The sequence below is a fragment of the Sorex araneus genome, chromosome 1 (genome assembly GCF_027595985.1).
Source record: "Sorex araneus isolate mSorAra2 chromosome 1, mSorAra2.pri, whole genome shotgun sequence".
Taxonomy (NCBI): domain Eukaryota; kingdom Metazoa; phylum Chordata; class Mammalia; order Eulipotyphla; family Soricidae; genus Sorex; species Sorex araneus.
Window position 1 is genome coordinate 152,236,347 of NC_073302.1, and position 72,089 is coordinate 152,308,435.

The following is a 72,089-nucleotide window of genomic DNA, read 5'->3' on the forward strand; positions in this document are numbered from 1 at the left end:
AGCTGGAGTGCGTGTGTGTGCACACACAGCTGCTCTGTAGCTCTCCGAGAGAGTTCTTGCTGCCTCATGGGCAGTAAAGGGGGGCAATCCAAAAGCAAGACCAATGTGTGCTATGTTCATTCTTTGGGTTTCACTTTCTGACCAGGCTGGCTGTGATTCAAGGTCCTTTGAAACCATTCACTTCTCCCTTGGACCTTATACTCAACATGGGCAGAATGAGATTTACTTTCCTGTGACTACATTTGATTACTGCTTGATACAAGACTTCCCTGGATCATAAGGCTGGCACTACACGGGTCTTCAGACATTCAACACAGCACCCAGCGGTGCCTATGAATCTGAGTCCACTCCTCTGAGCTGACATTTTGTCTCTGGACTGTCTGATCACTCAGTATTTCTTCCTTAACTCTTTCACTTGAAATACTGGATCGTGGTGAGTATTTTTACTTCTGTTTCTCCCTAGGGGTGTGGTGATGATCGGAGCAATGCTGTTTTTCAGGTGCAGAAACACCCCAGATGAAAGACATTGTATAATAGGATACATTCTGTGGCAAGGGTTTACATAATTGCAAGTTAGGAAAATAAGGGTTAGCCAGGTGTTCTACTAAACAACAGGACCATCTGCCTATTGGCATCAGGCCTGACTCTATATAGAGAGCAGCTCTAGTCCCCCTGAAGGAAGTCGTCAGTCTAAGAATGAGTGCTTTCATTCATTCAACTTTCACTTCATCAACAAATATGTACAATTCTTTCCCAGATTAAAATTAGAGTTAAAACTAAGTATTATATATCTATTTACCCATAATACCCTTTGTACGTTGGAAAGTACTGTTATAAAAATATCATGTCACTTTCAAAGGCAGGAAGGCTATGTAAGTTCTGCCAGTTAACCTCAGTAAATGTTTTATATATTCATTGTCTTCTTTCCCATGTATAACTGACAGACTGTCCTGTAACAAATCTGTTCTGCTGCCCAATGCATCAGCTCAGAACTGAATGTCTTATATCTCAAGATAGCACCGGTTGCCATAGATTCTGTCCTACCATTGTGAGAGATTTAGTTGTACCCAAGCTACAAACCAAATGCATTGCAAAAACATCAAGAAAAGTAGCTGGCAGGGCCACAGTGATAGTATAGCAGATAGGGTGTTTGCCTTGCATGCAGCCAACTCCCAGGTTTGATTCCTGACATGCCATCCGGTCCCCCAAAACTACCAGGAGTAACTCCTGAGCATCGCTGGGTGTGACCCAAAAAGAAAAAAAAAAGTAGCTGGCAAGTCTGAGCCCTTTGCCAGTTGACTATATTTCTGAAAAATAATGATTAGAGCTATTCAGTTGAGAAGTTCTGTCATGGCTAAGCCATTGATAATATGGTTTCTGATTCCATCCACTCAAATATGTTTTGAACTATAGTACCGGTGTTTACCAGGCATGCAGGGTTGAGTATGCAATGAACAGGACTGTTTTCACTTGGACAGGTTTTGAAGGATATGTGAGGTTTCCCGGGTTGTCTTCTTTATTCCTAATGGCTGGAGAACCCTCTCAGAGAAGAAGGAAACAAGATAGAAGTTTTGTTTTATCAAAACAAGTTTAGAACAAAACAAGTTCTTCCCTTGGAAGAACTCAGTGACACATTAAGAGAAGGCAGAGGGAGATTATTAAGTACAGTAGGATGGATCCTCCTTGCTCCACCCTATGACTAGCCTCATCCAGACTCAGAAACAAAAGTGTACGAATCACCACATTTGAACCATGAAACCACAGAGGCCATCAAGACAAGGATAATCACTCTCTTCGTGGAAAGGTGTGTCCCAAATTGCAGGGCTCTTGTTTATCAGCTTTTGAACATAAGTCATTCTTAATGGGAGCACCAGCTCTAATTGTGAAAATATATTCACAACTCCAGTATTCACACAGGTTATGGATCCAGCCCTATGATAGGTGATATATATACATATATATATATGTATTATATACTTATATATGAGTAAAATGGAGTTAAAAACAACCCAGGTTTAATTTCTGGCACCATATAGGGTCTCTGAACTTCTCCAGGAATGATTCCTGAGTGCAGAGCCAGAAGTAGCCCTGAGTACAAATGGGTGTAGCCCCCAAACAACACAAACCCACCAGACTTAAAAATAAATAAATAAATTGAAACCAAAACCAGATTATTTCTAGTTCTGTCATTTCCCAAAACAGGGAAGAATGGGAAATACAATCACATTTCTAAAATATCCTGAGGGGGCCAGAATGATAATACAACAGGTAAAGTGCTTGCCTTACACACAATCAATGTTCAATTCTTGGCATCCCATATGGTCCCCCAAGCACCAGGGGGGACCAGGAGTAACCCCTTAGCACAGAAACAGGAGTAACTCCTGAGCATCTCTGGTTATGGCCCAAAACAAACAAAAACAAAAAGAAAATAAAATATCTTGAGAAGTTCCTAATAAACACACTTTACTTGGAACTTTATAACCTTCAAACTAGCTCTCCGTAAAATGCTTGCAGTCCCTGTGTGCTCAAGTGTGGAAAGAAACCAAAAACAGAGACTTTTCCAACCCCCAGTTCCAAAGGGGAGATCCTAAATGTGAACGTCAATGTGCCTCCACCCATACACACACACCTCCTCCCCACACCCATGAACAGATACTTATACACTAGTCAAGGCACATCAGCCACCCAAGCCCAGAGCAAGCTTAGGCCCAGAAAGTCTCTTCTCCTCTCTGTGATTCCAGAGTCACCTGCTTGGACTCCTGGAAAAAAAAAAAGTCATCATCACTGTCATCACTGTCATCCCATTGCTCATCGATTTGCTCGAGCAGGCACCAGTAACGTCTCCATTGTGAGACTTGTTGTTACTGTTTTTGGCATATTGAATACATCACGGGTAGCTTCCCAGGCTCTGCCATGGGGGCGAGATACTCTCAGTACCTTGCTGGGCTCTCCCAGATGGGCAGAGGAATCGAACCTGGGTTGGGCGCGTGCAAGGCAAACACCCTACCTGCTGTGCTATCGCTCCAGCCTGGAAGAAAAACACTTGTATATATTTACCAAAGGAGCTATGGAAGCTATAGTCCATGACCATTATCTAGAACCTGGGGTGCGGAGAGGTTGGGAACTGACACTTGGCCTCACTTAAAGGTTTTCATGCAATTCTAACAGGCTGTGAACCTTCCCACTGTGTGACTGGACAGGATGGGCAAACTCTATCATCCTGCACGTTTGCTGCCCTCTGGGAAGTGAAATAAAATGGTTCCCTATATAACTAGATGATTTTTCTTTCTTTTTGAAGGGGAGTTGTTTGGTTGGGGGTAAACTCTGGGTTACATCTGACTCTCTGCTCAAGGATCACCACAGGCGGTGCCTAAGGGACCATCTAGATTGAACCCCTGTCAGCAAATCCCTTACTCACTATACTATAGCTTTAGCCACCAAAAATAGATGGACTATTTTCAAGCAGTTAATAAACAATTGACTACTTCTCAGAAGGATGCAGACTCTCAACCAACCTAATAGGTAATAAATGATTTAACTGGGGCTCTACTTGATTTCTCTTTTTCAAATATGAGGGGTTTTGAAAATGACCTCCCAGTTGCAAGCTAACGCATTCACCTCACAGTTCAATGGGCCATGGGTATGCATCTGCGTCCCTCAACCCAAATGTCACATGAAAGGCCCAGACCTCCCTTCCCAAAATATTTCTCCCAATTCCTCGGAAACATACCCATCTGGAACCAAGACCATCAGGTCAAATAACAAGTGGAGCTTGTTATTACTAATTTACATCAGTTGAGTTTTACATGGCACACTCTGAAGGGGACCACCCAAGTCATTTCCATTTTTTTTAAAACTGGGTAAAAAGAAGTTGGAAGCTATTTTTATTGAGCTGAAACACGAAAACTCTCCAGTCAACTTTCTCTGAATTTCAAGAGCGGATCCTTCATCATCTGTCATTTCTTCTTCGGTTAAATTCTAAGGATGAATTTGCAACAAAGCATATGGCTGTCAGTGATTCTATTTTAGATCTTCAGTAACATTTCAAGTGACTGAAGGACAGCACAGGGACTAGGTTTAGCTTCCTCTCTCCTGCTGTTAGCTTTCGCACAGAAAGGGCTCTTAGCGGAAGTCATTTAGTGACTCTCAGATTACAAATAACTTCATGACATAAACGAGGCTCCAAACTTCTTTTCTCTCAGTGACTAATACAGTTTCTTCTTTCCTTAAAACACTTGAATGAATTGGGGCCTGAGACATAGCTCAGTGGACTGAGTTTGTATTTTGCATGCACAAGTTGAGGTTTGATTCTCAGAACTTCATGGTCCCCCTGAATAGAGTCACTCGGAGTAGCGCCTGAGCACTACCAGGTATGCCCCCAACACACACACACACACACACACACACACACACACACACACACACAAAACGTATGTGAATTCATGGACAAGATAAAAATGGAAAATAATGTGTCAGTTTTTTAATGAGCCTTAATTGTCAGTACTGAAAGTTAAGCCTAGGTCCTCAGTCGGGATTGATTCAAGGTCAACTAACAACACCTGGTTTGTGATTATGGGGGAGAGCTCGATCTTTGAGGTGAAGATCAGGTTCAGAAAAGACCTGAGCAAAATGCTGAGAGGGAACTCCCAGGTTTGGATGGAGCCCGGGTGAAATTATTTTCAACCATTGACAATCATCTTTTCGAGTTTGGCCCAGGGACCCGAAGGCAGGCTGAGCACTGCAACCCCAAACTCTTCTGAGGATCACGATATTTAGGCAGCAAGGCTTCGATGGGTGGTCTTCTCCAGATTGGCCTTTGGACTCCTTCTACCACCCCCTGGCGCTGCCAGGTGCCCTGACCATGACCCTGGTGGCTGTTTGAATCTGGCAGCTCTTATCTGTGCTCCCTAGGAATACAAGCAATGTCCAACTTTGGTCAAGGAAGTGTCAGAAAGGGGGGTGACCCTGTGGAGCACTAGAGCTGGAAAAAGGTACAAGTGCTGTAGGCAGGAGCGCTGCAATGACCCCTGTGGATACTACAACCTAAATGAAGTGAGCGCCACGATTAAAGAGCGGGACCCCTCCCGCTTTCTAGTGAGCACATGTACAAGCACATGCCCTACAATTCAAAATAGGGCAACCCTTGGAGAGCACTGTGGACAAGTAGGCGAGCACTAAAATCTGATGTACAACCTCTGGTCATTTCAACAGCAACAAAGGGAAGGGGCAGAACACACATACACACACACACACACACACACACACACACACACAACATGCAGATCCTTAAAAACAGGGGGATAAAGTGTGTGATCCAGCATGCTCAGTATCTCACAGCAATGTCCCGTAAGAATGCTCTGAGGTCTCCATTGGAAACTATTGAATAAATGCAATAGTTGTGCTTTTCAAAATGATCAGTAAGTGCTGGGCTGCGCAGTGCTATTACTGAAACACCTTATTTCAAAATGCACAGTAAATGGCTCCCGAATCCTTTATTTAAAACCTCTAGATAAAAGGAGTCTTTTTTTTCCCCTCAAAGAAACGAAGATTACTTTCTTCCCTGAGAATAAGAGCAGGTACGGCATTAGCAAATAGCCCAGCGGGCTCAAGGAAAAATCGGTTTTAGTTTTGTCAGCATGGAGAAGTGCCATTACCTCGAAGGCTTTGTTCTCCACTGGCCCCGGATGATTATCGCTGCTGCTACTTACCAAGATGTTCTGGCTGGTTATTAGCTCGTTTATGGGGCCGAGTGAGGGAGAGTTTTGCCCAGGTGACTTGTAACAAAATGAAAGAAGCAGATGTTCTGTATCCTGAAATTACTGCCAAGTTTTCACGATGCCATGATGCTCTGGAAATTTTGCCCAAAATTGCTGCCTAGTTGTGAACAAAGCAGTCATATTGCTATGCTCTGGCAGATTGTTACCAGAGGCTAAGAAGCTTTCAAAAACATTTAGTCATCTCCCCCTGAGTAAAAAAAGGAAGTGAGGAAACTTATCCTCTGAAAGCGAGATGGTAAAATCTGGGCCACCCTGGATGATCTCATCCTTTTGAGCACCATCCATCCCGGAACCTACCCACATGGAATCTGAGGACTACAGTGCACCACTTCCATCTTGGTTGGTCCTTAACTGTACCCCTTCCGAGTTATTTCTAGGAGTCGATGTGAAAGTCAGATGGGACCAGCAAAGATCCATGAGAGAAGGAAAGGCTGTGAAGAATACAAAGGAGAAGCTCAAAAATGGGGAGAAAGGTGTCTGACAGCCAACTGTGACTCCTAGGAAGCAAAGGAGGAAGAAAGGAGCTGCATCTGGATGTTGAAATTTCCCCTGTGGGGGCTGGGGAGATGATACAGTGGGTAGGGTGCCTGTCTTGTACAAGACTGAGCCCGGTTCAATCCTGGCACCCTATATGGAGCCTGCCAGGAGTGATCCCTGAATGTAGAGTAAGGGGTAAACCCTGAGCACCTCCAGGTGTGGCATCCCCACAAGGAAAGAAGGAAGGGAGGGAGGGAGAGAGGGAAGAAGGAAGGAAAGAAAGGAGGAAGGAAGGAAAGAAGGGAGGGAGGGAGGAAGGAAGGAAGGAAGGAAGGAAGGAAGGAAGGAAGGAAGGAAGGAAGGAAGGAAGGAAGGAAGGAAGGAAGGAAGGAAGGAAGGAAGGAAGGATGGAATGAAGGAAGGAAGGAAGGAAGGAAGGATGGAAGGAAGGAAGGAAGGAAGGAAGGAAGGAAGGAAGGAAGGAAGGAAGGAAGGAAGGAAGGAAGGAAGGAAGGAAAATAGAAATTTCCCACAGGAGTTAAAGGACTTGTATCAAACCCAAATTCAATCCCTGACACCATGCATGGTCCACCAAACCCTATCAAGAGTGGCCCGTGAGCACAAAGTGGAAAGTAAGCCCTGTGCATCTTCAGGTGTGGCCCCCAAACAAAAGCAAAACAAAAGCAAAGCATAGACATTTGCCGTGGGTGAGTGGGCTTTCTGTGTCGGAGCAGGCCCTCCCAGGCTCTCCCCATCCTTTGCATGCCGTACCTCTTGACTGCGGTGCTTGCTCACTCAGCCAGTGCACATCAGGGTCACACGTAGCTGTTGTGCTCCCACACATATGGATACTTGTTCAGCGACTCCTGCCGATGCACTAGAGATCACACATTCTGTAGCAGCGTCAGGGGGCCCAGACAGGGAGGCACCGAATCTAAGATCTGGTGCATGTAAGGGCATTGGGAGTCACACTCACAGCCTCAGGCTCACCAGGCAGGTGCTTTCAGTCACTGACTCATCACATGGGTGCCCTTTCTGACCTTTCTTCACTCTTCTGCCCAGCACACTATTAATTTCCAGAGCTACTATGGCCCTCGTAGGTCTGCTCCAGGCCTGCCTTTGAACAAAGAAGTGCATGTGAAACCCAAGCCCAGACAGAAGAGAGATAGGCAGATGTCTCTGTCACTGAGTCCTCATTTTCTGCCCCTTACAAGGGCTCTTGCCTGGCCCCAGGTCTCGTGTCTGGTCTTGAGAAAGCACCTAAAAGCATTGTCAGAGGGAAAAAATGGGAGTAGGGGGACTCATGCCAAGCCTTGTTCACAGGCGTAAGAAATGATTATTGAGGACCTTGCCCTCAGCCGGAATTGCTCAATAGAAGCTGAGCATAAGAGGCAGGATGCCAGCTCAGGGGCCTCCTAGAGACTCTTCGCCAGATGTAGCTCCCAGAGTGCAAGAGAAGCTGCGTGTCCATCAGAGATTGTACAGGCATCAATGCCCGAGACCCATCCACCTCGCCGCCTTCTCCTGGTTTGATAGAAGCAAAGGACAGCTGAGGGGGTTTGCCACACTGCCCCTTCCTCATGCCTTTGTATGCCCTCTTCCCTGTCCCCAGGGATCCTGAAACTAGCAGATGCCCCTTTACAGAGGATCCTTGCCCTGGCACAGACCAACAAGACCAGACGACCCACCATCATCCCAGACAAACTCCCTGACTTCCCTCCAAGCTGTTCTTATTCAACTCTAGTAAGATTTTTTTTTTAAAAAAAAGTTCATTTTATATCACAAAGGGTTTGGTTTATCATTTTGAGTACTTCTACATTTCTTCCTGGAGTTATTGTCCTATCCCTGATTATATTTTTTACAGTAACAACAAGTCTCACAATGGAGACGTTACTGGTGCCCGCTCGAGCAAATCCATGAGCAATGGGATGACGGTGACAGTGACAGTGACAGCAAATAAGCAGTTGAGAAAATGAATCTCTTGTTACCTAGGGGCATTTTATACACCCATTTTGTCATCTATAAAACTCACTTTCTGTGCCAGGGGAACACTTTAAATGAAAAATCAAAATGTAGCACAGGAATTAAATTCTGAACATTAGGTACTAGGGGTAGGAGATGGGAGGAGGATGCCACCAAAGTAAAAATCTCTGAATCAGCATGTATATGGCGAGGATAGATATTCATGAGTAGATGATTTGCCACCCTCCAGACTGTCTGAGGAGATTGTTTCTGACAGTGTGAGGTGCAAGCTGATCATGTGAAACCTACATTTCCTAAGAGCCTGTGCTGACACATCATTACCACCCCAAGTCCATAACTAACACTAGACTTCACTCTCGAGGCTGTATGTTCGTTCTATGAGTTTTTGACAAACATCTATTGTCATGTTTGTCATAGTATGGTCACACAGAATAGGGTTTTTTTTTTTTGCTTTTTGGGTCACACCCGGCGATACACAGGGGTTACCTCCTGGCTCTGCACTCAGGAATTACTCTGGTGGTGCTCAGGGGACCATATGGGATGCTGGGGATCCAGTGCAAGGCAAACGCCCTACCCGCTGTGCTATTACTCCAGCCCCCACACAGACTAGTTTTATGAACTTAAATATCTGGTGTTCTGCCAATTGGTCCTTCCAAAACATAGTATTTTAGAAGTCAAATTGTGGCCTTTCTCCTTCCATTTGCTACCTCCACAGGCCTGGCTGCTCACATTTCCCTAGGTAGCCCACAAAGTCTGAGCCCCACCCACACAAGTGCTCCAGGAGGTTCCTGGCTGCAGCTGCCACCCACTTTCACAGAGGGAATTCTTGTGAATGTATGAGAAACTTCAGCACCCCCGCCTCTCCCTCCCCACACTCTTCCACCCCTCCACACCAATGTCACTGTCATCCCGTTGCTCATCGATTTGTTCGAGCAGGCACCAATAACGTCTCTCATTGAGAGACTTATTGTTAGTTTTTGGCATATCCAATACGCACGGGTAGCTTGCCAGGCTCTGCCATTCGGGCTCGATACTCTCAGTAGCTTGCCGGGCTCTCTGAGAGGGGCGGAGGAATCAAAAACGGGTTGGCCCAGTGAAAGGCAAAAGCCCAACCGCTGTGCTATTGCTCCAGCCCCACACCAGTGTATCTCAGGTATTTCCATTTTGAAAGGTGATTTTGGTGCACCTGTCCTAGAAGCAGAAGTGGGTGGCAAATGTGTGTATGTGGTGGGGGGGGAGGGGGAATTGGTGGAGGAAAATGGAGGCTGGTGAAGGGATCCGTGTTGAAACATCGATACCTGAAATCCAATCATGAATAACTTTGTGATTTCATCGTGATTTAAGCTTTTTTAAACTTTTAATAAAAATAAAACATAAAAAGGGGGTTTGGGTTGACACTCCTTCCATCTTTTGTGCTCTCCCAAAGTACCAGAAAAGGAAATGAAGAAGGGGCCTATTGGCCAGACACCTCTACCCAAGGTCTCTTCTGAGGTTTTCTCTCCCTCTCCCTCCCCTTCAGATAATTTCAAAATCAGCTGAATAATAATTTCAGAATAATTTCAAAATTCCACAATTTGTTCTGTCAACATGGTGCTCCTGCCGGCTAGAATGTGACCTGGCATTTGTAATTCAGAACTTCTGTACCCTTTAGTCAGACCCTCAGTGAAAAACACTTTCCTTTCCACTTTGCAGGTTCCTAGTGTGGCTACCAAAACGTTGATTTCATCTTCTTTGTGGTTGTAATAGTTGCATCTCTCGCGGGGAAAAAACCTCCCCACCTTTCCAGGATACCCAATAAACACTCCCAACACCATCTCGCACTGGAGTAAAACATCTTTTCATAACACAACACATCGTCTGATAACACAAGAGAAGGATTAGTGAAAGACTTTGCTGAAATTCCAACTGGCTTTTCTCCATGCAACCTCCCATCTTTGCACAGAGAAAGATTATGGTTGTCAAGGAAACACATCCAGAGAGAAAAAGACAGAAACTTTGTCTCATTTGGTCCTCCCATTTCCCTCATCCGGCTCCCTCCCTCCCTTCCCCCCCCCCCCCCCCCCCCCCCGCACCGTTCCCCCCAACACACACACACACACACACACACACACACACAGCCCTCTCTCTCAGATTCAAAAAACAAGTCTGGGCTGTAAACAGAGCTGCGCTGAGATTGTGGTAGATTTATAACTTACTTAGTCAGATTGCTTTTAATTCATAGCCATACCTCCTTGTACAATTTTTTCCCTCTGAAACTTAGGTCTTGCACTTAGTTGTCCAATGGCTGACAAATAACAGAGCTTTAAAATTCATTGTCTATGATTAAACTGAAATGCAGGACAGATGGCTTGTCTGAGTATGTGTCAGACAGGCAAAGCACTTAAGATTTGTGACAGGCAAGACCAGGAATTAACTGCTACGTCTTTGCATTTATTCATACTTTCATGTGCACCACGAATAAGGCTGTAAAACTTACTTAAGTATTCTCACGTTATGTGAAATTGTTTCCAAACAAAGCCACTGCACTGTGTTTTGGCAAACCAGATGCCCTCATCTCAACCCCATTAACTCAAAATCCATTTTTCTCCATTTTGTTGTATTGTGTCCATTTCCTTTTATTCTAACAATCAAGATGAAAACATCCCCCTGAAAACCCATCTAGCCCAGAGACTATGATGTTGATCCTCGTTTCATTTTGATAAACCTCTTTTATTGAAAGATTTAATTATTTCATTGAACAAACATTTGCCTGTGGAAATGAACAAAGACCAATCAGACAGAAGAAGCACCGGCTATGTATTCAGTGCTTTGCTAGATCAGGGAAGCCTGCCTCTGTCCTTGGCCTTCTGGCAGAGACTCAAAAGCTGGCAGCTGAGCCTGAGAGCTTTCAGTGGAAAAAGGGAAACCTTGGGAGATGCCCTGAGGGTAGGGGAGGCCTGGGAAGCTGGAAATAAGGTATTCCTTATGATGAATAAGGGGCACGGTTCACTTCCCTGCTCAATCCTAAATTGGAAGCTCAAAAATTAAATTCAGCATCCCGCTCTAATTCCTTGCTGTGTGGAGCACTGATTGCAGGCATGCAGGCATTCTGGGACCTGTTGCTCTGACGTCAGAAACATCTGACTTGTAGAACTTCTTAAGATTGGCAGGGGTGGATGGGGGTTGGGGGACAGAGTGGTCATGGTTCTATCTGTATTGTCTGGCTGTTGTCTGTATATAATCTTCTAGTCCATAAACATTGTACAAATGGGAACACAAAGTCTAAAGGGAGTGTGTGAAAGCTCAAGGAATTGTCAAGTCCCACCCTCACGGAGGGGTCCCCATTATCAACTACCCTCTTTGCTTCGGAACTCTGTGGTCTAAGTACATTTTGTGAATCTTAGCAAACTCAGATACTCTAGTTGTCTTGTCTGGGACTAGGACCCACCTGCCTCAGCCTTCTTAGCACTTCTCATAATTCTGGTCTTCCTGGACAGACAGACCAGTCCCTGTGAATCTCCGCCACATTCCTAGGGCCCAGAGAGGAGCCAGCAGGTCAGAGAACAGTGCTTTGAAATCTCAGTTCCACCCCGCCCTTGGCTGAGTTAGGCAATCTCTCAAAACCCATTTCTTCATTTCCCCATGGGGTTAATCATGGTTGTTCTCATGGAGTTGTGAGGCTGACACAAGGTGAGGGGCACACAAACCTTTACTGCAATGCCCAGCCCAGAATAGGTGCAGATTTACTAAATGCATGCATTTCTCCCAAAGGGAACCAGAACAACTGGAGAGTTTGAAGCACCTACTATGCACCAGACATTGTACTTCTCTTGGATGATGAAATCTTCAGAGAGCACGAGAGAAACTGAGGCTCACATGTGTTAAGAAACCTCTCTTACATAGTTAACATTCCTTTCCTGGAAGATGAACTAGATGAGATGCCTGTAAAGCACGTCCTTAACACAGCCTCTAGCACAGGGCAGTTGCTCCCTGATCCCAGGTAGTTATTTAAAGTGACCCTTAGAAAGGATATTTACACAATACCCATCAGATAAGGGGTTGATATCAATGGTATATAAAGCACTGGTTGAACTCTACAAGAAGAAAACATCCAACCCCATCAAAAAATGGGGCGAAGAAATGAACAGAAACTTTACCAAGGAAGAAATACGAATGGCCAAAAGGCACATGAAAAAGTGCTCTGCATCACTAATCATCAGAGAGATGCAGATCAAAACAACTTTGAGATACCACCTCACACCACAGAGACTAGCACACATCCAAAAGAACAAAAGCAACCGCTGTTGGAGAGGATGTGGGGAGAAAGGGACCCTTCTTCACTGCTGGTGGGAATGCCGACTGGTTCAGCCCTTCTGGAAAACAATTTGGACGACTCTCAAAAAATTAGATATTGAATTCCCATTTGACCCAGCAATACCACTGCTGGGAATATATCCCAGAGAGGCAAAGAAGTACAATCGAAACAACATCTGCACATGTATGTTCATCGCAGCACTGTTTACAATAGCCAGAATCTGGAAAAAACCCGAATGCCCCAGAACGGATGACTGGTTGAGGAAACTTTGGTACATCTATACAATGGAATACTATGCAGCTGTTAGAAAAAAGGAGGTCAAGAATTTTGTAGTCAAGTGGATGGGCATGAAAAGTTTCATGCTGAGTGAAATGAGTCAGAAAGAGAGAGACAGACATAGAAAGATTGCACTCATCTATGGTATATAGAATAACAGAGTGGGAGACTAACACCCAAGAACTGTAGAAATAAGTACCAGGAGGTTGACTCCATGGCTTGGAGGCTGGCCTCACGTTCCGGGGAAAGGTCAACTCAGAGAAGCGATCACCAACTACATTGTAGTCGAAGGCCATGTGGGGGAAGGGAGTTGCGGGCTGAATGAGGGCTAGAGACTGAGCACAGCGGCCACTCAACACCTTTATTGCAAACCACAACAGCTAATTAGAGAGAGAAAACAGAAGGGAATGCCTTGCCACAGTGGCAGGGTGGGGTGGGGGGGAGATGGGATTGGGGAGGGTGGGAGGGACACTGGGTTTACGGGTGGTGGAGAATGGGCACTGGTGAAGGGATGGGTTCCCAAACTTTGTATGAGGGAAGTATAAGCACAAAAGTGTATAAATCTGTAACTGTACCCTCACGGTGATTCTCTAATTAAAAATAAATAAATTTAAAAAAAATAAAAATAAAAATAAAGTGACCCTTAGTTCACACTCCAATTAGCCAAGTGCACTCGCACATCCCAGTCTCTTCTTCCAGCCTAACAAAAATCACATTTTTTTAAATGTGAGATGGCAAATGGTCCTAATTGGAAATATTCCTCTCCTAGATTCGGAGGACAGCTCAGGAGTCACACAGTTGGACTCCCGGTACTATGCTCTCCATGCCCCCTGGTCCACATGCCCCAGCAGGTCTATTAGCACTGGTAACTCCCAACAGCACTGGGCCCAGCCCTGAACTATCTACCCAACTGGCCCTGTGACTGAGCACTGCTTGGGAAGCCCCCTCTCTCCACCCCACACTCCATTATTTCTTTGAATGTTCATGTGATCGTTCGGTCTTTGTCGATGGAAGGCAAGTCTCCTTAGGTGGACCTTTTAGGAAAAACATTACTGTCCTGGGGAGACAAGGTGCCATCTGGCAAGCACACATGATACTGTGATCAGCTACCAATCTGTAAGCCAAGGACCAGTGGTGATTGATGCCCAAGATCACAAAACAGAGACAGGGAGTGATCTGAATAAACAAATGTGTTCCTGTTGAAGATTGACACCTCTACTTCTAACTACTTACTTTCCCCTCCTCCCTGTCACTGGAGGGTCATACAGGCTTTCCCTCCTCGATGTCATGGGTGGGGGGTGATGGTGCGGGAAAGGGTCATACAGATTTTCCCCTTCTCTGTCACTGGGCTGGGGGAGGGGGCGGTCATACAGTGTCAGCAGATTCTATAGGCCATCCCAACTGGTTGCCTGGGACCTGGGCACTCCCTTTGCTGTACAGGCTTGGCTCTGGACCAGCCACTTCAGTGTGGACCTGAATCATCCCTCTGTCAACCCTGAGGCATCTGCTCTGGCATCTTGGTCTAAAGCCAATGGCCAACATGGCACTGAGCCTACTTCTGAGTTCTCCCACGTCTCTAATTAGGTCGTTTTTCTTTTCTACTCAAAAGTTTACACCCAACATTGCTCTTCACACGAGAGCAAGGGGTCAACCCAAGTGATCATGGAGCAACTCACTGTGGAGTGATTCTAAGATCCGGGAGCAGGGTTCACCTGGCCTCACACTGAGCCTGCTGGAAGGGTGGCATTCCACAAGGAAGAAGCCAAGTGTATCCAAGCAATACATTTGTGGTTTCCGGTACTCTTCGGGTTAATGACATGCACATTTCCAGTCCTGTTCAGTGATTTCTAAAGGTACTGTCAGCTAAAACAGAACGGAATCTGAATTCTAATCACTCTTCTCATAAGTTTCTTAGCAAAATAGAACCCACACAGGACTATACAATCAAAATTCCTCCTAACACAAAGTATCCTATCTTACTATCTCATGATTTGATTATTTTTTATATTCTGTGAGCTATGAAAGGAAGTTAGTTTTGTTTGACTTAAAGACATGGTCTAAGAGCTAAAGAATTTGATGTGCAAAACTGCTTTTCTACATATCTTTGATGACATAAACAGGGAAGAGAAAATGTGCAAAATGATCCTTTTTTTTTTGAGTACATTAGGCACACATCTTTATAAAGTCTAAACTGATCTTGTATTCGAATAAAGACCCACACAATGAAGAGAAAATCTCTAATAATTTATTTGACCTTCAGTTTCACATTGTGAAAAAAAAATAACAGTTTTACAAAACCTCAAAAACATAATTGTAGCAAACAAACACATATGAACATGAACACTTTACTTATTCAACTTACAGAGTTCTGTACGTGAACCACATACTCAATAACCAAGAGGGGGATATTATTCAGCTCTAATCACTCTTATTCAGACAGGTGTCAAGCCCAGAGAAAAGGGAGCTACACCATTATACCAGAAGTGGAAGGCTGCCCTTTGTTACCTGTTTCCACAGCAACCAGTCCATAGAATAAGAAGAACCTTCTCTGTCTTATGCCAAGGTTTTTGTGTGCACTGTGCTGTTAATTGTATTTGCTTCAAAGTGTGGGACGTTTCACAGGGTGAGAATGGTCAAGTAGCGAGTCCAAATGCCGACATCAATTCAAAGAGCGGGAATCCAGAAAGTTCCCTGCAGGCTAGGGGCCCACCCGGACCCTGGCTCCCTCTGGCTCACACAGAGTCAATTAATAGAGGATTCAAGGGCAGACCACAACTTTGAAACAGCTGCAGAAATTTCAACCAGCTTTCAGAAGCCACACATCTTGGCAGATTTGCATCATGAACTACAGAGCTGTGGCTGCTACAATATAGACAGGGACCATGCTATGCGGCCCGGAGATAATTAGGCATTTGCATTGCTCAGAACACTTTGAGGACTGACCACTGCAAAGTATGACCAGCCTTTTATAATGGACCATTAATTTGGGTCCCATGTACTCATGTGGCATGGACAGACATGTACAATTAACCTAAAGTATTTGAATGGAGAGAAATGTTAAGGATTTATCTGTCATTAGTTGCAAAACACACTCACAAGGTAAAAAGGTTGTTAGCAGTCAAACCCTATTTTCTAAAATACAGTAATGTGAGAAACATTGACAAAAGCAGTGCGAGTTGCAAACGTGGGTCGTCCCCAGACCTATGTGAGTCTAGCACTAACACCTATCACATCACGTATCTATTAAACGAGCACTCAGACTAGCAAAAGAATGTATTCACAAACAATTCCCAAGGGTCCCAGAAAGTGTCTATCAGCAGGGGCCACAGTTTACAATGCATTGGGTATTTCCAGGGCAAACATGTCCAGTTTTGCACTTATTAAATATACCTAAGGGTCAGCACTGAAGTATACATCGTGCAACTGTGAATACTGTCTTGGAGACCTTCCCGAGAACGTCTAGCATGGCGAAAGAATAAAGATGGGGCAAATCCAGTGAGTGAATTTAATTTACATCTGGGATCTTCGTTGTGTCCCATCAGCTGTGGTTCTGGAAAAGCATTCTCCGAGGGTAATAAATAGGTAAATAAATAAGCTTTGGAAAATCTTTCCCTGTGCCCTATATACAGAACTACTCCATGGCACTTTCCAGGATTTCAGGATGCTAGGGGGAAGAGGGGAAACTGCAAAGGGATTTGGTCCTTTCCTAATTTCAGTAGTTGGACTGAATTAGGTAAATTGGTGCGAAAGGAGAAAGGCAGAGGGAAGCCCCCACGTGCCCCATCAGCCATCAGTCAGACCATAAAACCCCGTTAAAAACCGGTGAGTCCAAATCAAGTGGCCTCCCTGCTTTCTCTAGTTCCAGGATGTAATTTAAAGTTTCTGGTGTAAACCCTTCCCTGTCTTAACATTTATAAAATGTACCCACCCCACCCACCCAAACCACCCTCCAGTTTATACGCCAACTGTAACTCAAAAAGTTTCCATTTTGTGCAGCAAAGCACGTCTCAACAGTCACAAAATGTGCAAAACATACAACCATTCACACAGGTCCGTACACGTGAAGACAACGGTAAGCATTGTTTCAGCATGCAGGCTTCAAACAATAAATAGCTAAATCTACAACACGTTTCTTAACAACCAAGGGAAAGTTAAAAAAGTCACATATAAATAGAAAAGAATATCTACTAAACGGCTACCAACATTTCCCCACTGTTCAGGTTATCTTCCCAGGAAGCACGCATGGTGCCTCCCCGATTAGCCGAGAGACCGGGAGTCCTCCTTCTGCAGCCGGCCCAGCCAGCTTCCCCTCCCGGCCCCCAATTGGGCTTTCAATCTCCAACAGCAGCTGGTGTGGAGGCTTCAAGCTAGCTCCTCAAAGGGAGGTGACAACCATTTCAAATTTTACACATAAATGGCGGAGCCCATGGAAATCAAATGCTGAATATGGTACAGCCAGGGAAAAGGTCCGGCTTTTCTCTCCCTTTGAGGGGCTGATTAACGCTGACATTAATCCACAATTACAAGACAAGGACTAGATCACAGGTTCACTCATTCATATTTAAACCATGTGCGACTTGCACTGAAAGTCCCGCCCCTCCCCCACCCCCTTCCTTCATGTCCAGTTGGGTCATTTACAAGGTGCAGTGGATCGCGTTCAAATCTTGGAGCAACTTCTTTTCCTCTTGCTTCTTCTCATCATTAAGTTTGGCCTCTCCAGAATAGAAATTTCATTGTGTCTCGGCAAGTGATAAAGTGAGCTAAGGGGGGAAAAAAAGCAACAAGAGGAATGATTGATTAGTACCTTTAACACCTTAAAACAAACCACCCAAATAACCAAGCCCCCCCCCCAAAAAAAAATCTCAGAACAGTGCTGGCCAGTGTTCTTTCTAAAAGTTTAAATTCCATGTTGAGTAGGAACTGTGGAGAAGTAGGTGATGAGCTTGCCTTAACTGATGGTTAGCATGTACCACCACGGTTCACACATGAATGTGGTTTTAATTAAGAGCCAGCGTTAATGTGTTACACACACACACACACACACACACACACAGCTGTTTAACAGTTGGTATCAGTGTTTTAAATACATAAACACAGCCCCATGCATACATGCATGCATATGGGTGGCCCAATACAAACAATGGCATCCACAGAAGGACCTTCAACTCTTTCCCTGATATATGTATGTTCAAGTGCATGTCTAGATGTGGCCTTACGAATCATCACCTGCTGCTTCCCTTGGTCCTATTCTTCTCCATGATTAAACAGAGCAACTTCAAAACACTCACCAGAGGGTCAAAGGGAGTCCTGTGCACACCCTCCTCGGCCCATTTACCATAACGGATTCCAAATTAAATTTATTCGCCATAGAAAAGGCAGACATATTAAACCTCTGATTTAAATGCATCTCTGCTATTCATTATGGAAGAAATCAGTCTCGCTTCCTTTCACATGACAACATACCCAGTCTCAATAGCCCCAAGGCTGGAGTTTTTTCTCAAAGTGCATCCATCCACACTTCGGAGGCACTGACTGTGATATGCTGAAAGCTACTATTTTACAGAACCTACTGACCGGGCTGAAGTTATAATCTGAAGTTATAATAAAGATACAGTGCACTGAGACATATCTATTCCAAGGGAACCAGCATTCCCACCCAGGACTCACTCTGCCTCACTCCCCTGATTCTACAGAATTGGGGAGAACTCCTGCTATCCACACAGTCACCCCTCATGGGGCACATTTCCAGCCCTCCATCAGTCCTCTGCATGCTGACTGCTTTCACTCTAAGCATAGATACAAAGGGAACTGAGGAGGGGCCTTTCATTACTTGCACTGAATTTTCCCTTTTCTGTGTAGACTAATTCATTTCATGAGCTGTTTCTTTTGGCACTTTCCTCCCAGTGATTCACGCTTTCAAGGCATTCCTTAGACTACAGTGTCATCCCCTATTCTCACCTCTCTGGAACCTATACAGCAAAACTCGGTCAACGGAACAGAACAATAGATCCAATCTGGTAACAAAAATAACAACATAAAATTTCAAGATGCTACTTAGCCCAAAAGGGTGGGGGTGGGGAGACTATGACAACTCACCAAAAGAAGCAAAAGTAAAATGAAAGTCCAAATGCTGTCAGGTTGGGGCCACACAGCACCATGAAAAGGGGAAAGCTACAACCAGTAAAGTTTTGTCCTCTCCGCACACCACAGAACAGCAGGAAACAGTTAAGATCCCCTAGGTGGATGAGTTTGAAACCACGGGGAACTCTGCATCAACAGTGTATTAGTTCAGTTAGCACTTTTGGAGAAAGGAGCTGTCACACAAATGTTTGAGCAGCCCAGGCCTGTTGATCCCTACCCAACACTCTAAGTGACTTCATCTAGCATAAAGGTTTTCACGCTACCCTGTGTGCAGTAAACTTTTAAACCCACCTTCTCCCTGCCGGAAGCAGCAAGGCTGGCTTTGATCAGCCCCATTCACTCTGCTCTTTAAATAGGCAAACCTGGCCCTGTCAAGTTCTGTTCTTACATGCTTGACTCTGGCTGGCAGCAACAGGGGCCAAGAAAGGATGTTATTTCACAGACAGTCTCGAACTTGATTTGCTCCCTTTCCCAGGGACTGCAGGAGTATAATTAGGCTCGAATACCCTGGAATAGGGTGGATTCAAGTGTTTGCCAACATACTCAGGGCTGAGAAAAAGAGGCACCAAAAACGAAGCAGAGATGACAAGCAAATAGTGGCCTAAGAAACCTCATTTTCCTCACCACACCGGAAGCTCATTCTACAGCTAAGATTGACAGTGAAAACAGAAAGGAAACCAAGTATTGAACACTTTAAAATCCAGAAGGGTCAGGATTCCATTGTTTAATATTAGTACCAAATTGTATATGTGGTTTCTTCTCTTTCTGCCTCAACTTCCTTGCCTTGCTAACCCAATCAGTCAACCATGTCTAGTCTGGGGGTGACACCACCGTCAGTGGCAATGTTTAAGGCTCTCTATGCAAATACTGTCAGTTCTGGACTATCACTCAACTTAGTGGGCTCTTAATTGATGCTTTTGCCTAGGAAGTTCTTTAAACCTGCTTTAGGGTTGAGTCATGCATTCATATCGCAAATGAAATAACCACTTCCAGAGCATTTGTTTATTCAGGATTACTGAGATGCCAGCAAGGCTGCAAAAACCAGTTTGGTGTGAGACGCTGTTAGCCCAGTTGCTCCTCAAAGGAGGTTTCTGACTATTCCTACTCCTTTGAAGGCGTCTCATTCCAAGGAAACATTACATTACTAAGAATTTCGCTAACTGTAATTGGTTGAAGAAGATAACTGGAAAAGAAATGAGTGTGTGTGGTGGGGGGAGGATCAAAAAGAAAGTGAGGACAATTTTAGTGTTTCAAAATTAACTGTAAGAGAGAAGGAAAGAAAAGACGAGTCCAAATTCCTCTTTGCTTGGCATGGCATGATCCTTAGATTTCCCTTTTCCCCTTTGAAATTCCCCTTCAAAGGTGTGAAACATACCAGGGAAAACAGAGCCAAGAGTTTCCAAGTAATGAGTTAATTTTCATTATAGTTCCTCCCAAAGCAGAGTTTTTATTTTCTTCTCTTATTATTAGTAATAGAGCCATGAATCACCGAACAAATCAACACATTCCATGTTCTCTGTGCTCCACTTAGAAAGAAATGCTTAAGTGATTCCTGAGGTCAATCCTAAGAACGCTTAACAGTGGCGAGGCAGCCATTAGCCTCACGAACACTGAACTGTGTAGACCTATTAATTATTTGAGCCAAGAGTATTATATACTCTTAAGCACACAAGACAACCATTATGTACTCAGATATATGACACAGAAACACAACTTTTGTTAGCCCCGACAATAGGGTCAGCCTGTCTGATTAACTCTGAAAGGCTGCCTGCAGTATGGGCAGCTGAGACTGCTCCGGGTATGTGCACATCAAGACCCAATTTTAGACAATGCAGGTGCAACTTTTTATAAGACTGACCTAGATTTCCCTCTAACGTTAATAAGTGCCCTTAAGGGGGCTATTTTTGAGGGGAAACATTTAATGAGCAAATAAACTATTTAGAGAAATCAGGCAGAAATAAATAAAAGCTTTCCATTTTTCAACCCTACTCATTCCAGGCAAGATTTGAAAAAGTTCCATGTAAGCATCAATCAGTTAGATCTCTTGGTAGTACTAATAAGGAGCTCAAGTTTACTACATGCATCCGATACTCAGGTGTTCAACTCTGGATCCAGGATTATCTGGATGGAATTCTTCAGCCACCTGACTTTGACTTTGGGGTGAAGTACTTTGGGTTTAAAAGAGAGGCCACACCCAGAGGAGCTCTAGGACCACTTGGTGCTAAGGATCGAACTTGGGCCATATATGTGCCCTAGGGCCTAGAGCCTTATCTACAGCCCCTCAGAAGGTGCTTCCCCTTGAAGAGCAGTAGTTTTTTTTCATCTAAAAAGAACTTCCAGTGATACCTTGCAAGGTTGTCTGAGAATGAAATAGAAGGATCCGCATGAAAAGCACAATCCAGCTCTCCAGGTCGTGGAGCTCAGGAAGCATCATGAACTTAGGCGTTCTCCACCTAGTTGTACACTTTGAATCATCTGAGAACTTTCCCAGAACATTACTGCCAGGATGCCACCCCAGAATAAACGAAACCAGATCTCAGAGATGGGAAGTTCTCTTTTTCAGAGCGTTTGAAGTACTTCTATGAGATGAATTATTCGAATCACACAGCACTCCACACACACACACACACACACACACACACACACACACACAATTACACAGCCAGTTTCACTACCTGAATACTTACACTGAGAGCTAAAACAGCACTCCACACACACACACACACACACACACACACACACACACACACACACACACACACACACACACACACACTTACACAGCAAGTTTCACTACCTGAATACTTACACTGAGAGCTAAACCCACCTCTTACCTCATGCTCACTCTCCTTCGGTCTCATTTAAGATGGCAGATGCTTCCAAGTGCTGACAAAGGCGGTGGGAATCAGCGAGTATGGGACTGTGGTTATACTGTTCCACACGTCTAAGGTTGGATCGTAGCAGTCCAGAGTTTTGCACCGCTGAATGCCGAAGTATCCTCCAACCACGTAGAGTTTGTTTCCGGAGGCCACAGCATGGCAGCTCATGCGTTTGGCTGTCACGTCTCCCACTTTGGTCCACTGGTAAGTCTCACTGTTAAATTTATACGCAGAGCAGGCAGAGAACTCTGTGTCTCCCCCCATAATAAAAATCTGGTTCCCCAGCACAGCTGCCGCGGTGTAACGCCAGGGCTGGGGACAGGTGGCCGGGACCGTCCACCTGTTTTCACACTGATCGTAACACTGAACCTTGGGGAGCTTGTCATGACTGACGCTGGTACCTCCGAAAGCAAACAACTTGAGTTTGGCGCTCACTACGGCTGCGTTGCTCACGCCCTCTCGGAGGGGGGCCACCATGGTCCACTTGTTGGTGGCAGGGTCGTAATGTTCTACCTGCTTGAGAGAGACAGAGGGGGAAGCCGGGAGGCAGCCTGTTGCAGCCGTGTGCCCCCCGACCACATACAGGCAGTGCTTCAGTTCAGCAGAGCCATGGCCAAACCGGGCCACCAGCATGGGCGCAGCCTTAGACCACTCCTCATGCAGGGTGTCATAGACCCAAACATCTTTTGAGACCCCATTTTCAGACCCCCGCCCCCCTGTAATGTACACTTTGCAGCCAATCGCACATGCGCTGAACTCTTTTCTCGGGCTGGGGATGTCAGCTTTGGGAATGATCTCTTTGGCCTTCTGGTCGACTAGGTACAGCTTGTCACACATGAAAGTCTGTCCTCCCAAGAGGAAGAGGGCGTGGCCCGTCTTCCTCGGCCGGGCGCAGAGGCTCGTGACCACCCCGTCGTTCTGCAGGATCTTCAGTTTGCACCTGATGGCCTCTTCCACGATCTCCTTGCTCTTCCGCTGCTTGGTGATGAGCTCCTCCATGGCCACGTTCTCCATGAGGTAAATGGCCGGCAGGAGCGCCAGCCTCACGGTCTGCAGTAACTCGGGGAGGTAGCAGTAGCGCTTCTTCAGGTCATAGCTGATCCAGTTAATTGCAGACTCATACACGAGCCTTTCATCTTCCGTCTCCAGCTCTTCGCTGGACAAGAGCTGCACGACCATGTCCTGGGGCAGCTGGAGGAAATCTTCGTTCTTCCGGATGGTCTGGAAATTACTGAGACACATCCTCCAGGAGAGTTCGTAGAGCTTGGTGCACTGGTGTGCGTCAGAGAGCAGCAGCATGCCTAGGCAGTTGGTGGGATGCAGGTTCTTTTCCAGGAATTCGGCACAGGCATCCCGGATGTCTTGAAACTCCAGCATGTCGCCCGCCTCCAGGAGCGACTCCGCGTTCTCTTCGTTGATGATGACCCGAGATGAATATGCATAGTCCAGCAGCAGCTCCAGGACTTCGGGGTGGATGGTGTTGTCGAAGTTGACTTCGCTGTCTTGGCTCTCTTTCAGGCCACCACTGAACATGGCCTCGAAGTAACGGCTGCAGGCGGCCAGCACGGCCCTGTGACAAGGGAAGGTCCTGTTCCCAGCATGGAGAAGGACGTCGGTGAAGAGGCGCTGCTGGCGAAGAAGGTTCAAGTGCGTGAGGACGCTGTCGGCGTAAGAGGACTTATGAAACAGATAGATGTTAATGGAGCCACTGCTGGCCCGGGACTTGCGGTTCTCATGCACGCTGACTGACATTTTGTTTCCACTCCTAAAACAGAAAACAAAAACCATTAAGCCAAGCTCCCGATGCTTGGGACAGCAGAACAAAAGCAAGAACATTCTAGGGAGCACAATGGGGAGGAAAGGTAGCCTGGCAGCTTCTGTTCTCAGGAGAGGGTGACCGTTTCTCTCCACAGGGAGGACTCCCTGGACAGAAAGGCTTTCAGTGAAGTGCTGTTGGGCTATAGGAACTATCCATAAAATCAGGTTTATCTTGGAAAACCTGATTGCCAACTCTCAGAATATGGAAGTCCTCGAGCCCGTAAGTCAGCAAAGGCCAAAGAGGAGGAAGGTCTTGTTCTCACAGCACTGGCCCACTGATTCACTGCTGGCCATTTAAAATGCCAGGTCTTCTGCTCTCGTAACGCCAGGAAGGGCATCGTTTAATACCCTATGCAACATAAAGCCATGTGTAAAACAAACACCTACTAATTAATTCCATTAAGAATTCCTTTGGTAAGAGCCACTCTCTGTACCTACAGTATAAATTGGAAATGGAACACTTAAATCAGAGTAAACGTAGGCCAACCTCTGCAATAAGACCTTTGTATAAAGGTCGCAAATAATTTCTAACCAGACACTTCTACAGAGCCCTGATCAGCAGGTTTGGTGAAAACACCAAATCAATTCAGACACAATCACTACGCATCCTAGTTGCACTGGAGAGCTTCCAAAATGAGGATTTGGTAGAAGAGAGTGCACATGGATCTTTGGCACCCTATAAATCCTTAGAGCACAAAGCCAGGTTTAAGTAAGCCTTGGGCACTATCAGGTGTATACCCCCCACGCCCCACACCAAAAACTCCAAAGCAAGGATTTGGGCACAGAGATGGCACCTTTTGAGTAACCACCTTTGGAGACCATTTTTCCATTCTTCATGCTTGATACAAGTTCTTAGAAAGATGGTCACCAAGAACAAAGGCTCTCTGCACCCCCTTTCTTTAGATTCAAACCAAGACCATTCTTTGAAATCTGCCAACACTGGCACTCGAATTTAGGGAATTGCAAATGCCAATACCGCACTATGTAAATGCTAAGACACAAACAAGCATGCATGTAAGTATATAGCTCTGCACGTGTGCAGATCTTGCCAGCCATTGTTTGAGCCCACCCTAGATTTGCTGACAGTCTTGCCATCCTCAGTGGTTATGCTGAAGCCGCAGCAGAATCTAAGCTCTCCTGGGCGTTTTTTTCAAAAAAGATAAAGGCCTAGGTTAAAATATTCAATCACATGCTTTCCTCCCCTTTATCCCACCTTTTTTGGTTACTTCAAAGAAACAAAACCTTCAAAAACATGCTTGTCAAAGGGCTCCTGAGGAAGTTGTTTATCACTTGGGCTAAAACCATGTGGTTACAGTATCTGTTCCAAGGCAGAACTCCCTCCAATCCCTCCCAGCGCAGGACAGCCAGTTCTTAGAGCACAGCTAGAAGCATCGCCTCCCATTTCCTGGAACCCTTCTGATAGTCTTTAATTTATAGCCCAGGAATTATTCGTGTAAGTGTAAATGAGCTACTGACCAGGGATTCATGATACTGGAAGCGGCAGCCCGGCAGAGAAAGCAACAAAGCAGGTTGCTCGACTTGACAGGGAGGCCTCATACCATTAGGTGATGCAACCTGTTTTCCCTTATTTTTGGAATGTAACTTGTGTTATGAGTAAACACGGCTTAGTGAAAGAAAGTAAGCAACAAAGTCCTAGGGCTCTGCACTTGGCACACTTGACAAAGCACCCACAAGATTCCACAGTGACTCGGAAGATGACAATGACAAACGGTGAGAAGCCATGCCTCACCCCTCCCTCAAGCTCAGTTGCCACAGTCTCGTGCATTTGAACCAACATCCAAGATGAAAGGAAACAAGACACAACCCAACGAGAAGGAATCAGACTTCCTCAGACGCATGGGACTAGGGTCCCTGACCCTCAACTACCATAGTTGTCATTTGAATGGTACATCCGGTCTCAAGTATTTTGAGGAACACGATCAGCCCAGCTCACATACATATATACACCTCTACGCTTCGTACAGGAACAAGCAGTAATTCCAAATGGGCAGTCACTCACACACATCCGTGTTTTTGTTTATTAAGGAATGCTTCCAGAACAACCTGGAAAGCCGTTTGGGCTCAGACTCTGGGCAAACACGGCTCTCTGGCTGAGGAAGGAGGCTCCCCACACCAGGTGCAGAAGCCCAGAGTGTCAGCACAGCTAGCTGGAGTCACATGGGCCCTGAGCATTAGATTCTGCATGTGGTAAAAACAACATTCACAATCAGGCTTCCACTTAAGAAAACAGCCGGTTTGGAAGACCTTAGGACACAGGATCTGCATCACTCTGCATCCTGTGTTTAATCTCCTGCAGTCTCCAGGTTGGTCCTTGGACACTATCCAGATGGCGCACCACAATGCAAAATGCAAACCCAACATCTGATTAAAGGAGAAAGTAAACTTCAAGACTCAGGGGATGCAACCTGCCTTCTAGTTTAAAATTATGCAAACACCAAAATGCCAGCAGAAACCATTTATTCAATCACTAAACACACCTTTAAACCCACCCCCTCCCCCCAATGTATCATCTGGCATTTTTTAAGATCACCACGGTAATATTTGCATGCCAACGTAGTAGTGGCAAAAAAAAAAAGGCGAAAAGCTCACATATATTTAACCTGCCTCTACGCAGAAAAAGGAAAAAAAAGGGCTGCTATTACGGAGAACATCAAAAGAGCTTCTAGTTACAGTAAGTTCAGCTCTCTTGCTGCTCAGGCATAGGCTTCTCTTGCCTTCACCCCAGAGCATCCAGGCACATTTCTCCACGGGTTGTAGCTGATCCCCACGCGATCAGCAGAGAAACCGGCAGATTTTCTGGGGCACTTCTGTTAGGGGCATTTCTGTTACTGATAACTACGGCACCTTATAAAGATCTTGTTAACAACATACCACCCTCTGTAACATTCTTACCACTTAGCACGCTGGCCATGTCCGTGTGAACCACACCAAATTGCACGTCGAACAAGTTCAATGGTTCATCCTCACCCCGCCCACCGATTCCCCTCCATCGAAACGAATAATGTGGAAACTACAGCCCAACAGACTTGCAGGAAACACTGATTTTTAGGAAACCAGTTTTCATTCATTCCTTACAGGCGTTTCGCCGCCGCAATGAATGTGCTCCCAATGCCGAGGGGAGTGGGTTTAGAAAGCCCAGCGGGCGCCCCCCCACCATTCTCCCCTGGGTGGCCCAAACCACCCCGTGCCCTCCTCCCCAGAGGCGGCGAGACATCCTCCTCCGGGGAAGCGCCTCCGATCGGTCTCCGCTCCCCGCGCGGTTCGCCCCGGCCCCGGCTTGCCAGCAAAGGGAGGCCCACGGCAACCACGGAAGTCTCCGACCCAAGAACGGCTCCCACCGCCACCCCGCTAGCCCCCCAACTCTTCCCAGCCAGTGCCCGAGCTCCCGGTTTCCGGCAGCACGCACACCGGCCGGCGAACACACCCCCCGCAGGCCGAGCAGCCCCGGCAACCCGCGGCGCCCGCAACAGGTCCGGGCTAGTGGGGAGAAACTTACAGCAGCCGCCACTGGTCTCCACGCACAAGCTCAGGCTTAGTCTCGGTCCCCGGCAGGAGGAGGAGGAGGAGGAGGAGGCGACCCGGCGGACGTCTCAGCACCCGGGAAAGGCGGCGGCTGCCCGGGAGAAAGGAGCGCGCATGTGGGGGTGCAGGCCCCGGGAGACGATCGCGCCCCGGGAACGGGCTGGCCGCGGCGCCCGGCTACCAGCGCTCGCTGGGGCGCGGCTGGGTTCCCGCACGCCCGGGACTCGGGGCCCGCGATCCGCCGAGCGTCTCCCGGAGGCGAGAGGCCAAGGGGAGCCCGCGGCCGCAGGCGCCGCGGAAGGAGGCGGGCGGTGCTGGGCGCTCGGGGGCGGGCGGGAGGGAGCTCGACTGCGCCGTGCGCGCCGGCGGCCGCCTGGCGTCTCCACTAGGTCTCCGCAGCGCCACCGCCGTCTCCTCTAGGGCTGCTCCAGCCGTCTGCGCCGGGAGGCCGAGCGCCGGGCTATAAACGGCGCTGCGGAGGGGGGGGGAGGAGGGAAGGGGAGGGGAGGGAAGAGCGCGTCTGCCGAGCCCCAGACACTGAGGGCGGGGGAGGGGGGAGGTGCGTGAATGCAGCCCGGGGGTGGGGGTGGGGGGGGTGGGGGACCGGGAGCAAGATCAGAAGAAGTGGGGGCGGGGGGGGGGGAAGCGCGACTTTGGGGGAGTTCGTGGAGAGAGGAAGCGGGGGAGGGGGAGAGAGAGAGACAAAGCGGACGCCGAGACTAAGTATCTCCGCCTCTGGCAGCTGCAGTCCTTGGGGAGCACGAATGCGACTAGTTTTCCGGGCTCGGGGTGTCGGCGTTTCTCGGGCCCCGCCGGGTTCGTGGATGTGCCACTGGACGGAGTGGCCCTCGGCAGGGCACTGTAAACCCTACAGTGGGGCGCTGTAGGGCGCTGGGCGCCGCCAGAGCTGCGATGCTCGGGAACCCGTGCGTGGGTCGAGCCGCTCAGGGCGCGCCAAGCCGGCGCTGGGTGGGAATCCTGGAGAGCAGACCCCGGGCGCAAGGATGGGAGACTCCAGGGAAGAGTGCAGTGTGGACCAGCCACGACCGGGGTGGGGTGGGTGGGGGTGGGTGGGCGGACGGACAGATTTGAGCACCGTGGGCAAGGCCCCGTGTCCTCGCGCCCACCCTGCAGCCCCCGGCAGGTGTGGCCCAGGCTGGCGGACTCTGCCCCGCGCGGCCCGGGCGGCGGCCTCCGCGGAGGGGGCGCTGTCCGCTGGGCGCGCACCACGTGTTTCGCAGCCAATCGCCGGGGCCGCTGGATTCAAAGGGAACTGCTCCCCGGGGCGGCCACGCCGCTGCTCTCAGTTGCCGATAACGCCTGCCCTATCGCCGGGCGCGTCCAGCCTTTATCTAGCTCGGTCGTGTTCCTTTGGAGTTTAAGCAAAGAAATGCCCCGGCACACACGGGTTTGAAACGCCGCGTGCCAGGACGAAAGAAGAACTATCGGGAAAATAAATTGATCCCTCCCGGTGATCGCCTTTTTGAAACCCACCTTTGTCTCTTGCTCAGAGAAGGCGTGTTTGCTTTTATTAAGTGTTCGAGATAAAGCCTTATGAATGAACTTGCCGAGAAGCGTGGCCCTGCCCGGTTGTTTCGCAGGTTAGGAAACTGATGTGGATGGTCCCTCGGAAACAGCCACGGGGCAGTGGCCGGCCAGAGCCGGGATGCGCGACGGGGTCTTCTCCGACCCCCTACCCCCCACGCCCTCAATTCCCACTTTGTTTTAGATATTAGACACGGGAACGGCCTCAGCAGGCTAAGGGGGCTCCACGGGCGCTCTCCTGCGGCGGCCCAGACTGCCGGTTCCTGAGTCTAATCCCTCTATTCTTTCCTTCTCTGTCCCTTTGGGTATCCTCGGCAGAGCGCGCACTCCTTGCAAACAAAGAAAAACAGTGCCCTCTGAAGTCCTTTGTTAGCATTAACTCGTCAGCCGTTCACAGATCAGTTTTGTGTTTTAGATTAGTACGCGCTGTCTGCGCTGGACAATTTCACCAAGCCTGAGAGGCCAGACCAAGTCACAGTCGGGACCACAGCGGCGATTCCAGGACCCTCCAGCCGCCTCTTGCCTGCGTGGGGCGGAGATGAAATTAGCCCAGACCAAATGCACCCGGTATGGGTGCTGAGGGCTGTTGTACTGTACAACAGTATACGTAGTTATGTTTTTTTTTGGGGGGGGGACACCTAAGGGTGCTCATCACTTAACTGCTGTACTATGGCTGGACCCTGTTACCTATTTATAACCATGTTTCTGTGGCCTAGGACAGCCTCCGAGACACTATGACACCCTTATACATCCAGATTGTGGGCCCCAAAGCAAGCACCATGGGGGCGGTGCAGGGCTGTGTGTGTCCTACTGAATGGATGAATTCTCTCACCATAAGATGTACTTTCTTTCTCTCCTCTCATTTTCCCTGGCCTCCCTAGAATATACTGAGACCTGTCTATCAGGAATAACAGATGCAGGTGCACGAATTGGCTTGGGGGACTCACCCCAGGAATCCGGGAAGTGGGGGCAGGCATTGTTTCTGGAGCATTTCTACCATGTGGACAGGGCTCAGTATCCTTTACCAAGGGGAGACCAAAGAGCTTCCCTGAGCAGGTGGAGCAGAGAAAAGGGGTGAGTGTGCCCCTGACCAGAATGTCATCCTTGGCTAAAGCTGCTCTCCCGACTTCTTATATGTGTCAAGTTGAGCCAGGTGTGGAGAAAAGAGAATGAGTGATTTGGGGACAAGTGCAACCTGGAAAATCTTGAAATGTATTTAGTGACCTTAATTAAGCATTTGTTTTATCCCCTTCAGGGAGGTAGGCAACCCCAGAAACAGTAGAAAGAAACCCACGCCTTTGGAGGTGGTGCACAACAGCGCTTACTCCTGGCTTTGTGCTCAGGGATCACTCCTGATGGGCCCAGGAAACCACATGGGATGCCAGGGATCAAACCCTGGTCGGCCGCGTACACAGCAAGCTCCCTTTCCACTGTCTTGTCTTTCTGATCCAAGAAACTTGCTTTTGTAGGTCCTTAAAATGGGAAACATTTCCCTCCTGACAGAGGAAGTATATTTGCATCTGTGGGGTTGCAGTGGGGGGGGAGTGTATGCTTCCAGTGACCCTCTTCCTCCAAAAGTTGGTTCCAACCAATGTACGTAAGAAGGGGCAGGGTGGGTAGTTGCTCAGGTCTGTTTGATGTCTGAAAGTGATCTGCGACTCGGCATTTTTATAATCCCAGAAATTTAAACCTCATGATTGCTCTAGTGCCTCTCAGCCGATCCTGAAGGTAATTCTTATCACCTTGCTCACAGGAAGAAAAGGTGAGTACATCTTACATCTGTACAATAAGAAATTTCAAAATAGGCCTATCATCAGGCCGGACAACCAAAAACAGAGTTATCAGTAGCCATCTGAGTGGCAACCAACTCAGGAAGTGCTGCGTCTGGATTGTACCTTGGCCAGCACCTTACCAGGATCTTAGGCCAGTCCTGTCCTATAGGCCCCTGGGAGTTGGTCTTCACCTTTGCCCTGTGACATCAAACCAAGTTTTTGTTTTTAATGCTATTAGGAAGCGGTGCCCACGGCTTTGGCCTTGTTATCTGCCTCAACAACGTGATTTTGTTAGGCTGCAAAATAAGCAGCATGGGGTTAAATGTATTAGCTGCCTTCAAACCTAATTTATCTTCATTCCTTCCTAATTTACACTTGGGCTGAATTAATGAGGGTGATTTAATTAACACGATTCTCGATCATGGTACCAGGGACAGGACCGCTTGGGGGATTAGACCAGACAGTGGGTTGAGCAGCTGCCACCCTGCCTCCTATGGTCCCTGGAAACCTTTGCCAAATTCCGTGTTCTCTGCCAGTATTCCAGACGTGTCTTCTTGTTCTTTCATCCATTTCCTTAATCTGTATGAGAAATGGCACACTCGACCTCCTGTGTTATCAGGGAGGCGGACTTCTAAGCCCGTTGTTGAATCAAGGAGACCGAAGGGCCAACTGCCCACCAAAGATAGTATGCTTCCTCCCCTAGAATCGGGCTCTCAAGCTGAGCAGTGGACTCCAGCCATGGCTGACCTCCCCTGGCTGCACTTGGGTCTCGGAACCAAGACCAGTGGAAGGAGAGGGAGGGAAGCTGGCAAGCAGAGGGAGGGAAGGCTTGGGAAGGAGTCTGGCAAAGTCCTGGATGGGTGCCATGCGGAACTGGGAATGGAAATGGCCTGCAGGATGGTCCCCAGTTTAGGCCAGGAGGCCAAGCTCCACGACAGCTGCCCCAAGCAGTTGCAAAAGGCAAGCTGCCCGGGAGAAAAAATACCATGGGGGGGTCAAAGCAGCACTGTCCACGGAACCCGTAGTAGTGGTGGTGAAGTGAGCTGAGGGCTGAGTGCCCTCTGCTGCCAGCTTTGCCAGCTGCAGGGAAAGAAACCCTGCTGGAAGGAAGATCCGCGCTGCCCTGGGCAGCGTCCTCCTCACCAAGGCACATGCAGACCTTGGAGAATGAAGTTCTAACCAGCAATCTCCTTTTGTTTAAATAGACATATATACATATATATACTCATATATATATTCTCATGTATATGTACACATACATATAATCTGGTCATGATTTTTTTTCTTTTTGGGTCACACCTGGTGATGCACAGGGGTTACTCCTGGCTCATGTACTCCTGGCAGGGCTCAGGGGACCATATGGGATGCTGGCAATCAAACCCAATTCGGCCGCGTGCAAGGTAAACACCCTACCCGCTGTGCTATTGCTCCAGCCCCTGGTCATGTATTTTAAGGACAGGGAAATTGCATTTGTGTTAAATAGCTGTTATGGAAATTTTGGGTAAATTCTTGAAATGGTACCAAAATTGGCATAATCTATCTCTTTAAGTTTCATCTGCCGCCTACCTCAATTATACTTGCTCCCACCTTTTGTGTATTTTGTGAATAAAATTGGATTATGCTGTGCCTTTCTCATTTGAGATTCGATTGTTCATTACTGATTGTGAGTACAATGAACTTTTGTCCTCAGGCTTGATATGGAAAGTTTTGGGTGAAAGTGTATTTTTGTCTGTCCACTGCTAAGCTCCATTCATGTTGAACTTTCCTATTCAGAGTTGTTATTGCTGGGAAATTCATTCTTCCTTTGAGACTCTGGACTTACAGCCTCCAGTAACATTGCAAGGGGTAGACAGTTTATTAGCTGCATTTAGGATGTCAGAGGGACTCTTTTGAGTCCTGTTTCTTTGATAGTACTCTATAAAGTCTGAGCATTAGTAAATGAAGCAATCTAAACTGTGTTATTCCTACTGCTGGGCCTTCAAGAGAGCATTCTGCAGAGTAGATTTTAGGGCCAGTCTTTTAAAGCATGTTCTTTCTTTTCTTCTTCCTTTTGTTCATTCATTCATGCTTTCTTTCCTTTTCTCTCCTTTCTCTGATTATTTAAATTGAAAATTATGTTTCAGTAATCTTATACTTACTTGAAAAATAATTCATGGCAGAAATTTGTGCGGGAAAAAGGTTTTAAAATGAACCATTAGCTCCACGTTTAGAGACAGTGACACTTGGATTTAAATGCCAGTCTTTTGAAGTCTACCTAGGATTTTAGTTTTAGCAGTGTGGTGTTTGGGGCAAAAACCAGGAAGGAAGGTCTCCTAAATATATTAGCCAGGGAGTTTGTGGGGGGTTGGGGGGAGGATAACTATTGTAATATCCTCTTGCCTTCATTTCCAGACTTATAGCAGTAGTGATAGTGTCTGGGGTTGAAGCATTGTTTAACTGATTCAGCTAGCTTACTGAAAGCAGGCAGCACAGTAGCTGGATTAAGGCCTATAATAAGGGGTTGAAGGAGAATGGTATGCCTGCAGCCCCACAGCCAGTAAAATCCTTATCAGTGTTCCAGTTTCCCCATCTGCCCAGTAGCACTGGGCTAAGGGACACTTCCTGTCTTGAAAGAATTTTCTTACTCCCTTGGAATGTTTATTTGAAACTCTTTTTGCACACCCAGAAGCATCCTAGCTTGTGCAATAACAACTCAACTATGTGGGATTTACCATTGCCTTCTTCCATCTTTTGAGGGGATGTAGGGAGCTGGGGGGGACACCTCACGCCCAGCGGTGCTCAGGGGTCTACACCTGACTATGTGCTCAGGCATCAGTGCTGGGATTGCTTTACAGACTGTATGTGGTGCTGAGTATCAAACCGATCCGTCTTGATTGCAAGTAAATGCCTGAACCCCTGTACTATCTCCCTTTTGTCTCTTGTGTTTTTGAACTGGAACCATCAGTCTTCAATTAATGAAGAGACCATTCTTCACTCCTCATTCCCTTCAAAAACTGAACCGCAGCGGGAAAAGTATTGAAGAATCAGATATTCAAGAAGAAGAAGAAGAAGAAACAAGCTATATTTAGAAGAGGTGGACGGTCCAGAACAGAGCACATGAAGAATATAGTGCCCCCCCCCCTTGACCCTGAGGAGCTTGTAGGATGTACTTGGTAATGCTTACTCAGCTGTCAGAATGCCACCAGACCTGTGGGGTGCAGCATTTCACAGCCTAGGGGAATCTTTAATCATTCTTCCCCTATTTTTCCATAATCTTTTGAGTGCCCCAAGGCTGCTGGATCTAAACTCTTAATTTGTTCTAAGTAATTACATTCAAGAATTGACCGTTGTTCCAAGCAGTGAAAATGAAGGTTTTGTTTGGCCTATATGCTTTGCTTCCAGGGCAAGGCGCCAACACTCTGAGCATGTCTGGGCATGAAGTAGGGACCAGAAAGAAGGGACCTTTGTGGTGCAAGCGCTTGTACCTTTGAATGAATATTAAAAGGATTTTATGGCGCTCTGTGAGCAGAGACTTTCCTCAACTACACAGAGTTCACCCTCCGCTCAGGCAGGAGTCAGAAATCAGGATGCTGCAAGTTAACAGTACCAGCAAAAAAAAGAATGAAAAAGGAGAGGGGGTGGAGAGAGAGACAGAGAGAGAGAGAGAGAGAGAGAGAGAGAGAGGGAGAGAGAGACATAGAGGGGGGGGAGACAGAGGGAGACAGACAGAGACACAGAGAGACACAGTGAGACTGAGAGAGAGGGAGAGATGCTCATCAACTTCACTGCTTCTCCGCATGACTTGGAAAATACAGCATGAGTTAGGATATAAACCCAAATCAGCAAATGTATCCAAACTTCCCTTAGTCTCACAAACAATTTCAGAGCTATTAACTTAGAAAATCCCAAATAGTTGCAAGGCTGGCTATTTCTTTATCTGAGAATACTTTGAAACATCAAGGAAAGTGGTAACACCCTAAGACATTCAAATAATTACAAGTCAGTTCTCATCCTATAATGATCTGAGCTTTACTTAGATCCATTCAATCAATCAGTCCTCCATCCAACACATATTTCTTTATCTTAATACTTAGTTGTTGGGGATATTCCCTAGTTCTACCAGGTTGGGTTTTTTTTTTTCTGGCTTTACACTGTAGTTTGATGATTGTACATAGGCCTGATTTGCTCTCAGGGTATTCGTGTAGACCTTTTGAATGTGTCTTCTTCCAACTTAAAAAGCTGGAAAGAAATCATATCTAGAGAAACTCAGGGAACTTGGGTATACGCCCCCACAAAAAATTGGTGGTGGGGTAAGGAGGAGCTGGATTCTAGCAGCCCTCCTTAGATTTGTCAGTTGAGAAGAGAATGAGGATGTAGACTGCACAGGTAGGTTATAAGGAGATCCTCGTCAATGACCATTTTCCACCCAAGGATTATTTTTAAAAAAAGCTATTAATGCCTCATTGAAAACAGTCTTGTTAAAAAAGAAAAAAGAAAAGAGGTCAGTAGTAATCATTTTGACTAAGAAAGGAACCAGCAAACCTTATGGGCGGGAGGAGCTGAGGTCAGCATTGTGACTTGCCTTGCTATTCTGTTTACCAGGAAATCTGTCTTGAGTGGCAGGAAACATCCTGCAAACGGTGATCCTCCCCCCCCTCTCCTTTCCTAGGTCCTATGGGATGGAATTGAGCAGGAATACTAATTGTTCAGACACTGGTTTTCCAGACAGATTCCCTGATCAACTTAATCCAAATGCATTTTCTCCCACTTGTCTGTTTTTAAAATTCCACACACAATTTCGCATAACTGAAAACATATTTTAAAATGCTCCACCTCAGTAGTTTTTGTACAAGTCTTGTGACAGACACCCCAGAAGGTGTGTTCCCCTCTCCCTTCTCCCTCCCCCTCTCTTGTGATTACAGAAGAAATGACATTGCTGCTCTGGAGAGACAGTACAGCTGCAGGACACTTGCATTCCATGCAGCCAGTGGGGGTCAAATCCCCCAGATAGCGAGGATCGATTTTTGAGTGGAAACCCAGGAGTAAGCCCTGAGCATCACCGGATGTAACCCCAAGAACAACAACAACAACAAAATGAAATTGCCATCCTAACCAGTGGCAGCAGAAGGACACTGTAGCTGGACACGGTGAGCCACTGTGAAGAATTTGGGTAAAGCAACAGTGCCCTCTCCTGGTCATACCGAAGAGTCAATTGTAGAATTGTTAAGAAAAATTCAAGCCATAACTACCTGGTGTTTTTTTTTGTTTTTTTTTTAAGTAACATAAATTTAAAATTTACCAGAAATAAGGTCTTACATTGTGTTTGTGTTGCAACATTAAAAATAAGGAAGCTGGGCTGGAGCAATAGCACAGCGGGTAGGGCGTTTGCCTTGCACGCGACCGACCCAGGTTCGATTCCTAGCATCCCATATGGTCCCCTGAGCACCGCCAGGAGTGATTCCTGAGTGCAGAACCAGGAGTAACCCCTGTGCATCGCCGGGTGTGACCCAAAAAGCAAAATAAAATAAAATAAGGAAGCTGGAGGGGAACTTAGAGGTGATGAATGCTTTATGGCACATCTCACAGTTTCACTCAACTATCCCAAACTCTGATCAGAATACACACCTTAAATAAGTGCCGCTTGTCGTATATATCAGTCACACTTCAACAAAGTAGTTTTTTTTGAAAATAGTTTTTCTTTTTTTTCTTTTTTTTGCTTTTGGGTACCCTGAGCATGGCCAGAAATGATTTTTGAGTTCAGAACCAGGAGTAGGCCCTCAGAAGTGTCTGAGCCACACAAGTGTTCACTGAAGCATTATTTACAATAGTTAAGACCTGGAAACAATTGAAGTGCTGGTTGACAGATGATTGGTAATAGAGATGTGGTTAATAACCCCATCAAATAAAAGATGACAGACCCTTCCCCAAAGGAGATATGTGACAAAGTAGGCATACAAAAAAGTGCTCATTGACACTTAATATCAGGGAAATGCAAATCCACATGACAATGAGACATCATTCACTAGAAAGCATGGACTATATATATAAAAAAAGAGAACAATCAATGCTTGGCGGGATTGTGGTGACAAAACAACCTTCATGCAGCTGGATAGTACAGTGGGGAGGTCACTTGCCTTGCATGCAGCTGACCGGGGTTCGATCCTCAGCTTCCCATATGGTCTCCCAAGCACCACAAGGAATAGTTCCTCAGTGCAGAGCCAGGAGTAAGCCCTGAACATCACTGGGTGTGACCCCAAAAGAGAAAAAAAAAAAACCCTTCATTCACTGCTGGTGAAAATGGTGTCCAGATCAGCCTATCCCAAGGACAATATAGAGGGGACCTGAGTGATAGGACAACAGGATAGAGAATTTGCTTTGCACATGGCTGACCTGGATTCAATCCCCGGCATCCTATATATAGTACCCTGAGCATGGCCAGAAATGATTCTTGAGTTCAGAACCAGGAGTAGGCCCTCAGCATCTCCAGGTGTGATCTCCCGCCATCCACCACCCCCATCTCCAAAAAAACTCTATATGAAAATTTCTCCAAAAGTTCAGAACAGAGCTTCCATATGACCCAATGATTCCGATTCTTGGCATCCTCCCAAACACACACACACAAAAACCTCCTTTAATTAAAAAATATACGTGCACACTCCTGCTCATTGTAGCTCTTAGTAAAACAGCTAGGGTAGGGAAACAACCCAGGTGTTCAACAATAGATGTCTGACTAAATAAGCTGGGGTATTTATGTACAGTAGGATAAATAGTTGTAGGGAAAGTTTGCTGCAACCTGGATGGAATCAGAGGGAATTGTGTTAAGTGAGATAAGTCAGAGAGAGAAGGACAAATACCAACTAATCTCACTCAGCTGTGGTATACAGAAAAGCAAAACAAAGGAAGAGATATTACTTAATGCTGACAAACCCTTCTCATTTTTTTTGGGGGGGGTCACACCTGGCGATGTACAGGAGTTACTCCTAGCTCTGCACTCAAGAATTACCCCTGGCAGTGCTCAGGGGACCATACGGGATGCTGGGAATTGAACCCGGGTTGGCTGAGTGCAAGGCAAACGCCCTACCCGCTATGCTATTGCTCCAGCCCCCAAACCCTTGTCTTTGATTGAGAAACTGACCACCAAGCACTGGGTGGAGGGGAGAGGTGGACTGAGGTGACAGAGGACAGTGGTGGAGAGTTCAGAGCACTGTGGTGGTTGTAGGGTGAGGAGTTGTGTACATCAACACTGTAAATTTTAGGGCTGGTGAGATAGTTCAGTGGGGAAGGCGCTTGCCTTGCACCTGGCTGACCCAGGTTCTATCCCCGCCACCCCATATGGTCCCCCAAGTACCATTGCCAAAAGTGATCCCTGAGTACAGAGCCAGGAGTAAGCCCTGAGCCCTGCATGGTGTGACTTCAAAATAAACAAAAAACATAGAGGGCAACTGGGTAGTACAGCGGATAGGGGTTTTGCCTTGCATATGGCTGACCCGGGTTTGGTCCCTGGCACCATATATGATTCCCACCGGGAGTGATTCCTGAGTGCAGAGCCAGGAGTGACCGCTGAAAACCTCCTGATGTGGCCCAGCTCCACCAGCCCTCAATAAAACCCCAAACAAAAGCCATAAACTTTAATGCTATTATAACAATGTTTCCTAAACAACAGTAAAAATAATACTCAATTCTTTTTTTAAAGCTATGGGACTGAGAAATAGCATAGTGGGTAAGGCCTTGCACTCAGCCAAGACAGTTTGGATCTCAAGCACCACACACGGTACCCCCAACCCCTCCAGGAGTGGTGCAGATCAAAAGTTAACTGAGCAATGGCAGGATGTGGCAAAACAACAGCAACAACAAAAAGAACAAAAACAAAAAATAAAAACCACAAAGTAACAAAAATACCAAACAAACATGAAATGTTGCCATATTCAGCAAAATAGAAGGGACACAAGGGAATTACGTGAAACTAAGTAGAAGTGTTCTTTTAAAAACAAGTTTATTGCTTCACCATGTGTGTATCATCAAGATCTTTGAGGAACAAACAAGATGGAATAAGAAATAAATGCATGCAAATTAGCAGCAGAACTAAGAATACCTGAGGGAAAGAAGGTCTGAGGGTCACCGGGAGAAAAACGTGGAAAAGGGGCCTGTAACAGTGTAATACTACACAGACTTTAGGAGAAATAAAGTCATGAAATTTGCTTGTACATGGATAGACATGGAAAGTATCATGCTGAGTGAAATGAGTCAGAGGGAGAGGGATAGACACAGAATGGTTGCACTTATTTGTGGGATATAAGAAAAACAGTATAAGACTAATACTCAGGGATAGTTGGAAATGAGGGTCAAAACGACTGGCCCATGATAGGAAGCTTACCATAAATGATGGGTTTGGGGGAGTGCATTTGGTTTAGAGAAAGGACCACTATGACAATGATAGCTGGAAATGATCACTTGACAAGAACTGAGAACTGAGTGCTCAAAGGAAGTAAAGTGATATACATGATAACCTTTCAGTACCTGTACTACACACCACAATGCCTAAAAGGGGGTGGAGAGAGAAAAAGGGGGGAGAGAGAGAGAGAATAAAAAGGAGAAGGAGAAGAAGAAAGAGGAGGAGGAGGAGAAGGAGGAGGAGGAGGGGGAGGAGGAGGAGGAGAAGGAGAAGAAGAAGGAGAAGAAGAAGGAGGAGAGGAAGAAGGAGGAGGAGGAGGAGGAGAAGAAGAAGAAGAAGAAGAAGAAGAAGAAGAAGAAGAAGAAGAAGAAGAAGAAGAAGAAGAAGAAGAAGAAGAAGGAGAAGGAGAAGGAGAAGGAGAAGGAGAAGGAGAAGGAGAAGGAGAAGGAGAAGAAGAAGAAAAGAAGGAGGTCTGCCATAGAGGTAGGTATGGGGGTAAGAGACTGTGGAAGAAAACTGGGAACATTGGTGGTGGGAAATTTACACTTGTGAAGGAACAGGGTAATGGAGCATATGACTGAAACCCAATCATGAACAACTTTGTACCAGTATATTTCATAGTGATTAAATAAAAAGGAGAGGAAAATAGAGGGGTGAATAAGGGGAAAATTATCTGTCTAAAAAAGAAAAGAAAAGAAGACCACGCATACTGAAACAGAACAAGTGAGCATGTTGCTAAGCCCCTGGGAGGCTGTTTTGAGCAACTACATGCTTAGTCCCAAGGCAAGTGTAACCTGGCTAGAGACGGCCTGCAGAGGGCACAGCCAGGCCATCTCTCACGGTAAATAGCCGGAGTGAGTCCCTAACGGTCAATCCAGTGCTAATACAGGTTGTTCTCAGGATCCATATGGCCACGAGGTTGGTCTTGGAACTGATAAGAATGACTAGAATCCCTAACATGCGTTTAGTCTTATAATGTACTGGCCACCATCTATGGTTGTCTCCTTAATCCCTAAAGCAATCCTAAAACACTAAAGATGTCATTGGGTGAAGCCAGAACTGAAGGTGGCTTTTATTAGGGTTTGGCATGGGGCTGGTGGAGTACTGGTGGGGATTGGGGCAACAGGCAGAAGAGCTCCGAACTTAGTCCTAGCTCTGTATTCAGGATCACTCCTGGTGGTGCTTGGGGACCTGTGTGGTGTTAGGGATGAAACCCAGGTTGGCCACATACAAGGCAAGCACCTAATCTCCTATACTATATCTGGCTCCACCCCCACCCCCAAAATCTTTTTTTTTCTTTTCTTTTTGGGTCACACCTAGCAATGCACAGGGGTCACTTCTGGCTCATGCACTCAGGAATCACCCCTGGCGGTGCTCAGGGGACCATATGGGAGGCTGGAATTTGAACCCGGGTCGGCCGCATGCAAGGCAAACGCCCTACCCGCTGTGCTATCACTCCAGCCCCCCAAAATATATTTGTATACCATTCACATTGAATTTTTTTACCACCAACCTACACTGCCTCCCCTATTTTCCTGATTAAACAGGATTTCTGTTTTCTGTCATCCGAAAAGAAAATAATTGCCTGGTTTTCTGTGCTTCACATTGACACGTCTGACAATGGTGTGAGGGATGAGAAGCTGGAATGAACTCTTTAAACTCACGTGGACTGTGCCTGGGGACATCTCAGTGGTGGAGCACCCGCCTTGCCATCGTGAGGCCGTGATGTCCATCCCTGGGCACTGCCCCCCCTCTGAATGTGACCCAGTGGCCCTGCCATCTGTGATTCCCAGCACCAAAGAGAACACAGAACCCTCAGGAAGCACCACTACCAAGGTTGTGTGGCTCCCAGTCACTGTAACAACATTGTTAGTAACAGTAGAGAGAGAGAGAGAGAGGAGACAGAAACAGGTGCACTGTTACTTTTTTAAGTCCCTTTTCCTCTGTAGCCCCTTTAAAAAATTTCATCAGGTTGTTCTTTTATTCTGGCCCACTATCCACTAGAGACAGGCATATCAATTCACACACAAAATAATGATCAAAGAAAATTGCTCTTTAAAAATTTTTTTTCGCTTCAAGATTCTGCTTTATACCTATTTATACATTTATATTGAAAACACCATGTTTTACAAAGTTGTTTATTATACAGTTGTTCCAGGCATTTAGTGTTTCAACATCACCCGTGTGATGACCAGTGTCCTGCACCAGTGTCCCCAGGTTCCCTCCAAATCCCAACCTGCCCCCTTAGGCACACAACACATTTACTTTCTATTGCTTATTCCAACAAAACTTTAAGAAATGGCAAATAAAATGATCAAATAATAAATCAGTAAGAGCCAATTTGTGATGAATATGTGATTTTTTAACCTATGTAAGTTTAGTTCAAACATAGTTTGTTCTTTTTTTCTTCCTCTTCTTGTTTTCCTTGGGCTAAGGTCACATTAGGCAGTGTTTAAGGGACCATGTGCATAGGGAATCAACTGGAACTCCAGCATGCAGGGCACATGCTCTAGTCCTTTGTGCGCTCTCCCCAGCCCAGAATAAAGCAATATTTCCCTAGCTGTGAGGAAACTGCAAATGTTGAGTCTCCTCTTCTGCCCGCCCCAATGTCTGTGGTCCAAATGTCTGGGGCAGCTCTCTGTGTCCTCCTGAATGGATGTGGAAAGAAGCTGCAATGGAAAATAAAGGCAGGATTCGACTCCTTGGCTGTATCCAGCAGCTGCGACATTATGTTTAAAACCCCAAGACACATAAATTATACTAGCTTTGAAATCTTCGTGATAGATAATGGCTTCCAGATGGGGAGGATGCTATTGGTGGTAGGCATAGAGCCTTCTTGAACTGGTTGTAGTACTTTTCACCCCCAGGAGAAGCCAGACACCAGAAATTCTCAATTATCTTGAAGTCAACTTACCAGAAAAATTAAGAAAAACATTTTTCCTATGGTAAGTTTTTAGAGGAAAGATGCTAAACACAAGGAAACGTGCCCTGTGAGAATTTTCTTTCAAAAGCAAATTATACCTAAGCAATAAATTAATGCATATTATCCAAATTTGATAAGAATGAATAGGATAGGGAAATATTGACTCATGTTAGGGACAGGTGAAGAGGAATTGGACTCCATCCACACAGACTCTCCAGAGGGGGCTGGAGGCTACTGTCTTTCCTGTCCTTATTCTCTGCATCCTTCTTATCATTCTGTCTCATCCTTCTATGCTTTTATTACTTTCATTCAAGTTAGGAATTTTAAAGTCATCAATGAGAATTCAAATGCCATATTTTTAGTGGCTATTTCTTTTCTCACATTGGTCAAGAATAACCAGCACCTTTCCGGTGAGTTCACAGGACCCATACCTTCCCAGGCTGAATTCAGGGCTCTGTCAGTCTGGGTTTCGATCAGGAAACTCTGAAGAGAATTCTCTTCCAAACTCATTGCATCTTATAGAGAGAATTCAGCAACTTGAGATAGCTGGACTGTGGTCCCTGTTTGCTGGACAGTTGACCTTCATCTCCAAAGCACTTGTGGATCATCAAAATCCTTCTTATGCTTAGAATCCCCAACTTCCCTTCTGCAATGTTGTTCTGATCTCCTCTTAATGTCTTCCTTGTCTGCCTTTAGGGCCTTGTGATTATAGGGGACCCCCTGGTTAATATAGGATAATCTCCCCATCTGAAGGAGAATTGTTTAGTTACCTTGATTTAATCTACCATATTCCTTTTGGCACATCACATAAACTTGGGCATGACATCAAAGGGAAGATACCCTGGAGCCAAGATTCTACCTATCCCACAAACTTAAGGAGATAAAAATCAATAGTTCTTGGAAACAGATTAAAGGGACAATTATTTTATTTTATTTTATTGAAGACAAATACAGATGAAAAGAAGTTATAGTTCAATACCTTGTAATAAGCCAATGTTGCTTATTATCTAGTGTACAGATATGATGTAGGTCTAGTAGTGTGAACTGGGTCGGGGGGGTATGGTCTAGATTTAGCCCTATGGGTCCTTGAGGAGGTAAATCCACCTCTCATGATCTTGGTTTCTTAATTTGTTACAGGAAGGGATTGAATTTCCTTTTCCCCAAAAGATTTGTTTTGAATACAATATAGGTTTGCATAGAAATATCTTTATTTCAAACAGTTTGGAGAGTTCTCAGTAAACTTATAATTGAATTGTCATATGACTCTGCAATTCCACTTTTGGGAATCTACCCTTAAGACAAAAAAATTAATTAAAAAGGACATATACACACTACTTTACATTGCAACACTTAGTAACATAGCTAAGAAATGGAATTAATTTAGGTCTTTAATGACAGATAAATAGATTATGAATGTACAAAGGAATAATATGCAGCTGTAAATAATGATGAAATTATGCAATTTCCTGCAGTCTGGTTGAAATTCAAAGATATCCTGCTAAGTGGAGTGAGCAAGAGAAAGAACAAACAGAGGATGATTCCACTTATGTGTGGTATATAGAATAACTGGACAACGAAATGCAGTAAAGGGGGATGTCTAGATCACCCTTCACCCTAGAGCAAAAGGAGGATAAGGACAAAGAAGGAACAAAATAAATGGGAGAATATATGAGAAACAGAAGCAGTGGGGGAAGAAACAGAAGAAACAGGGCTCAGGGGTCTCAGATTTACTAGTGATATGGGGCTGCAGTATACTATATATCCAAAGTACAGACACAACAACACCGAAAACATGAGATCTAAACATCAGAACTCTGAAATGTTCCTGTAAAGGTGGCAGGTGGGAGGAGTGCAATGGGGGTGGGAGAAAGCACAGGGACACAGGTGGAGGGAAGTTGACACTGGTGGTGGTGGTGGGATTGGTGTTGGAATATTGGGTGCCTAAGACCCATCTACCAGGGAGAGAGAGGGAGGGAGGGAGGAGAGAGAGAAGAAAAAGAGGAGAGAGAGAGAGTGAGTGAGAGAGAGAGAGAGGGAAAATGCCCGCTGTAGAGGCAGATTGGGGGAGGCGGGTGGTGGGAGGGAAACTGGGGTCATTGGTGGTGGGAAATGGACATTGGTGGAGGGATGGATGTTGGATCATTGTAAGACTGAAACCTGATCATGAACAGTTTTGTAACTGTGTATCTCATGGTGACTCAATGAAAAATAAATGTTCCTTAATTTTTTGAAAAAAAGAAATGTTCTAATCTTTTAGAGTGATCTAATACTAAGACCACTGAGAGTGATTTTCATGAAGCAATGTGAGATTCTCAGTAAGAAAAGAACATGGCCTCCATGGAGAAGTATAGTTTTGTTTTGTATTTTTTGTTGTTGTTATTTGTTTTTTGGGTCACACCCAGCAATGCTAAGGGTTGTCAGGGATCAAATCCAGGTCAGCCATGTGCAAGGTAAATGCCCTATCTGCTGTAATAGCTCTCCAGCCTAGAAATAAAGTTTTTAGAGTATTTTGTGCTTGAAGAAGAAGCTTAACGAGTTATTGACAGACATCAGGGCTTTGTTTATACTGGTGATATGAGTGAGTGTAATAGCCACGTATCCAAAACACAGACTCAACAAAACTAAAACCATGAGCTCTAAGCTGCAACCAGTGAAACTTTGTCGTGTGCTAGGATGGGGTGGGGATTGGGGTGGGTAGGGAATATGGGCACACTGGTGGAAGGAAGTTGACATTGGTGGTGGGATTGGTGTTGAAATATTTTATGTCTAAAACTCAACTATCAATAACTTTGTAAATCATAATTCTTTAATAATAAATAAAAAATTAAAACAGAGTGTTTGGACTTCATTTAATTTAGTTTAGAATCAGTTTCTCATGATGCTAACATGGAGATCATTTCATGACAGAGAAACAGTCTGAATATAAATTCTGCTGGCCCCCCTGAGACCATCAAACTACCTTTATCTTTTTGCACTATGTGTTGAGCCAGGCATGGTAGTCATACAGAAATATTTATAGAAAGAACAAATGAGGGCTTCAACAAATGAATGGATACCTTTCCAACTCTCTGACCAAGAGCTATTCTCAGTACTCTGTACTTGCTATGGCGAGAAAGCCTGATGCAGCACTTAAAGCAGTCTACTTGGGCAAAACCCAGACAATTTGCTTCACATTATCTGGAAGACCCCATTTCCCATGGCTGGAGTTTCACTGGATGCCCTGAGAAACAGGACCACATGATTTAGAGGGAAGTGCATCCAAAGCTCTAAACAAAGGTAGCTATCAACGTGTGATGAATGAGCCTTTGCAAATAGCTTGTGTCTCCTTGGAATCACTGGACCATTCTGATGTTAACTAACTAACATCTTTGTGGATTTTTCCTCACAAGATAAGAAGTGTTAAATCTCCCAAAGCTAAAGTGATTAATTGGGCAGTACTTCTTGGTGCTAGATATGATAAGAGTTGGGTAATAGAAAACCAGAGCATATCTCCTGGGTGACAAAGGATGATAGCAGATACTGGGTTATTAATCCTAACATACCAGCAGAAATCCTCTGGACTTATGGTTGGGCAGGTTAAGTCTATACATTAGCTCTTTATAAAACTGCCCTTGTGCCAGAAAACTAGGTGTTCCCGGAGAAGTTTAAGTCTAATTTACTATGTCTGGTCAAATAAACTCATGTCAGGAATCCACAGGAACTGAATGAATGCTCTTCTGCCTAAAGATAATATATATATGGATGATTTGAAGTAAGAGTTAATGTTCATGAACAATCACACCGAGGCGGTCAATGTGTTACCTACACCTTTGAGGAAAATATTCTCAGTCTCTGTTCTGTTTTGTTCATGAGGAAATATAGGCGACAATGCATGTGAGCTTGCCCACGCTCCCAACGGGGTAAGCAGTAAACCCCAGACCTCAGGTTTTCTCATTTAACAGCGCATTCCTCTAGTCTGCACACAACGGCAAGATGCAGCAAGCAATCGGGTCCTGCATATGAAATAGGTTTTTACCTTCATGAATTTTCCCAATTGGTGGCTACTAAAACTATAATGGTTGCTTTTATGTTTGGGCACGTTCTGCAAATTATTTTTACACGCCAAGAGATCCTTATATATGGGCTGTCATGATGAATCCTAAAACATAAATTTAGAAGCATACAACATGGGAGGTTTTTTTTTCTTCTAGAACAGAACTTAATCCCTTTTTTATACTCCAAGTGCTGTAATTTGCAATCCTGTTGCTGGTAGGGTTTTATGGGCACAGCACTCTATCACCACATCCTCCCCCACATCCTACCCCCGCCCCCAGCAGAACTTGATTTTAATGATAAGCCCTTATTTATAAAATAAGTGTTGCTGGTTTAGTGGTAGCATACTTTAAGTCATTTTAGGGGTTCCCTCTTACCTCACCCTAAACCTCCCCTTTCTTCCTGGAAGTGTCCAAGTTCCAAAATACTTTTGAGAAACCAAAAGTTCAAGGGCAGAGGTCCAGTTGCTCCTCCTTCCCATCTGGCCACAGCACCAGTGCCCAGATAACCATCATGACCTTTGCTAGGTGCTCACTGTCTCAGTCACCCCACTTCCCTGTCCTTCTGTCACCCTATGTCATTTTGCTGCCCTGGTCCCTGCTGGTATTTCTGTTCCCTTGTTTAGACAAGGCCCCCTCTGTGCTGACACCCTTCACAACTTCGTCCCCTGAGGACCTGCCATCGTCCTCGGCCCATTGCATAAGGAGCTGGGATTGGGGGTGAGGAGTTTTCCCAGTGACCGCTCTCTGCACCTGTGACAGCATGCCTCCTTTTCTGTCAATCATTTGTAATGGCCCCCTGGCCTTCCTACTATGGAATTTATAGACAATCCAACTGAATAACATGCAACTATAAAAGCCCAAATTCCTACACTGTGAGTAAGATAAAGGAGAAACAGGAGGGATTCTAATAAAATAACATGCGCTGACCTACATCAGTGCCTTGGCTCAACGACACAGGAAAGACATTTCTGAGGAGTCAGTCGCACAGCGACCCAGAATCACCACACAGGACTGAATGGGAGGTATTCCACCTGAGGAGAAAGAGTCAAAGACTGTTCTACCAAACAGGGGAAGGCCTGTTTATTAGGTCGGCCAGGGAGGCAAAAGCAACCCTCCAACCTGCTGGCCATCCCTCTGTTTCAGGAAAACAGGTATAAGAACAAAAGAGATCAAGAGCCCAGCAAAGGGTTGGGACTTGCATTGGGCACCTTCTGGTGGGCACTGCCTGTTTTGGCCCAGCAAAGGGTCCTGCCGTCATCGTTCCTGTGACCTTCTCATCTGATTCCCCATATGTTTAGGAATGGGAGAGGAGGTGCCTAGATGTCCAGGAGGGGGGTCTTCTAGTCTGCCAGAAGGCGGTGTTTTCTCTCTTTCTTTTACCTGACCCCAAGTTTTGCTCTCTAGTTGCCCATCTTTGCAGCTTCCCTGCTTTGCTGGCTCTGCTTTCCCCCAGGGCTGGGGACAGGCTCCACCTCCTTGTTCCCTGTCCCCTCCTCAGGCTCTCTGAGCTCATCTCTGTAACCAGGGGCAGCTCCTAGCCGTGGCAATACCTCTTAGCTAACAGCTCCTCCCCTCCCCCCACAGATCTCCCCCACCACACACAATGCCTGCTCAGTCTCTGGAGACCCCCTTCTCTTTCAGAGCACTGAGCAAATCCAGCACTGTGCTCAGGTTAGGCAGGTACCCTGAAGTACTTAAGGTCTCACTGTATTCAATATCTCACTGTTTTCCCAGGAGCCCTTTCCCAAGGTTGTTTTGCCAACGCCAAAATTTAGTTGCCATCCTGGGGTCCCCCAAACAGCTTATGAGCATGGAGTCCCTTCAGATTGAAACTGTACTGAGTTTGAGAAAGAAGTCTAATTTGTTTGCCAAAAGTCTCCCAGGGGCCTCACAGCCTGCATGTGGGGGGGCCTTTGCCGAGAGAGGGGAAAGTGGGCCTGGTGGTGGATACGCTCTGGCCGGGTGGGGCAAGTGATGGACACCCTGGTCTGGAACAGGGATCCTGAGGATAGCACATGTGCGTGCTAAAATTTGGGGTGTACTCTAGGGGAACTACCCATGCATCAGAGAGGTGTGCCTGGTACTGAGCATCCCAATGGCTCTGATGAGAATTTTTTAAAGCAGCAATAGCATTGAGTATCTGTGACCTGACAGTATGGGTGTGAAATGGCTTGGTTGTTTACCTTCAGCTGCTGGTTAGGGCTGTGATAAGAACCTCCAGATGTTGTTTTTTTTTTCCTAAAGTTTTTGAGTCATACCCCATAGTATTCAGGTCTTACTCCTGACTCTGTGCTCAGAGATCTCTCCCTTGCAGTAGTTGGGGACCATATGAGAAGCCAGGGATTGAACTAAAGTGGGAATTGTGCAAGTTAAGCATCTTAATTGCTGGACTATAGCTTCAGACCCAGAACATTAAGCTATTCAGAAAATTCTAGCCAACACTCAGATAAGCATGGAGATACTAACCCCAAATGAACTGAACTCTTCAAAACTTTAGTGTTTTGATCTGTTGGCCAATCTTTCAGAATCTCAGAAAATCTGCATTCTTTATTATGCAGCAAAGCCACTCAAAATTAGTCAGCAATCAGTTTTTCCATGCTAATCACACAATTAGGTACTGCACTATTATTAAATGCAAATGACTTGAAGCTATGAAAAAAATCAGGTTTTTTTGTTAAAGGGAAATAAAACCACTTTTTTGACAGCAATGCTCCCTTTTGTATGAGTTGTTCTCACTGCATTGTGCTTATTTTCCAGAACATCTCCATAATACAAAGTATTCTTTCCTTCTCCTTGGATATATATCTCTTACTGGCATTTATTTTTAAATTACTATTTTAACAATAACTTGGTAACCAGATGTATAAATTATAGCTTAGAATAATTAATTTTGAAAAATTATATACTGGAAATAATTCTTAGGACTATATACTCTGAAATAAGAAATAGAAGTAATATTTTCTTTGATTTTCTTTTCTCTTATAAAAGATATTCCAGCAGTGTGATAAAATTACTGCACCCTAATGTACATATTTTGTCTCTACTAGTCAAATGAATCTATTATTGGCATTTATTCACAACAAAGTTGACATCATACTGCATCATTTCTTTGAATTATTTATTAGGGGCTGGAGAGATGGTATAGCAGGTAAGGCACTTGCTTGCATGCAGTCATCTGGGTTTGATTCCCAGCACCACATATGGTTCCCTGAGCCCTGCCAGGAGTGATCTCTGAGCACATAACCAGAAGTAAGCTCTGAGCACAGCCAGATGTGGCCCCTCCAAACAAACAAACAAAATTAATTTATTTATTCCATATATACATATATATTGAGTACATGTTAACATCCAAATTGCTAATTATAAAGAAAATGAACTGTTAAAATAATAACAGTACTTGCAACATTTTTGCAATCACATAATATGATTTAATTCTTTAAAATCTCTGTAGAAAAAAATTTATACCATTTTCATTAAGGTACTGGTATTTCCAAAACTGTTAGTCACTCTGTTCATGTATGTATCATTCCAACACCACACCCACTGCTAGAGTGCCCACTTCCCTCCACTAATGTCCCAAGGACCCCCCCACTCCCCACCTCTGTGTAAGCTCAGATCAATAGACAGAATCTTTAGTTCCCACGACTTTGACTATTTATTGTTCTCTTACTATGTTTCTCCTCCCAACCCCGCAACATATGGGCAAGATCTCTTTCTTGTGTGTACGAAGGTGGTGACCCCTACATACATATAGATGAATAGAATTAATCTGAAGTTCCATAAAACAACTGAAAAATCAAAATTTTTTTCAAAAATGAAAATTTTAGATGTATTTGCATCTAATGAATTAGTATTCTGGGTAATTCTATGTTAATATATTTTGAAGTTTACATGAGATAAGTAAATCCTATAAATGTGAAATTTATTAAGAGTGAAGAGAACTTTTAAAAATGAAAGGGGAAAATATGAGTAGGCCTATAAAAGGGCAAAGTGTGTTTTATTCTAAGAAAGGGAATATTGACTTTATATTAGAAGATGTTATAAATACTGTTTATTGTCTCCTTTTATTAGTAAAATAGTGTAATAAAAATTAAAATGGTTGTAAAAAATCGAACATAGAGCATTCAATATAAATAGGATGTTAGCTCATTATTGAAAATGTATCATAACTCTTTGCAAGTACCTTTCTTAGTTTAGTAGAAGACAACCATAAAGTCCCATGAATGAGTACCATACATAGTGCCACATACTGGGAAGTCTGTCTTTTAAAGAAACTCTTCCCCTGTCCCTTTCTTACTGAATCACAGTAAGATACACTGTTACAAAGTTATTCAAGGGCCAGGTTTCAGTCATACAATATTCTAACACCAATCCCTTCACCAGTATACATTTCTCACCACCAGTGTAACAGTTTCCCTCCTGTGCACCCCTCCCCAGCCTGCCTCTATGCACTTCTCTCTCTGTCTCTCTGTCTCTCTCTCTGTCTCTCTGTCTCTGTCTCTGTCTCTGTCTCTGTCTCTCTCTCTCTCTCTCTCTCTCTCTCTCACTCGTGTACACGGGCTCTCACTCTCTTGCTCTCTCCCTATTGTAGTTTGCAATAACCTAGTGAAAGGTTATCAGGTATATGCTCTACTTCCTTTCAGCACTCAATTCTTGTCCAGAGTGATCATTTTCAACTAGCATTGTCATAGTGGTCCCTTTTCTGTCTTAACTACACTTCTCCCTGCCATCAGCCCCGCCTGCCAGCCCCGCTCCCTTCCACACTTCCCCCCACACACACCACTTGTAGCAGACTTCCAATCATAGACAGTCTTCCTGGCCCTCGTTTCTACTGTCTTTGGGTATTAGTCTCATACTGTAGCACTGTAGCACTGTCGTCTCATTGTTCATTGATTTGCTCGAGCTGGCACCAGTAACGTCTCCATTGTGAGACTTGTTGTTACTGTTTTTGGCTTATCGAATACGCCACAGGTAGCTTGCCAGGCTCTGCCCTGCAGGCGGGATACTCTTGGTAGCTTTGCCAGGCTCTCCGAGAGAAATGCAGGAATCGAACCCGGGTTGGCCGTGTGCAAGGCAAACGCCCTATCCACTGTGCTATCGCTCCAGTCTCATACTAATTTTTTTATATCCCTCAAATGAGTGCAATCATGTTTGTCTCTCTCCCTCTGACTCATTTCCTTCAGCATGATACGCTCCATGTCCATGCATGAATAAGCAAATTTCATGAGTTCATTTTTTTCTAATGGCCGTCTAGTATTCCATTGTGTCAATGTACAATAGTTTCTTTATCAAGTCATCTTTTCTAGGGCACTCGGGTTGTCTCCAGATTCTATTGTGAATAGTGCTGCAATGAACATAGAAATGTAGGTGACTTTTTTGCAGTGTGTTTTGGGACCCCTGGGGTATATTTCCAGGAGTGGTATTGCTAAGGCAAATGGAAGTTCAATTTCTAGTTTTTTGAGGAATGTGCCCATATTGTTTTCCAGAAAGGCTAGACCAGTTGGCATTTCCACCAACAATGAATAAGAGTTCCTTTCTCCCTGCATCTGCACCAGCTCTGGTTGTTCTTGTTCTTTTTGATGTGTGCCAATCTCTGTGGAGTGAGATGATATCTCATTGTTGTTTTGATTTGCATCTCTGTGATGACTAGTGATGTAGAGCAGTTTTTCATGTGTCTTTTGGCTATTTGTATTTCTTCTTTGAGAAAGCTTCTGTTCATCTCTTCTCCCCAATTTTTGGATGGGGTTGAATTTTTTTCTTTGTAAAGTTCTACCAGTTTCTTATATATCTTTGATGTCAACACCTTATCAAGTGGGTGTTGGGTAAATAATATTTCCCATCCTGTGGGCTGTCTTTGTATCTTGATCATCATTTCCTTTGAGATGCAGAAGTTAGTATAATGTAGTCCTGTTTGTTTATCTTTGTTTCCACTTGCTTGATCAGTATTGCTTCATCTTTGAAGATGCCGTTAGCTTCAATGTCATGGAGAGTTCTGACTGCATTTTCCTCTCTGTACTTTATGGATTCAGGTCTGATATTGAGGTCTTTAATCCATTTTATTTCACTTTGGTGCCTGGCATTAGAAAGAGGTTCATTTTTTTGCAAGTAGCTGCCCAGTTTTCCCAGAACCACTTGTTGAAGAGGCTTTCTTTGCTCCACTTCATTCTTCTTGCTCCTGTATTGAAAATTCAACGATCATATATTTGACGGTCTGTGTCAGAATATTCAATAATATTTTATTGATCTTAGGGTCTGTCTATTCCAATATCATACTGTTTTAATTACCACTGCTTTGTAGTACAGTTTGAAGTTGGAGAAGGTGATGCCTCTCATTTTCTTTTCCTTAAGGATTGCTTTGGCTATTAGTGGTGGTTTAATGTTCCATATGAATTTCAGGAGTATTGAATCTATTTCTTTGAAAAAAAATATCATTGTTGGTCATTTTCCAAGATCTTACATTGTGAAGTTCAGTTATTTATGGGGGCCCTTTTCTCCTTCCAGAAAGATGTTTGCAAAGCTATAAACTTTCTTCTTAACTTTGCTTTTGCTGTATTTTACAAGTTCTGGTAGCTTCTTCATAAAAGAAGCTCCTTTAATGCTTCTTACAAAACGAGTTTCAAGGGTATGAATTCCCTTACCTGTCCCTGAAGATGTGTGTTGTTCCTTCAGATCTGAAAAATAATCTTGCTGAATAGAGTATTTTTGTAAGGTGTTCATTCTTTGAGCTTTGGTACTATATCCTTCCATTCTTTTCTGACTCCTAAAGTGTCATTTGATAATTCTTATTCGAGTCTTATGACCTTTTCTTTGCACGTAAATTTCTTTCTGATCTTGCTTCTTCAATTTTCTGTCTATCTTTGGTTTTTGTCATTCGGAGCACAATGTGTCATGGAAATTTTTTCCAGCTGAGTCTACTTTCACTGAAATCCTCTGGGTCTCTTGTGTTTGGTTGCCTTTATCCCTCAACCCTAGGAAGTTCTTAACTATGATTTCTTTAACTATTATTTCTCCATCAATTTCACCTTCTGGGTCTTCAGAGATTCCAGTGATTCTTTTTTTTTTTTTTTTTTTTTTGCTTTTTGGGTCACACCCAGCAATGCTCAGGGGTTACTCCTGGCTTTGCACTCAGGAATTACTCCTGGTGGTGCTTGGGGGACCATATGGGATGCTGGGGATCGAACCTGGGTCGGCCGCGTGCAAGGCAAACGCCCTACCCGCTGTGCTATCGCTCCGGCCCCTCCAGTGATTCTTATGTTGTTCCTCCTGAGCTCATTCCATAGTTCTCTGTTATGCTGTTCATTTTTCAGAGTTTTCCCTGTATATTGTTGTTTTCTAGACGTTCTGCCGACTCATCTGTACCTTCTCGATTCTTTCCTCAGCTATTATTTTGCTGCTAGGAGCTCTTAATGAACTTTTCATGTCACCTATCATACTCTCCATTTCTGTCATTTATGCTTGAGTTTTTTTCATTTTGACTCTTGTACTTTCTTGTGCTTTTCTGACTACCAGTGCCATCTTTTCTTTGAGTTCATTAAATATCCTCACCATGGTGTCACTAAAGTCATCTTCTAAGAGTTTACAGAGCTGGTTGGTGTTGGTTGTGCCTTCTGTGTTATTGTTTTCCCTAATTAAACTTGGTGAGTTTCTATGCATTTTCCGCACTGGTTTTCCAGTGTTCCTGCTGTGCTAAGGGTGACCCAATGTATTTAACCCCCTGGGACTGTCTGAGGGATTAGACTGGGAATTGCTCTTTTTCCTTTCTGGCTATCTTCACCCAGTGACAAGAAGTATGACTGTGAGCAGTGTGAATTTTTCTCAGTAGAGCTGACGTGCAGTCACATATGTGTGTGTTCATGTGTGTCCATGCATTTCAGGAACTGTAATGTGAGCCCATTAAAATGGTAAGGGCTGGTGTGGAGGCTTCTGAGACCCAGCAAGAAGGGAAGGAAAGGGATCTGCCTCCCATACAGAATAGAGCCAATGATGTCAGCCAAGGATTAATCTAATCTGGAAGGGTCAGGCAGTAAGCAGAGGATCAGGAGCTGTGGAAATGACAGGTGTCGGGTTTGGAAGCTGCTGGGCCCTAGCCAAAAGGAAGGGGATCTGGAAAATTTTTAATGACCTTCATTTGCAATTAATGCTATTGGCAATTATAAAGATGGGCTAATGTACCTAAGGAAGCATGAATGCCAAGAGGAAATTGCAATTTCAACTAATATTTTTCTATTGCATGATGTTCTGAGTACATATAGTGCTTAAATATTCTAAAATAAAACAAGTATTTTTTAATTGTTCAACAAAAAAGGAAACACTAGAGCTTATTAAAAAGCGCTATTAAATAGCTAGTTCATCAATCATTTCCTGGACACTCTAACATAAAAATAAAACCTGTATAAGTCTGGGATGCATCCAAGAGAAACACAAATACAATTCCAAAATAACTGTGATGTAGTGTAAGAAGTCTCTTGGACATGAGCTGGGGAAGAAGGCAGCTGGACTAGAGAAGGGATCAGTAAGTCAACGATGGTTGGAGGGATAGTTATGGATGGGAGATGTGTGCTGAAATTAAATGAAGGATCAGTATCTTGTATTGTAAACTATAATGCCCACAGTAGAGTGAGAGTATGGGGGAACTATCTGCTGGAGGCAGAGGGAGGAATGGGATGTGTGTACGGGTGGATACTGGGGATATTGGTGGTGGAAAATGTGCACTGGTGGGGGCATGGGTGTTCAATCATTGTATGGCTGAAACTCAAACATGAAAGCATTGTAACTGTATCTCATGGTGATTCAAAAAAGAAAAAAGAAAGAGAAAAAGAAGGCTCTTGGAGAAATAGTTACAAGAGGGAACGGTTACCTCATCTCATAATGCAGTGGACTATTCTAAAATCTTTTCTTTTTCCCTTTCTCATCTTAATTATAGCTATATGTAACCAACATATATTCTCATCCCTTACATAAGCTATAACATATAGCTCACTTCCTTCAGTGACTGCCTTTTCTTTCTCAAAGCCACAAGATCTTGCTTACCCAGATCTCATCTGTGCTCCACCACACTTGCCGTCACGTCCATCCCTAACTACACACGGTACCCTCCAGCCTCAAAACCTTTACACTTACTGTTCCTCTGCCTAGGACACTTTCCCATAGTTTTCACATGACCAGTTCCCTTCTTTCACTCATATATCTGCTCATATAATTTCTGATTAGCAAAGCTTTCCCTGAGCTCCTGTTCTAAGATAATCAGCCCCTCTCTTCCCCTTCTTTGCCAGCTTTATTTTTCTGAACACACAGATCATTTCATAATGGAAGTGTTTGGTTTGTAGCTCCCATTTGGAAGCAAATTCCATGAGGAGAGGAATCTTGCTTATTTTGCTCTCTGAAAAATCCTTCACACCTAGAACTCTAGAGCTAGTACATAGCAAATGCCTGAAAAACATTTGTTAGGTAAATGGATAGTAATTTCATAGACAATTGATTAGAAGGCTAACAAATCCTTCACTTAGTAAGTAGTCTAGATGGCTTATGTGACGTGGGAAATTGAGAGATGGCAACTCAAGAAGGGCATCTACTGCTTCCCTCTCTGCCCACCTTGGTCCCCTGGGGATGTTCCTTGGAGAAATCTAAGAATGATGAGAGTCTGTAATAAACACATGCACAGTATAGACCTGACATCTCACCAGCCCCACAGGGTGATTGTTGAACTACACCTGGGTCCCACTTGTTCTACCAAGCAAGCATGGGTATAGATTGCTTCCCCCACGCCGACAGTTCCTCAGGGAGCCATGGACTCCAGGCTGGAGTGAAAAATTGCTCTTTGCAGGAAGAAAAATCAATCCTAAATCTCACCCAGACTGTCCAAGTCCATTACCTTCCCTCACAGAAGATAATTTCAGGAGGAGACAGAGTGAAGTAAAACCATTTTGTTAGGGATATTGAGGAAATAAAGAGAGAGAAAACATTCAAGAGAAAGCAAAGACTTCTCCAAAGGAGATAGAATTGAGACAAAGACATCTCAGTGAAATGAGGGTCATCCCACAAAATGGGGTGGAGAGGGGAGGCCGTAGCCAGAATCTAGAAAGAGCCTGGGTGCCCACGAACAGACAACTAATTAAATAAACTAATGTACATCTACATAATGGAATTCAATGCAGCTGTTAGGAAAAATGAAGTCATAAAATTCTCTTATAAGTGGATGGACATGGAGAGTATTATGCTAAGTAAAATGAGTCAAAAGGAGAGGGATATATATATATATAATAATTGCACTCATTTATGAGACATAATAAAAACATAGTATGAGACTAATACTCAAGAACAATGGAAACATGAGCCAGGAGGGTTGGTCCATGGTTGGAAGCCTGCTTCAGGTGCTGGGGGAGAAGGCAGTTGGGATAGGGAAGGAACCATTATGGCAATGATAATTGGAAATGATCACTCTGAATAAAAACTGCGTGCTGAAAGTAGGTAAAGGAACAAATATGATAACTTCCCAGACCTCCCAGTACCTGTATTGCAAACCATAATGCCCAAAAGTGTGTGTATGGAGAGAGAGAGAGAGAGAGAGAGAGAGAGAGAGAGAGAGAGAAGAAAAGTACTGCCATAGAGGCAGGCTGGTGGGGTGGAATAGGAGGGAAAGTGGGAACATTAGTGGTGGGAAGTGTACCCAGGTGGAGGGATGGGGGATGGGTGTTGGAGCATTGTATGACTGAAACCCGATCATGAATAGCTTTGTAAGTCCATATATCAAGTGATTCAATTAAAACAAACAAACAAAAAAAAAAAACCCATAGCAAATAAAGATAATGCTAACAAAAATGCTGACAAAAAAGCATGGGAGGCCTTTGCAGAAGGCCCAAGCTTCCCCCACACAGGACTTGCTACCTATGTAAGAGTCTTTTGCTATGACATTGTCAAATGGAAGAGCTTTGAGCTTTTGGTATCCACTTCCATGTCCTTATCAAAATCCATTGTTCCTGATGGAGCTTGTCTCTGGAGCAGGGTCCAGCCTTCTCTGAGCCTGTGCTGGCCCCAGTTCAGAGTCTTATCAGATCTCAGTTCCTCTGAGCACAAAATGGGTCTGGTCATAATGTATTTTGCTACTTAAGTCCTAGTGACAAGCATAACTTCTTTAAAATACATCTTGGTTTAATTATTCCCAAAAAATTCATAACCAGCGGACCCCCTCCTATGTACCTGCCTGCTTCAGTATTTATTTTCCTTCCTGTCTCTTTCTGTTGTTGTTGTTGTTGTTACAATGACTGGGAGTCACCCACGCTGACTGAGGTGCTAGCCTGGGGTCTCAACTTTAGTGGTGCAGTGTGCCCTTGTTTGTGGTGTCCTGGAGATGACACCCTTTTCCCTTGTGGTTGTACTGGGGATCCCAAACAGCAAAACTGATGGAAGTGCTCCCAGCACACAAGAGGCAGAGCTGGGACCGGAATCCGTAGCATCCAGTTTTCAAGGCAGGCCCTTTGTCTCTGACCGTGCCAGACCCTCGAGGTTTCCTTTTGCACCAGATCCTGATTATTGGTGTTTTTCATTTTTGTAATGACTCCCAGTGTCTAGGCACTGCTTTGCCTGCTTTGGTTATTGACATTACAATATCTTATGTCTTCTGTTCCCACCTCTCTCTGCTGCTATCTGTTGCTTATGAAGTTCAGGTATTCAGGTCAAGTGTCCAGCCCAAACTACTTGATTTTATTCTCTCTTGGAATCCCCGAAGTCTCTGCTTTCCCAGAATCTGCATTTCAAATATTGACAGGCTCAGTATTTATTTGATGGCAGGTGATTATTTTTCAGAAATAACTTCCAGAGTCCAGGACACTGGGCTCTGAGCTATGGTTCATTGGCCTGGAGGCAGACTGTCTGATGTCAGAGCTGCCAAGGTGTGACCGTCTGGGTCCCTTGGCACGGGGAGTCTCAAAGCACTGTTTGGGTAGTTTTGGTGGGAAAGAAAAGGAGCCCCAAAGCTATTCACAGTTTGGTTAACTTCAGGAAACCCTCATTCTGTGAGAAAGTTGGGGATTCTGCTATCAGGTGTAGCAACTAAACATGCTTTCCTTTTTAAAATTTTACTTTAATATTTATTCTAAGGCAGAGAGTCTCTTGCCTGCATGCGTGGCTGTCTTCCCCGGGGCCCCTCAGAGGGGATGGGCTCCAGCTTCCTTTCCCACCCCAAGCAGAGCTCCCGGCGGCCGAAGACCACTGGAACCTAGCTGCAGCCATGCTGGAGGCTCCTCTCTACACTTTTGGACAGGCCTCATGCATGAAGGTACCGGCAGAAGAACCCAGGTGTGTGTAAATCCATCAAGGGTCAAACATCCAGAGATTTAAAAGCAAGCTCTCAGAAGCTGATATCTTATAGCCTACTTCTCCCTCTAGGAGAAACTGACAAGCTTCTGAGAGTTTCCTGCCCCCATAGGACAGCCTTGCAAGCTCCCCATGTTGTATTCATATGCAAAATCCAGTAACAAGCTGGATCTCATTCTCCTGACCCTGAAGAGCCCCCAGTGCAACATCGTTAGGAGGGCCAAGTCGAAATAGACTTCTAGGATCTCAGGGAAAGGACAAAATGAGATGTTACTGAGCCCGACCGAGAAATCGGTGATTAACGGGATATTGTGATTTATTCTAAGTTTTCTTTATGTGTGATATTCTTTATTATGTAAATAGCCTCTATACAGGAAAACTCTTCAAGAGGAAAGGGGCTTTTAAAACAGGAGGAAAAGTTTTAAATTTTTAAAAATTTTTTAATGAATCACCATGAGGTACAGTTACAGACTTACAAACTTTCGTGCTTACATTTCAGTCATACAATGATCAAGTACTTATCCCTTTACCAGTACCCATCAACATCTCCATCACCAATGTTCTCAATATACCTCCCATCACCCCCACTCCACCCCACCCCAAACCCCTGCCTCTGTGGCAGGCACATTCACTTTTACTCTCTCTCTCCTTCTGGGTATTGTGGTTTGCAATACAGGCATTAAGTGGCCATCATGTTTGGTCTATAGTCTACCTTCAGGACATCTCTCCCATCCTGAGTGGGTACTCCAAGCATCCTTTATTTGGTGGTCCCTTTTTTATCCGACCTGCCTTTTCCCCCATCACGTAAGGCTGGCTTCCAAGTAGTGGAGCAATCCTCCTGGTCCTTCTCACTGCTATCCTTGGGTGTTAGTCTCCCATTCTGTTACTTTATATTCCACAAATGAGTGCAGACCTTCTATGTCTGTCCCTCTCTTTCAGACTTATTTCACTTAGCATGATACTCTCCACATTGATCCACTTATATGCAAATTTTATGACTTCATCTTTTCTAACAGCTGCATAGTATTCCATTGTGTAGATGTACCAAAGTTTCTTTAACCAGTCATCTGTTCTCAGGCACTCTGGGAATCTGTTTTTTTCCAGATTCTGGCTAATGTAAACAGTGCTACAATGAATATACAAGCGCAGATGTCATTTCTATTATACCTTTTTGCGTCTCCGGCATATATTCCCAGAAGTGGTATTGCTGGGTCAAATGGGAACTCAGTTTCTAATTTTTTGAGAAACATCCATACTGTTCTCCAAAAGGGCTGAACCAGTCTGCATTCCCACCAGCAATGAAGGAGAGTCTCTTTCTCCCCACATCCACGCCAACACCAGTTATTTTTGTTCTTTTAGATGTGTGCCAGTCTCTGTGGTGTGAGATGATATCTCATTATTGTTTTGATCTGCATCTTCCTAATGATTAGTGTGGTGAGCGGGCCTTCAGCATAGAGCTTGTGGTCAAACATTCACATAAACATGTTGAGAAAACCGTTTTACAAGAACCGGAGGACTGGGACACTTTTATAAGAGCAGGACGGTTAGCCAACAGGAACAGACAGACAGGTCTTGACATTCTTGGGGTAGACTTGTGGTTTAATGATCAGCCTTCTGGATATCTATTGTTATCTCCCCTAGTTGCTCTGGGTACCATTAGTTACTTTTAGTTTTGCCTTAAGGCTATGTTGTAAATAGATTGAAATCTAAGCATACAGAAATGCTGTGGAGTTACAATAAAGTAGCTTTTTCTCACCTCTCTGTATGTGTGTGTGTGTGTGTGTGTGTGTGTGTCCCCTCTCCCTATCACTCTTGCACCCTCTCCTCGTGAACCCGGTTATCCAGTTCCGCAGGTCAGGACAGATGGTGCCTAACGTGGGCCGAGGCACGAGGGACCCCTGTGAAGAGCACCACTGGAGAAGTGGCCACGTTCATAGAAGTCACCACTGTAGGAATGAGCGAAGACTTCAGGAAAGGTCAGCGGTGATTATCCCCTATGTGTTTCAACCTAGATCTGGAATAGACTAGGTGGTCAGAGCACCAGCCTAAGAGAAAAAGCTAAGGCAATTCCTTCCTTTTCTGTCTTCCTTTCTCCCCCGCCCACAGGGTGCTTGACATCTATTCCTTTCATTTGCATTTCGCCACAAGACCTTTGCATTTTTGTTATACTGCTTTTAGCTTTCTTTGTTATCCTCTTTGTGTGCCTTTTCAAACATTGTCTTCACTAGTTACCAACTCCATTATCTTCCCTGCAGGCACGGTCGGGCATTTAAATGCCATTAGGGTGCACACCGCTACAAATCTCCTGTGACAGGATAAGGGGGTCACAGCCGCAAATCCCAGATAAATTCACATCCCCTGCAGAAGAAAAATTGTGTATCAAATAGGTACTCATTTACTAAGCATCTCATTTGTCACTTTATATTTGGACGTTGGTGACTCTTCTCACTCTTACTTTCTTTGCTCTTACCATTTTGTGTCTGTCATGGAACAAGGATTATCAATCAGAGAAAAATTCGTAATCGATCTAAAAACAGCGTTAAAAACTAGAGGAGTAAAAGTTAAAAAGAATGACTTGGTCCAATTTTTTACACTTATTGACGACGTCTGCCCTTGGCTCCTTCAAGAGGGCACCATTGATGAGAAGCGTTGGAACAGGGTAGGAGACGCCCTTCAGGACTTCTATAAGACATTCAGGCCTGACAAGGTTCCCATCACGAGCTGTAATTATTGATCACTGATTAATGAGATCCTAAGCATTAGGGAACAGCACCCTGATAATACAGAGAGCAGTAACAACTTGTCAGGGCTATTTAGAGGAGAGAAAATCTAGGCATTCCTCATCCTTAGAATGCCCTCAAATAAAATCAAGTCCTAGTCTTAAGTCCCTCCACCCTAATGCCCCTGACACTGAAGACTCTGTTTCTATCACCATGCCACCCATTCACGATCTTGTAATTAAATCCAGGACCTTGGGTCAGGAACTGGCAGCATTCCATTCCATATCTCAAATTCTTCCTGATCAACTTCCCTCTGATGAAGAGGCAGAATTGGAGGCAGAGGTCGCCCGTTATAGTCACCCTGACCAGCCTCCCTTCTTCCAACAACCTCCTCCATATAACTTTCCTGCCTTTCGGCTTCCCAAGCCTGTGTTGGGCCATACACACACACAGGGAGTCATAAAATCTGCCCCCTCAGCTCCTATCGCCGCACCCTGGTCCTTTTCTTCCTCCCCTCCCTGACTTTGGTCAAGCCAAAAAAGCCTTCGTCTCGCATATAAAGGTGCTACAAGAGGTGATTCAGTTTAAAAAGGAGCATAACTCTTTAGTGGCAGAACTTCGGGCCCTCGATCTCGAGCTCACAGAGCCATCACAGGCTCTGCCCAAGTCTGACTCTTCAAAACCTGCCCGGGAGTCACCAGGAAAGAACATGGTGGGACCATTCCCTGAATAGCCAAGTGTTAAGTATTCTAGTACTCCCTCTTTGCAGGTCTTTCCTGTAAAAGAAAGAATTAAACTAGAAGGTGAGGGAGAAGACAGAAATGAGATAGCCCAAAGGGAGTATCATCGCTTTGGCTTTAATACTCTTAAGGAAATGAAGACAGCTGTAACTCAGTATGGCAACCCTGTAACCCTGTAGCCCCTTTCACTCTGTCCATCCTTGAGGCCCTAGGAGATCTGTGGCTCACCTCTGGCATCAAATCGCCAGAGCCACCCTTTCTGGAGGAGATATTATTCTTTGGAAATCTGAATTTTATGAAAATTGTAGAGACACTTCCCGCCGCAATGCAGCTACCAATGGGGGAGGTGCTGGTTGGACCCTAGATATGATGGTAGGTAATCAGCCTTTTGATACTAATGAACAGTAAAAAGCCGGGAGGGCTATTTGCCCAGATACAAAATGCAGGAGTTAAGGCCTGATGCAGGCTAGCCCAGGAGGGGGCTGCAACTACTTCCCTAGCCAATCTGTGACAGGGCCCTGATGAAACATATTCTGAATTTATTAGCCACCTCACCATCATGGCAGAAAAACTTTTTGGCCAGAGAGAGGGAGAAACTGATTTTGTCCTGCACCTTGCCTATGAGAATGCTAATCCTGCCTGCCAGGCAGCGTTGAGACCTCATAAACACGGAAAGACACCGGCAGATTATATTCTCCTATGCTCAGGCATCGGTTTGGCTCACAGCGTGGGTTTAGCTATTGGAGCGGCACTTAAACAGGCAGGAATTGCAGGCTGTAAGACATGTTTTAATTGCAAACAGGAAGGACATTTTGCTAAAAACTGCCCAGAAAATAAGCGAAAACCTAAACCTGCCCTGCCTGGCCTCTGCCCTTGATGCAAAAGGGGCAAACATTGGGTATCTGAATGTAAATCACAAATGGATATTCAAGGAAACCCTTTGGCCAAAGCACAGGGGCAGGGAAACTTCAAGTGGGGCCAGCCCCAGGCCCCATTCACTCCACAGAACCCTGGGGCAGTGGGGACCGTGTCTCAACAAGCCTCCCTCCAAAACCCATTTCTAGCCTCTGCAGAGACACCCCACGTAGCGAAGGACTGGACCTCTGTGCTGCCACCTGCACAATATTGACAAATGTCTCTGGGCCCCAAATTAATACTACCTCAACCTGTGGTCCTCTACCACCTTATACTTATGGGGTAATCATTGGGCGAGGCAGCTGCCTTTGCAAAGGTTTACAAATTATACCAGGTGTGCTCAACAACGACTACACAGGCCAAATTCAAGTAGTTGCTGTATTCTCTATCCCTTTCTTAGCTATAGAACTGGGGCAGCGCATTGCTCAGCTGCTGCTCCATCCATTTCAGGCCACTTTCAACCCCAGCCTGAAAGACACCAGAGGCGATAGCAATTTTGGGTCCTCAGACATTTATTGGATTCAGAAACTCAAGCAAATGTCGCCCTTATTAACCATTACCATAGGAAGTAAGGATTTTGATAGCATCTTAGATACCGGTGCTGAAGTCCTATTATCAGACAGGAGGAATGGCCTTTAACAGCCTCCCTTACTCATCTTAGGGGCATTGGACAATCTCAAAATCCCTCTTTTAGTGCCTCCTTCCTACCATGGAAGGATGCCTCTGGGCAGTCTGGCAATATACGCCCCTATGTACTCCCCAGACTCCCAGTAAATTTATGGGGCAGAGAACTCCTAAGCCAGATGAATACATTTATCTGCGGGCCTGATAGCCCCATAACCCATCAAATGTTGAACAGTGACTTCATACCAGGAGCAGCCTTGGGAAGAGAATTGCAGGGAACGGAAGAGAATTGCAGGGAATGACGGATCCTATTGACCCCAGGCCCAACAACGGCAGAAGTGGATTGGGAAAATTTTTTTTTTTTTTGCTTTTGAGTCACACCTGGCAATGCATAGGGGCTACTCCTGGCTCTGTGTTCAGGAATTACTCCTGGCGGTGCTTGGGGGACTATATGGAATGCTGGGAATCAAACCCGGGTCAGCCACGTGCAAGGCAAACGCCCTACCCACTGTGCTATTGCTCCAGCCCTGGAAATTTTTAATAAAGGCCATCGACATTCCTGCACCCCATGCAGACAAAATAATCTGGAAATCTGATGATCCAGTATGGGTTGATCAGTGGCCTTTGAGCAGCCTTAAGCTGGCAGCGGCAGAGCAGTTAGTGCAGGAACAACTCTCCGCAGGTCAATATAGAACCCACCACTTCTCCTTGGAATAACCCTATTTTTGTAATTAAAAAGAAATCAGGCAATTGGCAGTTACTTCAAGATTTAAGAGAAATAAACAGAACCATGGTGACCTTTGGAGCCCTGCAACCTGGCTTGCCTTCCCCAGTAGCTATGCCCAACTCTTATAAAAAAAAATTGTTATTGGGGGCCGGAGCGATAGCACAGCGGGTAGGGCGTTTGCCTTGCATGCGGCCGACCTGGGTTCGATCCCCGGCATCCCATATGGTCCCCCAAGCACTGCCAGGAGCAATTCCTGAGTGCAAAGCCAGGAGTAACCCCTGAGCATCGCTGGGTGTGACCCAAAAAGCAAAAAAAAAAAAAAAAATTGTTATTGATTTCAAAGACTGCTTTTTCTCTATCTCCTTACATCCCACAGACAGGAAAAGATTTGCTTTTAGTGTTCCTGTAATTAATTTTAGAGGACCCACGAAAAGATACCAATGGAAAGTTCTGCTTCAAGGAATGGGGAATAGCCCGACCGTCTGCCAGAAATTTGTCTCCCAAGTTATTGACCCTATTCCTGTGCATTGGCCACATATGGACAATATCTTGCTGGTAGGGGAAGATGAAGATACCTTCCTTTAATACTGCCATCAATTGGTACAGGACCTCTCGCGAGCAGGTCTACAAATTGTCCCCAATAAAGTACAGAACACTGAGCCCTTTTCTTTCCTAGGATTTGACTTAAAAGGGGGCCAGGTCCTGGTCCAGAAAACTCAAATAAGAACCTCACATTTAAAAACTCTTAATGATTTTCAAAAATTGTTAGGAGTATAAATTGGCTTAGACCTTATTTGCATATTACCACTGGGGATCTTAAACCTCTGTTTGATATACTAAAGGGTGATCCTAACCTTGCCTCTCCAAGAGAAATTATGTCAGAGGCTTGGCTGGCACTGACTCAAGTGGAATTGGCTGTATCTCAGCAGTTTGTTTGTGCCATCAATTACGAGAAACTATTTTGTCTTATCATATTGGCCACCTTACATACCCTACTGGCCTCATTTGGCAAGATAACCCCGTTTCTTGGATCGATGGTCCCGCTTCTCCCCAAAAGATTTTGGTTCCTTACTATGTTCTGGTAGCAGAAATAATTATGCAGGGACGTGACTATAGCAAAAAACACTTTGGCAGAGATCCTGATAAATTGATTCAACCTCATTTTAAAAATCAGCTTGATTGGCTTTTTCAAAATGAAGATATGTGGCCTATTGCTTGCGCTTCCTTTTTGGGTCCCATAGATAACTGTAAAAAATTACAAAGGCACGCTTGCGGGAGGGTGTGATGATGTGTAGTGTTGTGTTCTGTTGTTCGAGGGCTCTTGGGGCGATTCTCTCTCAATGCGTGCTCACGTTTGGTGCTCTGGAGCTGCTGTGTATGGACCGGATCGAGATGGCTCTTTCTTGTGTTCTGCTTCTGTGTGTGCCACTGTGCTCTCTTCTGCCTGTCTCTCTGTCTCTGTCTCTGTAGTCTTTCCTCTGGTCTCTTCTGACCTCTCTCTGTCTCTGCTTCTGTGTCTTCTCTCTTGCTTCTGTGTCCTCTCTCTACGCTTCTGCATCTTTGCTGTTTCTGTCTTGCCTCTGTCTTTCTCCCTCACTTCTGTATCTTCTCCTTGCTGTGTCTTCTTCTGTCTGTGTCCTGCTGCCTCTGTCTGTGTCCTGCTGCCTCTTCTTCTGTCTCTGCTGTCTCCTTCTCTTCCCCCACAGTCTTAGTTTATATAGCAATCACATAGGGCGGTGACACAAAGGTGGGTTGACATTAACAAATCAACAAAGAGGGGTAAAACCACTCCTCCAGGAGATTAACAAAATCTCATCTAAGGAGATTACTCCAGATTACTAGGAGATCCACTTAAGGCTGTGTCCGGGTGTGTCCCTTTCTTCCTTCCTCAGCTAGTAATCCACTTAAATAGTTGTAATAAATCTACTTCAGATATTTCTAGCAATATCATTCTTTGAGCAGAGTAAGAGATGTATCAAACTTAAGGTTTGGTTCTTTCTGAGGACATCTCACTATATTTTTTAGGCTACATTCCTCAAGTCAGGTTAGTCTTCCTAACCCCAGCAGGGTCCTAGTCTCGTCGTTATTTTTGGAGCATGACATTTGTCTAGGACCATGCTCTCAACTTATAATTGAGTATTGTGATGCTTTGGCCTGGCCCATTTCAATGCCAGGGTAGCTCACAGCTTGCCCTGGGTCCATTCTGTCCCTCATTGGGACACTATTTTTGGGGTGCTAGGAACTGAGGGCAACTGAATTGAGAAAGCAGATGCCCAGGAGTAAATATTACTGGAGTCAATAAGCTCCCAAGTTACAAAGCATAATATTAACTGTCTTCCTGTGTCCATACAGAAAAGACATTGCTTTAAGGTAAACTAAGTTCCTTGTGGCAAGGCTAAAAGAACAAACCCAATGTTATCCTACAGATAACCTTATCCTGCTAACAGATTAATTCAGTTTTTTAAAACTACTCGCTTCATTTTTCCTTCGGCGTGTGCAGCCCTGTCTATTCCCGAGGCTGTTACAATTTTTACTGATGGGTCTTCCACTGGAAAAGCTGCTTTTGTAATAAATGAACAAACATACACCTTTTCACCTCCACATAATTCAGCTCAGCTTGTAGAATTATGCGCAGTCCTTGCTGTTTTCTCCCATTGTAATAATATTCCCTTTAAATTTGTATCCTGATAGTGCTTATGTTGCCTACTCTATCCCTTTATCAGAAACTGTAAGTTATCTTAAACCTTCCTCCAAGGCTGTAAGTTTGTTTATACAGATTCAGGGTTTGATTAGAACTAGGAAGTCTCCCTTTTTTATAGGACACCTCAGGGCTCATTCTGGTCTCCCTGGGCCCCTTGCACAAGGAAATGCCTTGACTGATCTGGCAACTAGATTTGCAGAGCTGATTGCTTCCATCAGAGTTGAACTGGCCCAACAGGCTCACTTGTTGCATCACCTTAATGCCAATACCCTGAGACAAATGTTTTCCCTAAACCATGAGCAAGCCAGACAAATAGTGAAACAATATCCTGCTTGTGTGACCACTCTACCCACTCCACACCTCAGTGTTAATCCCCGGGGGCTGGTACCCAACAATATGTGGCAAATGGATGTCACCCACATCGCCAAGTTTGGCAAATTAAAATACTTGCATGTTATAGTAGACACCTTTAGTGGGTTCCTTCATGGGACCTTACAAGCAGGGGAAGCGGGAAAGAATGTTCTCACCCACACCCTCTCCGTAATGGGGAAACCTCACTGTCACACTGTCACTGTCATCCTGTTGCTCATCGATTTGCTCAAGCAGGCACCAGTAACGTCTCCATCTTGAGACTTGTTGTTACTGTTTTTGCCATATCGAATGCGCCACAGGTAGCTTGCCAGGCCCTGCCGTGCAGGCAAGATACTCTCGGTAGCTTGCTAGGCTCTCCGAGAGGGGTGGAGAATCCAAAATTATTAAAACTGATAATGGGCCTGGCTATACAGGAAAAGTCTTTCAGGAGTTCTGCTCCTCTTTTGGCATCACTCATCGCACGTGTATTCAGTGCAATCCTCAAGGACAAGGGATTGTTGAAAGAGCCCATCTCACCCTCAAAAATATTCTTCATTGACTAAAAGGGGGAGAAATCTTTCCTATTAAAGGTGCACCCCGTAACATTCTGGCACACGCTCTTTTTATCCTGAATTTCTTAAATTTGGATTCTCAAGGGAAATCTTCAGCAGATAGGCTCTGGCACCCCACCACGAAAGAACAGTATGCCTCAGCCCTGTGGAAAGATCCCTTGACTGCCCAGTGGAACGGCCCCGATGCTGTGCTCATATGGGTTCTAAACTCTGTGTGAATCTCTGACATCAAGGAGGGAACCGCCCGATGGCTTCCTGAGAGGCTAGTAAAACATTTTGATAACATAATTACCTCCAGGTATCCAAAAGGCCCTGATATTTGCTCTTCTTCTCTTCTAGATGAGACTCCAAAAACATTAATAAAGAAATAACCAACCCTGGTCCCCTGGCTCCATCCAGTGATGCTCCTGATCCAGTGCTCCCTACCTGATCCAGTGCTTCATGAAGTTCATCAGACTCTGATCGCTGCTCCCCTGGGACTCATTGCTGTGACCACTACTGCTGCTGTTGCAGAAACAACTCTTCAAATTTTGATCGGGACAGTTTATTTCTTCAAAATGTGACTAAATGACTCTGATCATGACTAGACAGTGCAGGACAATTGGAAACTTTATAACAAGCACTGGTCTGGGTTCAGGGATGGACTGAAGTTTTAGTACAACTAATGAGAATTTTGTGTTTGGAATTATTCTTCTATTTCAAATTTTTGTGATTTTGTAAACAAAAGGGGGAGATGTAGGATATCATTGGTTTGTCCTTTGTCCATTGCCACAAAGAGTTTAAGTTTATCTGGTAATACCCATCACAGTGCTCATGAGGCACCTCCATTCCTCTGTGTTTATTGGAATATAGTTCTAAACATTTTAGGACATTAGTATGTCCTGTTCCCCTTGCCACAGGAAACTTAGGTTTATCACAGTGCTCCTAAGGCATTTCCTTTCCACTGCGTTTATCTGTAAACTCCTCTTTATGCTCTCTTCCCCAACCGGTCTATCACCTTTTACCCTAACCAGACTGTTAACTTGTAAGGTCAGATTTCCCAGAAATCTATGATTTTATATGTATGAGTGAAATACTGCCTTTCTCCTCTCCTTATGTCTTTTTAATAGTTTACTTTAAAGCAATGTCCTTTTTGTATGTACAAAGGAAGACAGTTAATGCTTTTGTAACTTGGAATTTAATTGGCTTCTAACATTATTCATTCCTGGGCATCTGTTTTCTCAACTTAAGCCTCAGTTGCCCTTAGTTCCTAGTACCCTAAAAGCAGGGTCCTGATGAGGGCCTGGACCCTTGAAAAAAGACAGTGAGAACAGGAACAAAGTTGGTTTCAAACCTGGTTCTCCACTTTCCCGTGGCTAACTACTCTGTTACCCACCATCCTCGGCCCTTTAATTGGATTACTGCTATTAATTTCCTTTGGGCCATGGGCCTTTAGACAGCTGACTACCTTTGTTAAACAACAATTAGACTCTTTGCAAGCTAAGCCCATACAAGTTCTCTACCATCAACTAGATCTAGTGGACAGAGGATATGTCGAGGACCCTAGTGCCTTGACAGATGCCCTAGAATCTTGAAAAGTCCTGCCTCCCGGCACCCGCTGGCATTTGGAGCCAGCACTCGTCCTCCAGCCTGGGCACCTTCAAAGCAGAGAATGGTGGTATCTGCAGGCAGGGGAGTTTCCTGCTACTATTAGGAACTGATCCCAAATCCTTGCCGAAGAGCATGTCTATCTGTATGGAGGTTAGGCCCCCAAAACACCTCCCCCCTACAAAAGTGGGTCCAATTTCACTTGGGTCTGACCGCGACCCTGGATGGGGATAGGCCTCTACTCCCCTTTGATAGTTAATGCCCTATTGGAGCTACACTGGCTCTAAAATAAAGAAAGGGAGGAGATGTGGTGAGCGGGCCTTCAGCATATAGCTTGTGGTCAAACATTTGCATAAACATGTTGAAAAAACCATTTCATAAGAACCAGAGGACTGAGACATTTTTACAAGAGCAGGATAGTTAGCCAACAGGAACAGACAGACAGGTCTTGACATTCTTGGGGTAGGCTTGTGGTTTAATGATCAGCCTTCTGGATATCTATTGTTATCTCTCCTAGTTGCCCCGGGTGCCATTAGTGACTTTTACCTTAAGGCCATGATGCAAGTAGATTGAAATCTAAGCATACAGAAATGCTGTGGAGTTACAATAAAGTAGCTTTTGCTCACCTCTCTCTGTATGTGTGTGTGTGTGTGTGTGTGTGTGTGTGTGTGTGTGTGTGTGTGTGTTTGTCTCCCCTCTCCCTATCACTCTCGCACCCTCTTTTCATGAATCCCGTTATCCGGTTCTGCAGGTTGGGACAGATTAATGTTGAAGAGCATTTTTTTCATGTGCCTTTTGGCCATTTGGATTTCTTCTTTGAGAACGTTTCTGTTCACTTCATCGCCCCATTTTCTGATGGGGTTGGATGTTTTCTTGTAGAGTTCAGCCAGTGCCTTGTATATCTTTGATATCAACCCCTTTTCAGATGGGTATTGGGATAATGTAATTTTCCATTCTGTAGACTGTCTTTGTATTCTGATCACTGTTTTATTTGAGGTGCAGAAGCTTCTTAGTTTAAGATAGTCCAATTAGTTTATCTCTGTTTCCACTTGCTTGGTCAATGGTGTGTCATCTTTGAAGATACCTTTATCATAATGCCCAAAAGTAGAGAGAGAGTATGGGGAATATTGTCTGCCATGGAAAGAGGGTGAGGGTGGGAGAGGGGGGTATACTAGGGATATTGGTGGTGGGGAATGTGCACTGGTGGAGGGATGGATGTTTGATCATTGTGTGATTGTAACCCAAACAGGAAAACTTGTAACTCTCACGGTGATTCAATAGAATTAAAAAAAAATTTTTAATTACCAAGCAAAACTATCACACTGTTACTGTCATCCCGTTGCTTATCGATTTGCTCGAGCGGGCACCAGTAATGTCTCCATTGTGAGACTTGTTACTGTTTTTGGCATATCAAATACACCACAGGTAGCTTGCCAGGCTCTCCAAGAGGGCAGAAGAATCGAACCCGGGTCGGCTGCATATAAGGTGAATGCCCTACCACTGCGCTATTGCTCCAGCCCAAGCAAAACTATAAAATGCAAAATTTAGTAAACTTACTGGTAGTGTCATAAGTTACCATGGACAGAATGCTTAATAATGAGACCTACTGAGTGAGCCCTTCTGAGCAAGAACATAGTTACATACATGTTATCAGGATGAAGGTGAATGACTTTCCTATGAGGTAAGAGTGAAAGGACAGTTCTAATAGAACATAACATATTACCCAGAGCACTTACTGCTGGCCCCTTTGGGGAAAAATTTTCAGGCATTGTACTAAGAAAAATGATTTATGGAGTCAGGTGACTCATTAAGACCAGGGACTGTCCTCCCCAAAGGGGCAGCTATATGCCATGGTGTCCTTAGGAATTCAGGCTGCCTCAGTTAACGAAAGTTAAGGGGGAAAGTTCTTAGATGCTCAGAAACATTCAACAATGAAGACAACTAACTAAAGTTTACTGGGGTCAGTAGGGCAGAGAGTTTATTTTAATCTGGAAAAGGAAAATTAGAATGAAAAAAGATAGTAAACAAGGGAAATATTGTTGCAATTTGAACAGCAAAAGAAAAAATATAAGAGCATTATTTGTGAACTTTAATAATTATAAAATTAGACCTTATGTGAGTTTTGGAACTCTTTTAAGAAAACAATTCCAGATTTTTCTGAAGGAATCTACTTATTTGTCATTGAGGCAGCATAAAATAGTCAAGTAGATACTTTTTTGTGAGACTTTTCATCTGTGGAATGCTTGGAATATTCTGGGGACCCATAAGAAGCCAAGTAACTTTTGGTTATGAAACACTGTTCAATATTGCTAGTGATGATATAAATGCTTTGGGAAAAAAGTTTGATAAATGTACCATAAAAGTTATATGTACACTTAGCATAATCCTGTAATTACCCCTAGAATGCTAACAACATAATAAAAAAAAATAAGTGTTCACATAAAAAATAGAAGATACCTGTAGCTTCAATGTCGTGGAGGGTTTTGCCAATCTTGTCTTCAGTGTACCTGATGGATTCTGGTCTGATGTTGAGGTCTTTAGTCCATTTTGATCTGACTTTTTGTGCATGTTGTTAGGTAGAGTTCTGAGCCCATTTTTTTGCATGTAGCTGTCCAGTTTTGCCAGGACCATTTGTTACAGAGGCTTTTCTTGCTCCACTTCACATTTCTTGCTCCCTTATCAAAGATTAAATGATCATTATATTTGAGGGTACGTGTAAGGATATTCAATTTTGTTCCATTGACCTGCAGCTCTGCCTTTGTTCCAATACCATGCTGTTTTAATTATTACCGCTTTGTAGTAGAGCTTGAGGTTAGGAAAGGTGATGCCTCCTATATTCTTTTTCCCAAGAATTGCTTTAGCTATTTGTGGGGGTTTGTTGTTCCATAGAAGTTTAGGAGTTTTTGATCCATTTCTTTGAAGAATTTAATGGGTATCCTAATAGGGATTGCATTGAATCTGTATAATGCTTTAGGGAGTATTGCCATTTTGACAATGTTAATTCTCC

At 44.8% G+C, this 72,089-nt stretch overlaps 1 protein-coding gene across 1 annotated transcript; it reads right to left on the reverse strand.

The window, feature by feature from the left end:
- Positions 1-15,030: 15,030 nt before the first annotated feature.
- Positions 15,031-27,613, reverse strand: ENC1 (ectodermal-neural cortex 1). The gene is made up of 3 exons (XM_004608517.3): positions 27,163-27,613; positions 21,783-23,592; positions 15,031-17,567 (listed from the first exon to the last, which is right to left on the reverse strand). Exon 2 carries the CDS (start codon positions 23,577-23,579, stop codon positions 21,810-21,812), a length of 1,770 nt encoding a protein of 589 aa, XP_004608574.1. The 5' UTR covers positions 23,580-23,592; positions 27,163-27,613; the 3' UTR covers positions 15,031-17,567; positions 21,783-21,809.
- Positions 27,614-72,089: the final 44,476 nt, after the last annotated feature.

Excerpts from the sequence above, each read along its gene's own strand:
- ENC1 (XM_004608517.3), bottom strand. The coding sequence starts at position 23,579 with ATGTCAGTCAGCGTGCATGAGAACCGCAAGTCCCGGGCCAGCAGTGGC.